General features: G+C 44.8%; 1 protein-coding gene across 6 annotated transcripts; it reads right to left on the minus strand.

Annotated features, from left to right (window-relative positions):
• Positions 1-23866: 23866 nt before the first annotated feature.
• Positions 23867-58254, minus strand: TANK (TRAF family member associated NFKB activator). Of its 6 annotated transcripts, none has more exons than XM_035132458.3 (10): positions 58108-58254; positions 52361-52463; positions 47461-47622; positions 43648-43756; positions 42783-42883; positions 35198-35377; positions 34065-34138; positions 32919-33037; positions 30361-30941; positions 23867-25448 (listed from the first exon to the last, which is right to left on the minus strand). In XM_035132458.3, the coding sequence occupies exons 3-10, from the start codon at positions 47557-47559 to the stop codon at positions 25275-25277; spliced, it is 1437 nt and encodes a 478-aa protein (XP_034988349.2). In that variant the 5' UTR covers positions 47560-47622; positions 52361-52463; positions 58108-58254; the 3' UTR covers positions 23867-25274. The 6 variants fall into 6 exon arrangements, with proteins under 6 accessions (XP_034988349.2, XP_034988339.2, XP_034988357.2 ...); XM_035132448.3 differs by lacking the exon at positions 58108-58254 and adding an exon at positions 54839-55374; XM_035132466.3 differs by lacking the exon at positions 58108-58254 and adding an exon at positions 54839-55175 and having other exon boundaries at positions 32952-33037.
• Positions 58255-71807: the final 13553 nt, after the last annotated feature.

Below are 71807 nucleotides of genomic sequence, written 5' to 3' on the forward strand. Positions count from 1 at the left end.
GATTTATGTGGGGAATATTCAGAGAGGGAAGAGCTGAATATCTTTAAATGTTGTTTTCAGATCACATTTTTAAAAAAATTATTGTGTGCTTTTGTTTTATTCAAGGTGTGGTGGTTGTGTGCATTTGCACCATAAAATGGCAGGGAAAGCGATTTAAAGAGAAAACATCTATTCTAGCTCCTCTCTGCTGCCTCATATTCTGAAATGGAGGTGGTGTGTTTGTCAAGCATCACTGGTGCTCAGGAACAAAATATGTATGCGATAAGGAGAACAGAATAAACTGCATTTTTAAAGAGCAAGGGGTAAGGTCTCTGCAAACCAATATTAAACATTAGACATTAGATATCCTAGGTGGACACCCTTTCCACATCAACTTACGTCTGCTAAGGATATATGGAAAATGCACATCAATATGCCCCAAATGCTAGAGCACATCCTGTTCTCTACATTGTACCTATTTTGGATGCTAAATTGCCAGATTGGTTTCTTTGCTACCAGTCTTATTGCTGCACTGAGAGTTTTAACATTTTGTAAGTTCTGGAAATGATAGCATTTGGGAACTAAATATGCATGACACCCTGAAAATAAATACTTCCGTTAAATATAAAATTGTGTTTTCTACGCTGCAAGAAAATGTCCATTAGGGAGGCAAGATTTTTTATTTTATTTTATACAGTGGCAGCAATCCATAGAAGTGCTTTGCTCAGGCACCATAACCCACTGTGATATGAATTATATGTCTCAATATATCTCCTCCTGTTGCACATATATCATTTCAGGCAGGTTAAAGCTGAGCTACCAGTCAGCTTCGTCACCCAGAATCAGCATTGGGATGTATCAAGCCTTTAGCCACCACCTGTTCCTATGGTGCAGGGCTATTAGCTCTCAGGTACAGTTTCCAGGTATGTTTAAATCCCACTCAGACCTCTCTTTTTTCCAGAAATTAACCATTATCTCAGGCTCCATGTCCCTTATTATCCTGCCTCCCTGCAAGGTTTTTCCTGAACGTAAATTACAGAGGGATGAAATGTGTGAATGGGCAAATCATGTATTCTCTCCTGACAAGACAGAAGTACTGTTTTGGGGGGACAGGAGGCGGGCAGGTGTGGAGGACTCCCTGGTCCTGAAGGGGGTAACTGTGCCCCTGAAGGACCAGGTGCGCAGCCTGGGAGTCATTTTGGACTCACCGCTGCCCATGGAGGCGCAGGTCAAATCTGTGTCCAGGGCAGCTGTCTACAAGCTCCATCTGGTACGCAGGCTGAGACCCTACCTGCCCGCGGACTGTCTCGCCAGAGTGGTGCATGCTCTGGTTATCTCCCGCTTGGACTACTACAATGCGCTCTACGTGGGGCTACCTTTGAAGGTGACCCGGAAACTGCAATTAATCCAGAATGCGGCAGCTAGACTGGGAGTGGCTGCTGGGACCACATAACACCGGTCCTGAGAGATCTACACTGGCTCCCAGTACGTTTCCGAGCACAATTCAAAGTGTTGGTACTGACCTTTAAAGCCCTAAACGGCCTCGGTCCTGTATACCCGAAGGAGCGTCTCCACCCCCACCATTCAGCCCGGACACTGAGATCCAGCACCGAGGTTCCCTCATTGCGAGAAGTGAGCTTACAAGGAACCAGACAGAGGGCCTTCTCGGTAGTGGCACCCGCCCTGTGGAACGCCCTCCCAGCAGATGTCAAGGCAATAAACAGCTGTTTTACATTTAGAAGACAACTGAAGGTGGCCCTGTTTAGGGAAGTTTTTCATGTTTGATGCTGTACTGTTTTTAATATTCAGTTGGAAGCTGCCCAGAGTGGCTGGGGAAACCTAGCCAGATGGGTGGGGTATAAATAAATAAATAATTAATAATAATAATAATAATAATAATTCTCAGGGGGGGGGAGTGAGGTGCAAGCTTTTTACAGTGGTACCTCGAGTTAAGAACTTAATTCGTTCTGGAGGTCTGTTCTTAACCTGAAACTGTTCTTAACCCGAGGTACCACTTTAGCTAATGGGGCTTCCCGCTGCTGCTGCGCCGCCACCGCATTATTTCTGTTCTCATCCTGAAGCAAAGTTTTTAACCTGAGGTAATATTTCTGGGTTAGCGGAGTCTGTAACCTGAAGCATCTGTAACCCAAGTTACCACTGTATCTCCTTGCAAAAATATGGTGGCCAGGTCAGGCCCCCTCCCAACCGGTGCACCAGCCACCTCTTTTACATTTAGCAGAAGCTTCATATGTAGAAATGTAATGGATGAAGGCCTGCCGGACATAGGTGCCAACTGCTTGGGGCCCTGGGTGCCCGAGCACCCACAAAGTTCCCCATGAAGGGGCCAGGCACCCACAAATTTCAGCGCCAGGGCCATGCATGTTGCATGGCACCCATGGCCCTGGGCACCCATGGTTGTGGGGTCAAGTTTGCACTCCTGCTGCCTGGCATAGGAAATAAATGGTGTGTGTGTGTGTGGGGGGGTTATCCTGCTTGATTTCTGCATGTGGAGCAGTGTGTGTGTGTGTGTGTGTGTAAGTGGGCAACTCCAGTGGGGAAGGGCTTGACAAGTCCAGGCATGTCCTCTATCCTTTTCTGCCTCCTGTGGTTATCCAGATGTGGCTGGACTCCAGCTCCCATCATCCCTGACCATTGGCCATGCTGGCTAGGAGTGAGGGGAGCCTATCAACATCTGGAGGACCAGTGCTGCTCTATTGTGTGACCAGAGCTAGGAAAAGGGATGAGGTGGCAGCGGCCAGTCAAGACGAGGACCTTACTGGAAGCGCTCTTTGGGTCGTCAGGCAGCAGCAGCGCCGCGCAAAACTGACAAGCCCTTTCGCCTGTTCCTGGGTGCGCGCAAAACGCGAGGTATAATCGCAGTTAATCGTGTCTGCTCCGCTCCTTGGCTTGGGGGTCATTGGTGAGACGGTGGGTGGGTGGTCCGGGGTCCTTGATAACATCTATATGAATGAATCTTCCTCCCCTCTCACACACATACATTCCCCACCCCCACCCCGTTGTTTTCTTTTGCACAAAGACAAAGCAATGCTAAACTAAAGTAGAATCTTATCTTTTCTGGGAATCTAAAGTGACTGGGACTATTTCTACCCGGGCAAACTCGGCAATCTCTCTCTCTCTCTCTCTCTCTCTCTCTCTCTCTGTGTGTGTGTGTGTGTGTGTGTGTGTGTGTGAGAGAGAGAGAGAGAGAGAGAGAGAGAGAGAGAGAGAGAGAGAGAGAGAGAGAGAGAGAGATGTGAGTAGCCTAATTCTTGTGGGTGCAGGCTGGAGAGAGTGCTGGAGAAGAAAAATCCTCTCCAGTGGCTCATTAATTCTGCACCATTCTGATCAGAGCTTCGCTGGCACTGTTAAGGTTATTCATGTTCAGGTAGCTCCTTCCCCCCTCCCTTCTCCCTTCCCCTCCTCCCTTTGAAAAAAAAATTAAAACTCTCTCTATCTTTCCTCTTCTCTCCCCCCCCCAAGCACCCCAGAATGTTATATTATTAATTGCCAATTTGCATATGTGTGCAGCTGCTGTTTTGGCATCCGATTAGCTTGCTGGAGGTATAGCGGAGCATTTGGCAGCTTTCCTCTTTGGAGGGGGGGAAAGGTGGGGGGAGGAAAGAGAGAGAGAGAGAGAGAGAAAACGAAGGAGACGGCCTCCCCTAACTACAGAACAGCTGATAGTCTATCAGCCATAGACCCTGACGGCGTGAATTACAATTACAGTACTTTTCACACTAAATCTGGGTGATAGCTACTTGGAAAGAAGTTTCATCTTTTTTTAAATAAAAAAACCCCACAAACTGGAGTGGGGGGGGGGAGAGAAAAAGAAATTACATGGTCATGCTGTGCTTTTAAAGGCGGTTTAGGTCACTTTTGTCTATTTAACACCTAATTCCGAGGAGTCCATAGGCATCTGGGAGATGTGAACGGCGCCTAACTATGATTTAGCTGTTTAGATGGGGGAGATCTGCCCCCACCCTCGCCCCTCCCGTTTATAAATCTACCTCAAATTACATTTATTAACAAGGCGATCAGGAAGTGTTAAAGTTGTTAGACGCTTCATTGATTAAACAATTTGTTGGGGCGGGTTTTCAGTTGTTATCTCCAGAGTCATGGGAGTGGTTGTGGCTTGTTTTGTTTTATTATTAGCATTTTAAAAAAATGCAGTACTGGCCACTGTGAACAAATTCACCATCGGATCCGGACATTTGAATGCAAGCGGGAGGCTTGAAATGGGGAGCCTCCTGATTGGTGGTTTGGTCTCTTGGGTGGCCCAATCCTGTCCAAGCTCGTCTCCCACTGTGGACCACTTGCCACAAACAATGGCGCTCAAGACGGCTTACAATACCCAAAACATTCATACACTGTGTTAAGAAGTCCTTGGGAGCCGTGATTCAGAAGAGTCCAAAACATGCATATTTACTCATATATATTTCTACTGGGTTCAACGGGTCTTCTTCCTCCCATCGCAGCCTAAAAATGGGGCATGCCCCTATTTCAGTATTTAATATGTATTAAAATAAAAAAATTCCTTCAGTAGCACCTTAAAGACCAACTAAGTTTTTATTTTGGTATGAGCTTTCGTGTGCATGCACACTTCTTCAGATACAGTGAAATGGAAGTTTCCAGGCACTTATGTAGAGAAGGGGTGGGGAGGGGTGGGGATGGGGATGGGGGATCACTCAGAAGGGTGGTGGAAATGGGTGATTGACTGACTGATAGCTGTTGATGACCGCAAACGACTGCAAATGGTTTTGCATGAAAAAGCAAGGGTTGAGATGGCTGAAGATCGCTTATCATGTATAATGAGATAAGAACCCGATATCTCTGTTCAAACTTAATATGTATTAAGTCTCTCTGATTTCAATTGCTTGACTCTCCCACTGAAATCCCTCTACTCCGATTGGTGGGCTCATAGCCATTTAGGTTCCCCCGCACAGCTGCACAGCCCAATGGGCAGTCTTCTTGACTAACTCCCTGTATCTTGGGCTAATCTACCTCACGAGGGCGTTGTGAGGATACGATAGGATGACCCCCCCCACGTGTGTTAACATTTTCACCGACAGCCTTGGAGAAAGGGCAGGATGCAATTCGGGGGGGGGTGAGCGGAGATAAATCTCGTGCACGGTTATGGTATCTACCCAATGTGCCAGGAAGTCAGTGAGAGATACACTGGTCTCAGTTCGTGGTGGTCTAAAGGCGCCCGAGGCCCCCACCTCGCTGAAGCTAAGCGGGGTTGGGTTTGTGCCTGGATGAGCGACTGCTTGGAAACCTCCTTTCCACGATGGAGGAAAGGCCGGCCATAAGTTGTGGGGAGACACTGTACATAAGCACATAAATGTACCATTCAGTAACCATGGTTAGGATCCCGATGCGCGGTTTTGATTTAACGTGTGGGTCCCCATCAGCCTGCAGAATAGCTCAGCCGGTAGCGCATGAGACTCTTAATCTCAGGGTTGTGGGTTCGAGCCCCACTTTGGACCAAAAGATTCCTTCATAGCCTCCCTAGGCATAGCTGCCAAGTTTTCCCTTTTCTCGCGAGGAAGCCTATTCAGCATAAGGGAAAATCCCTGTAAAAAAGGGATAACTTGGCAGCTATGTCCCTAGGTGACGCACCTGGTCCTTTTCAACTCTAGAATTCTGTGATTCTAGGTGTCTTGCCTAGCTGCAGCTTGTTTCATGTACTTGAAACTTTAAAAAGTATATTTAAAAAAGTAAGAGGGACAGTCCTATCCATGCACATTGAGCTCGGAGCGCCGTCTTCGTGCGGTTTTCTTCCAGGCTCCCATCCTAATCCTTGTGTTTAGGACCGCGGCCTCCTCGATCCGAGGATTCCACTGCTTTAAATGAAAGTCCGAGGCTGCCAATGACCGCTGGGACAACCTCCAGCAACAGAGCTGTATGCTTCTGGCTGGGGAATCACAGGTGGAAAGAAAGCATTGTTACGCTCATCACAGGTTCATATTGACATTCCATATATATTAATCTTCCGTACGCAAATCCAGTATTTAATATTCCATAATGCAAACAGAAGCCATCACAGGGAGAACACACGTTGTACATACACACAGAGACACCAATGCACTACCTCATGCCTTAAATATACAGTTCTAGCTAGTCCTGGCTCAGCTAACCTAAGAGAAAATAGACTGTTTTCCCCTTTTTTTGAGCTGCTTGCATTATTAGATTTCTCACTCTCACAGATTATCCAAAAACTACCCATTGATTGATCGCCCGTAGAGCTGCATTTGGTGTAAAGAAAAACTTCACAGCTTTATTGGCTCCCAGGAGACAAAACAAACAGAACAAGATATTCTTATTAAATACAAACAATGCAACAAGCGAAGGAAAAGTCCCATGGAAATCAGTTCAGCCAAGGCAGTCCAGCGCGCCGCAGCCCCAGCTGAGGATATACCCGGGAGGATGGCTCAAGTTTTGCGGCTGGCTCTCTCAGGCAAAAGTCCCTCTGGGATTTGCAATATTGTTCGCAGCATCTCTTCGGAGGGATCCCAGTCAGAGCTGAGGAAGATGCCATCGAAGGAAAGCCTGGAGACCGGCTTGGCGTTGCTGCACGATTGCGCTTCAGTTCCACTACAAACCCAGATGGGGTTCCCGCCCCTACGCCACCCACAAAAAAATAATCAAACCCCACCCCAAGCGCCCCCCATCTCGTCCCCCCCGCTCTTTAACAATCCTTCATTGCTTGTGAAATTGGCATGCAGGCCTGGCTTCGGTTCGTGTTCCAGAAGCGTGAATAGCCGCGCAGCGCGATCCTATGCATAGCTACGCGGAAACGAGCCCTATCAAGGAGAGTGGGTATAGGATTTCAGCCTACCTGAGCCGTGTGTTTTTGCTCCTAGGTAGAAGTGCATAGGATCGCGCCCTCTCGACAAATAAGTAAATAGGATGTTCGCTCGAGGTTGCCCTGCGCTATTATCCAAGATGCGGAACTCTACTTAGCATTTATTTAGGACGCCTAATGGCAGAGATGCTAGTTTGTTCTCTGCTGGAGTCTGTGGGGTGAAAAATATTCTAATTAAAGGGATGGCCAGTTAATTTTTTTCTGCACATGGCGCCTTTGATAGGTAGTGTGGACAGAGGTGGGCCAGGTCAGGCCATTTTTTCTTGTGTCTTGAGGCATCCTGAGATCAGTGGAAGGGTTCATTTTGTAGCCCACCTTTCCTCCAAGAAGCTCAAGGCGGTCTACATTATTTTCTCACTCCTTGTTTTATGTACACAACATCCATGTGAGGTAGCGATTTCAAAATAAGTGCCCAGGTAAGACCCAGTATCGACGTGCAAGTGATTTGAAGTCGTAGTTGGGGGCTCTCTCCCAGGTACCCACCATCTGAGGTGAGGTGACCATCAAGAGGGTCTTCTCGGTTGTTGTGGCCCCCTTTTCCTGAACTCCTTTCGCAGACAAATCTGCCTGGTGCCAGCATAATTCTTATACTTCCTTTATCATAAGCCTTTGAACGCACGCTTCTTCTAATATCCTGTTTTTGTTTGTCTAGCTTTTGTAAGCCGCAGTGGGAGTACCACCGAAGAGGCGCTGTATAAATATTTTAAATAAATGCGTATAGAATTGCAGCTTTGATATTCTTGCGGAGCAGGAGAGGAGGCTGGGGCTGCGATCGCAATCCAAAGAGCACTTCCTAGAAAGACAGTCCCATTGAAACTCAGTGTGACTTACCTTCCCTCGAGAAAACGCCCACTGTGTAATGTATGGGGACGCAGCTGAAACACGCACACTTAAAAAAAAATCCTGGTTCTGAAAGTGAAGTGCACTTTTGTTGAAACCACTTCTTCAGTGCCTGATCTCCTATAGTAGATTCAGATCAATGGGAGTCAATCTGGAATAAAGGGAGTTTTGCCTGGTGCGAAATGAGACAGTAGAAGACAATCTGCTATGTACTCTGAGTTAGATCTTTCGTCCAGTAATGTCTACAATGAATGGCAGCAGCTCTCCAGGAATTCAGATGGGGGGGGGCATTTCCAGCCCTACATTAAATCCTGCCAAGGATTGAACCTGGGGTCTTCTGCGTACAAAGCAGATCCTCTGGCCCTACCATACTCTACCCCGCTTTTAGAGAATTTAAACTAGGATGAGAGAAATTAGCAGTCGTGGGCGAAGTGATCATTAAAATTCCTTTCCTTGTCAAGAAATTTCGCCCTGTGGTGCAGTGTTTAAAATACAGAAGCAAGGTTAGTGAAATCCCAATTCTTAGCCAATCATTCCTCGAGGACCTTAATACAGGTCTGCAACAAAAAGTAAGGGCAGTAGGTCCCCATCCCCGCCCACTTAATTCGAGTAGGCCTACTATTATTCAGGGGCGTACCTAGGGGTTTGTTAGATTGGTCCCATCCAGTGCCCAGGCCCAGGTGGGCGCAAAAATCTCGAAGAAAGACAGAGAGCCGGGGATTGCCAAGGGGGCCTAGGTACCCCTCTGCTAATGTGGGCCTGTCCAATATAATCGCTGAAGTCTAGAAATTACGACCAGAAGCTCCGTCTGTTTTACAGGCCGATCCTTGGCCAGAGTTCCTGAGCTCACTTGCGTGAAAAGCAATTTCCGGTATAGCCCATGGAAATTTATCCCACCAAAGTAATCCCACACCTGCCTTCTCAGAAGTAAGCACCGTTCAGTTCAATAGGACTTACTCGTGGGAAAGTTTAGGATCGAGCTGGAGTTCAAATAGGGTTGACTCTCAGGCAATTTTGTTCTTGGGAACTCGGAAGAGTCTCTCTAATGGAAAAAAGGAAGGAGAATTCGGGAATTTTAACGCCACCGCAAAGGTAAAGAAAGGTGAGTAGGGACGCCTGATTGACCCACTGTTGGTTTTTAGAATGGCCCCCTGGGCTTTTGCTCCTGCATTCACAGAGCGGAATCTGAGGACCACGCGGACCCGCTACCCTCCACCCAAGGTGCCCACAACAGGGTCAGGAAAAGGCAAGTCTGCATTTAGCTTCAGATAAATGCTGGGGGGACTTTCCCTTCTGTGGAATCTGTGACCTTCCTCGTTTGGTCGTACAGACCAATATGGCCCATGGATAGGTAAAGGGACCCCTGACCATTAGGTCCAGTCGTGACCACTCTGGGGTTGCGGCGCTCATCTCGCATTATTGGCCGAGGGAGCCGGCATACAGCTTCCAGGTCATGTGGCCAGCATGACTTAGCCGTATCCTTCCCTTGGGATGCAATCCTATTATAAACCGCATTGACCTGGTATCCCACTGAAATCAGGAGGACTTGCTTCCGAATAAACCCGCCTGAGTTCGGATTTCAGGGTTACAATCCTGTATACAGTGCCCTGAAGAGGAAGCCCCATTCAAGTCAGCGGGGACTTCCAAGCAAACAGTGTGACAGCCCAGAGGAGCGCGTTAAGGCCTTTTTTCTGCATTGATTCTTCCGTGCTTGCGCGTGTGCATGGGCGTAGCCGGGAGGGGGGCAGCTGCCCCCTAAAGTAAATCAATAAAAAATACTTAACAAACTGAGGTTCTGCCCCCCTAACATGAATCCTGCCCCCCACCACATAAATCCTGGCTACACCCATCATGGACTTGTGTGATGGGAGAAGCCGAGAGCCTCGTCCCTCCTGATGCATCTCGGCTTAAACGCTGGTGGAGTTATCACTACAGTGAAGTGGAAATACAGTAGGTTGGTTTTGTTTTCCAGATCGACTCCGCTCCGGTGTGCATGGGTCGGGCATCCTTCTGATTTTATCTCAAGCAGCTTCCATCGCAAGGGAATACGAAAATCATTCTCGTTAAAGGCCCACAGAGAGACATGTAACAACCTTAAAAATAAAATAAAAAGAAGGTAGTACAAAACAATATTACATACCCAACCACCGCCCCGTCAAGAAAATTCAGCCTTTTATTTGTCCAAAATCAAACGTCTAATTATACCCCCGTTTCTCCTTCCATGCATGCGTTCATATTTGTAATGCTAGCTGGTTTTGTAATGCCTCAGTGAGTAAACGGAAAAGAACGTGCCTTGCGCTCTTTTTTTTACATCTACAAAAAAAGCCCTTTGATTAGGTCCTAAGATAGTTGCCTGGCTATTCCACGGTTTGTTTCCTACGATGTAATAATTAGTTGAAAGAGGGTGGTGGAGAGGAAGCGAGAGAAGTGGTGGAGACTGTTTTTTTCTGGTACGAGTGTGCATTATTAGGAAATGTGACGGCCCCTTTGACCAGTTGTGTATAGAGTGACCTGGAAGTAAGCCCCATTAAAAACCATAGCGCTTACTTCGGAGTAAGCATGCATGCATTGGATCGCGCTGCCCGTGGACTAGGAGGTGTTTTTTATACACAAAGGAAGGAGGAGGCAACCTAGTCGGAGGTGATAAAACCTCTCGATCTTTTTGCCTATGGATAACGGTGGTCACCCGCGCAAACGAAACGTATGCATGTCTACTGAGAAGTAAGCCCCATGGGTTCAATGGGATTTAGCCCCAAGGACGTTGGTACGAGATTCTTGACAAAAATGCGCACAGCCGAATCCGGGTCGATGGCGATAAAATTGGCGAAGTGATGTAAACTGGGCCAAGACAGGCCTGGCGCCGCTGGCTCTTCGCCACAATCCCAGTCTGGGAACCTGCAAGTCAAAAAACCGTAGCTAATAATTGCAGCCTGCAAACCGCAGCGCCGTGGACACATGGCTTAGCAAGAGCTCCTCGGGGAGGTGGGGGAATTGCCGTTTCTGTGGGCTTGGCTGCTGAGCTCCCCCGTGGGCTTTCGCATCCTGTGGATGGCATGGCGCCCGAGGTTTCTTCCCAGTGCTCCCATGGAGCTTGGACTTGGCTTTTTACGCCCCCACCCTTCTGTCCTGAGTTATGCGTAGTAGAGCATTTCCACAAGCTCGCAGGCTGGAATTGACAAGGGCTGCCAGGCGCAGGCGCGCGCTCGGAACGAAAAAAGGCAACCTGTTCGGGCCGGAACGGCGCGTTCTTCTAGCCCGAAAGGAGCCCCGCCAGCCAGAGCCGGCTAAAACCACCTCCACGCTGCCTGGGGGCTGAGTTCCCTCTCCCCGGGAATTCTGCAGGCAGCAGCAAGGGTGGCCTCAAAGGAAAACGTGCGGTTCAGTGTCTCCTTCGAACCGAGATACTGAAAACCGCGTGTTAAATGTGCGCCTAAGCCTGCACCCACAAGAATTAGGCTAATCTCTCTCTCTCTCTCTCTCTCTCTCTCTCTCTCTCTCTCTCTCTCTCTCTCTCTCTCTCTCTCTCTCTCTCTCTCTCTCTCTCACACACACACACACACACACAGAGAGAGAGAGAGAGAGAGAGAGAGAGAGAGAGAGAGAGAGAGAGAGAGAGAGAGAGAGATTTCCACGGGCAGACCCATTCAGAAGTATTTCAGTTTAGCTAACGCTCGCAAAGAGATATACTGGTTTTTAAAGCTCTCTCTAACAAATGCAGACGGTCGATATTTCGTGCTTTTTATATGCATAAAGGGCCATCCAGTACAACCCCCAGCCAAGCAGGAAACACCATCAAAGCATTCTTGACATATGCCTGTCAAGCCTCTGCTTAAAGACCTCCAAAGAAGGAGACTCCACCACACTCCTTGGTAGCAAATTCCACTGCCAAACAGCTCTTACTGTCAAGAAGTTCTTCCTAATGTTTAGGTGGAATCTTCTTTCTTGTAGTTTGAATCCATTGCTCCGTGTCCGCTTCTCTGGAGCAGCAGAAAACAACCTTTCTCCCTCCTCTATATGACATCCTTTTATATATTTGAACATGGCTATCATATCACCCCTTAACCTTCTCTTCTCCAGGCTGAACATGCCCAGCTCCCTAAGCCGTTCCTCATAAGGCATCGTTTCCAGGCCTTTGACCATTTTGGTTGTCCTCTTCTGGACACGTCCCAGCTTGTCAGTATCCTTCTTGAACTGTGGTGCCCAGAACTGGACACAGTACTCCAGGTGAGGTCTGACCAGAGCAGGATACAGTGGTACTATTCTAGATGCTATACTCCTATTTATGCAGCCCAGAATTGCATTGGCTTTTTTAGCTGCTGCATCACACTGCTGACTCATGTCAAGTTTGTGGTCTACCAAGACTCCTAGATCCTTTTCACATGTACTGCTCTCAAGCCAGATGCCACCCATCCTGTATTTGTGCCTTTCTTTTTCTTTTCTTTTTTGCCCAAGTGTAATACTTTACATTTCTCCTTGTTAAAACTCATCTTGTTTGCTTTGGCCCAGTTGTCTGATCTGTTAAGGTCATTTTGAAGTGTGATCCTGTCCTCTGGGGTATTAGCCACCCCTCCTAATTTGGTGTCATCTGCAAACTTGCTCAGGATGCCCTCAAGCCCATCATCCAAGTCATTGATAAAGATGTTGAATAACACTGGGCCCAAGACAGAACCCTGTGGCACCCCACTAGTCACCACTCTCCAGGATGAGAAGGAGCCATTGATGAGCACCCTTTGGGTTCGGTCAGTCAGCCAGTTACAAATCCACTGGATGGTAGCATTGTCTAGCCCACATTTTACCAGCTTCTTTACAAGAATATCATGGGGCACCTTGTCAAAGGCCTTGCTGAAATCAAGATAGGCCACATCCACAGCGTTCCCTTCATCTACCAGGCTTGTAATTCTGTCAAAAAATGAGATCAGATCAGTCTGACATGACTTATTTTTCAGAAACCCATGCTGACTTTTAGTGATCACAGCGTTTCTTTCTAGGTGCTCACAGACCGTTTGCTTAATGATCTGCTCTAGAATCTTTCCTGGTATTGATGTTAGGCTGACTGGGCGGTAATTGTTTGGGTCCTCTCTTTACCCCTTTTTGAAAATAGGGACAACATTTGCCCTCCAAGTAATAGGTCTCCAAGTCTTCAGATCTGCACAAGAAGTTCTCGCATCACCGATCCTAAACACGGACAGAGCCTCCATTTCTCAATGGAACTTCCCAGCGAATATCTAGGCTAGGCATCCCCAAACTGCAGCCCTCCAGATGTTTTGGCCTACAATTCCCACGATCCCTAGCTAACAGGACCAATGGTCGGGGAAGATGGGAATTGTAGTCCAAAACATCTGGAGGGTCAAAGTTTGGGGATGCCTGATCTAGGCGTTGCATCGATACTAGTTGACTACGGTCCCTTTCTTCTTTATCGAATTCTGCATTTGAAAGCCTTAGCCCAAGTTACTCTGTAAAACAGACTTGCCTCAGGGGGGCTTCAACAAGGGATGGAGAGGCCACCGAAATGGGTGTTGCTACCTTTTCCCCAGCGCCCAAGTTGGGTAACGGCGATGTAGCAGGCTGGTTTTGGGTAGGTAGGCCTGACTATATACCCCCAGGAGCAGGCATAGGCAAACTCGGCTCTCCAGATGTTTTTGGCCTACAACTCCCATGATCCCTAGCTAGCAGGCCCAGTGGTCAGGGATGATGGGAATTGTAGACTCAAAACATCTGAAGGGCCGAGTTTGCCTATGCCTGCCCAGGAGCAATGGAGACGAGGGAATGTCCTGCGGCTGCTGTTGGATTCTCAACTACAGTAGTTGGAGCTCCACAAGTCCATAGGGGATCACAGGCCCCTCCCCACGCCCCATCCTTGAGGAAATGTGGAGAAAAAGCCAATAGGAGTAGCTATCTCCAGCTACGTTTCAGGGCAAGGGGCTACTCTAGAAACAAGGACTGATCTATTACTTTCCCAGTTTCTGGTAATTTTTTTTGCAGTGAGAACAAAATACGTTTTGAATCTATTGCGCACTTACATCGGACTCCTGTGCTATGAATTCAGTGAAACCGAACCCCATGTAAGTGCGTGTGCTGTACTATATAGCGCGCGCACTTATTTGTCAGCCGTGCGTGCCTTTGCGGTTAGCCAAGCTGCAAACGCGATACCAAGCCCCCACCAGCAGAGAGGAATCCTTAGGCTAACCTGTTGAAAAGGAAATCATGATCGCTAAGCCGGCTCTCGGGCTGCCTGTTGCAGCTGCGTTGGCCCTAGACGGGGCGAACGGTTTTCTCCAAACACTTATGATAAACACAACCGGTGCCAGCTTCGGAGTCCACGATCTCGATACAGTCCTGAGCTGTTCCCTCCTTCCAATTACGGCTTTCGTGCCTAATTAGCGCGTGTGGTTCTCCAGCCGCACATGCGCCTACCGATGGCACCTGAGGCAATTTATCAATTAGACGGCAACTAAAGACATTCCTGACGGATCGAAGGTTAAGGATAGAGCGTTTGACACAAAAGAAGGCGCTACGCTGTCGAGGCCGCTCAGATGGGCAGCTGGAAACTTCTGCGGGCCTAATCCGGTCGAGATCCTGATTAACACGGGACTGCTATGTTAATATCCCCCAAAAGTTGGTCCATTTCAAAAGATGACTGACAAAAACAGAACAGAGCTTCGTGCTTGGGAAAGTGAAGCGAGATAAATACTTGCTTTTGTTTTGGGGGGGGGATCATGGGGGATACTTGGTCGGCAAATGGGGGGTTTCTCTCTCTTCACATGTTCCTGTCGTCTTGCAGCTGGAATTCTTCCCAGGATCCTGAAAGGTCTACAGTCCTGTTTATAGTGCTATGAAGCGACACACTTTAATGAAATGCGATTTTTCCCTCTAAGGAAGATCCAGCCACTGCAAAGCATTTTCACGCCGTCTTGGTTTGAGTGGGAAAGATTTCAGCACGTGTTTAAGGCTGCAGACCCATGGATGATTATTCGGTACCGGATCCCTCTGAACTCAGTAGGGCTTGTTTCTTAGTGAACATATATAGGATCGGGCATGCACTTTCATATGAAACCAGTGGGATTATGACCGTGTCTGCTTTCTTCCCCTGGCAAAGTCAGGTTCAATGGAGCTAAGTAACAGTTTCCAGACAGCAGGCCGCCGGGATGGTGCTTTTCCTATCGCAAGAAAAGCACCTCAAAGATCAATATACGTATAGTGGCATAAAATTTCGTGGGCCACAGACTTTATGTGTGCCTATGATTGTTGTCTTATAAGCGTTTAGCTCTGGTTGGATCGTGTCCAGTGTCTCCCCCCCCTTTTTATAGCCAAAGCATTTTGGAATGCCCTTGATATTTGTGGCTTCCAATAGGTTTCTGTGTTTTTCAAAACCTTGCAATCAACTTCTTGAAAAAAAGCAAATTATTTATGGTTGTCAGAAGCGGCCTTCTAATGTTCGGTTGTTATTTTGGCTCTTGGTCTCATTTCTCCCCCTCTGTTTCAGGTCACTGTTGTTTTTTTAAAGACTTAAGAGTAGCAGCCAACGCCAGTCATACTCCAAGTAGACCCATTGGAGTTACTCAAGTTTACTGACTTCAGTGGGTCTACTTGGAGGAGGAGGATTAACATTGGATTACAGCCTTAATTCCTAACCCTCCTTCCGTCTTGCCCCGGGACCTGTAGCAAAACCGGAAAGGACCTACAGAGCCGATTGAGAAGGTTAAAACTTGTCTGGAGTGGCCAAAGAAGTGGTTGTCGGTAGAAACACACACACACACACGTTCCTTTCTCTTCGCCAATAAATGGCACATCTGACAACTGAGAAAACGCAACTTAAAAAAATGCTTAGGATTTCTTTTCATAAATGGCTTTTTCTTCGAAAGAGAGGCGGATTTAAATCTGTTTCCGATACATGAGGACAAGCCAGTTAAACAGCAGTAGCAGCAGCAACAGCAGCAACCGATTTTCGAAAGGTAACACCCGGCCGGAGGCATCTCAAGCCACCAAGCAAACAAAACGTGTCCTTAATTTTATTGCACGGTGGGATGAAAAGGCTGCTTCCCTTCTCCTTCAGCCCATGAGGGGAGAGAGAAAAGGTGACAACCAAGCATTTATATATATATGCATACACATACACGCACATACAGATCAAGTCACCTTGGAGAGCTCATATGGGAAGAAGCAGCGCCGCCGCCTCCTCAGCCATATGGCTAGGGATCTTCCCCGGGGAGCAAGCGTCAAGTCACCTTTCAGTCCGTATGTGCAAATAATTGCGGGGATCGATCGACTAGGAGGAGGCCCGGATTCATTCGCCGCTCTCTCCGCCTCTCCTGGTCAAGGAGAGGCAGCGACGCAGCTGCGCTGCCTCGTGCTCGGATTCAGTACCAGGGAAAGCAAAGGTTGAGATTTCTCCACATCACATTACTAGGGCAAAGAGAATGGGACTGGAGGCAGAGCATATAAACACATGTACAATCTTTCTCTCCCGCTCTCCTCATTTTCTTCCTGTTGCCTTCCTGTCGCAAAGCTACAGACTCCGGAAAGCCCTCACCATCTCCAGAACTCTCGTGAGAGTCTCCTAAACATTATTGCGCCTAAAGAGGCCGAGAATAACCATGGAAAATCCGACAGGAAAGATCAGCTTTGGAAAGAACAGTAAAGGCGGTGGAATTACGGTAGTAGCAGGAGAGGGGATTTGCACCGAGGAATGGATGAGATTTATTAGCGAAGGGAGAAAATAAAGGATCCTGCAAACCTAACGTGGTATGACGCTGGTTTGGAGGTGGGTTTTTTGTTTTTGTTTTTGCGAAGGAGGGGAGAGGAACGTGGCTCATTTTGTGGCTGGCATTCCTGGTGATCTGGTCCACACGCGCCCTTTAACCTCTCAGGGCGTGGGCTTAGGGGGGGGGATCCTTCCTTCTCTGCCTTCTTTATGCGTGGATATATAATCATTTAGCTCAAACTGTTTCTGGGGGAAATCCTTATCCAGCATCAATATGTTGTTCCCTTCACATGAAACTCACACGCGCAGTTTGTGTAAATCTGTAATAAATAATATTTTAATGTTAAAGGGAAGTGTATAGTAATCAAAATCTTTAGGGGCAGGATGGAATGGAAACTGAGAAGGCTTTGACAGTAAACAATCCAGCGCTCATTCCTCTGCCTCATACGACTAATAAGAGACACCGGGTGCTTCACAACGCTACATTTTTTTAGGAAGTGGTTTGACAACAAAAGCAGTACAACGAAATCCCGGAGGAGAAGCAGGTCGGATAGCGAGGCCAGGTGGTCAAAGCTGGAACAGGCAAGGTGTAGCCGCTGTCTTGGTGGAGCCCAAATTAGGATCTGCAGTCAAGCGTGGCATATATTGGTCTCTTCCTGGTCATCTGCTGTGTGAGTCTGTGGAATCCTGACAAGGCAGCCCAATTCATTTTGCTGCCTGAGGACAAATAGCAAATTGTACCCTGCCACCTTCAAGTCAAGTTACATGTTAACCAAGTCTGGTCAAGTTATTTGGATACGTGAGGCAGAAAATCTCACAAGTTATTCTATTCCACCCGCATGTGACACACTAATTGTCCTGTTGACTTCCAGAAATCTTGCACCGGGTCTGCAGGATGTCTGATTCGCTTCTGGAATAATAATTAATAATAATAATAATTTATTATTTATACCCCGCCCATCTGGCTGGGTTTCCCCAGCCACTCTGGACGGCTTCCAACAGAAATATTAAAATACACTAATATCTTAAAGATTAAAAGCTTCCCTAAACAGGGCTGCCTTCAGATGTCCTCTAAAAGTCTGGTAGTTGTTTTTCTTTTTGACATCTGGTGGGAGGGCGTTCCACAGGGCGGGTGCCACTACCGGGAAGGCCCTCTGCCTGGTTCCCTGTAACTTGGCTTCTCGCAGCGAGGGAACCGCCAGAAGGCCCTCGGCACTGGACCTCAGTGTTCGGGCAGAGTGATGGAGGTGGAGACGCTCCTTCAGGTATACTGGACCGAGGCCGTTTAGGGCTTTAGAGGTCAGCACCAACACTTTGAATTGTGCTCGGAAACGTACTGGGAGCCAATGCAGGTCTTTCAAGACCGGTGTTATGTGGTCTCGGCGGCTGCTCCCAGTCACTAGTCTAGCTGCTGCATTCTAGATTAATTGTAGTTTCTGGGTCACCTTCAAAGGTAGCCCCACATAGAGCGCATTGCACTAGTCCAAGCGAGAGGTAACTAGAGCCTGCACCACATGGAAAGCTACTACCGGTAGTTACATGTAGGTTGGCATCCTACATGGCTTGCGCTTCTGGTGCATTGAAAGCAATCATTGACCACACTTTATTGTTGTGGCTGTGATATGACCAATGAATCAAGCTATGCATATTGCACTGTAAAAGAGAATGGAACATGTGCAAACTGCAACAAAATGTTGCAGTATGAAATGTTCCTGTTCAAAAACTCTGGTCTTTCAGCCATACTCTTCTCCATCATACACCTTTCCATTCCTGCTCTCTCCCAACTTTTTATCCTCTTCCCAACTGTCAGCGTTCCATGGTCACTAAATGTACTTGTGTCATCATCAGGACACCTTTTTTGTGTGTGGTGGGGACACACTTAGGCTTCATCACCAAATATTTTTCTTCTTGTGCAAAGCTTGGGGGTGCCAGTCTGCCAATACCTCCCCCTTTGGCATCCATGGATGGTGCCTTTTGGGCAACTTAAACAACAACATTCACCCTTGTATATGAGAAATAAGAGGGAATTGTGGTTTCCAAAGTGTCACGAAGGGCTGCATCTTCCAGCTACTTGCACTAGATTTGGGGCTTTTAAATTTTACACTGGAAACCAGTTTGTAATTTCTGAAGGGAGGCTAAAGAAAAATTGCATCCTCTTGCGTTGAAGGCATGATCTCATTTGCAAACTTTGAGGATGGATAATGGCTAGTCAGTGGTAAGAGAAAGGCACTTATTATTAGGTAGGGAATAGAGGTTCCAAGGTCAAAAGAAATGGAGAAATAACAACAAGCACACTTTTATTAATTATTATAATATTTATTTATATCCTGCCTTTCCCCCAGAAACGGGAGTCAATACTAACAAAAGTCAAATGACTAAAAACTCTTGATGATGGGTTGCAAGTCCAAGTATTTCCACTCCTTGGTTAAAAGTGGGTCACTAAGTGATTTAATAAGTAGTATGAGCAGCAACATCTACAAGGGATCAACAACCCATTGGGACAAGGCTGTTGTTTATTTGGAGACTCCTTTAGAAATATCCTATTTTTTACCCATTCTACTTCAATAGAATGAAGACCCTGATGTTGGGAAAGATTGAGGGCACAAGGAGAAGAGGAAGAGATGGTTGGGCAGTATTCTCGAAGCTACCAACATGAGTCTGACCAAACTGCGGGAGGCAGTGGAAGACAGGAGTGCCTGGCGTGCTATGGTCCATGGAGGTCACGAAGAGTCGGACATGACTAAACGACTAAACAACAACAAACTTCAATAAAGTGATGTAGCCCAATTCTGCTGAAACCTAATTTGTAGCAAAAATGGACTTTTACAATGCAACCCTATATATCTTTACTCAGAAGTAAGTCCTAATAAGTTCAATGGGAATTATTCCCAAGTATCCACAGAATTTAACTTTTAAGAAGGATAAAAGGGTCACACACACATATAGTTTAAACTTCTAAGCTGTTGGTTTTTAAATTGGCCTAGGCTGAAATGTCTATGAAATAGTGCTGCTAATTATGTTTGTATTGTATTTTAAACTGAGATATTTATTTAACCCACTTTAAAGGAGTGTCTGCCTGCTGAAAAGCAGGATAGAAATTATTATTAATAACAATAACAACAATAGCCCTAAACGTGCTTGTTTGAACTTCCAAACAGGACTTCCAAATAAACACCCATAGGTTTAAACATGCAGAGCAATGCATGTAGGTCGACTCAAGTCCCCCATGTAAGTCTGCACAGGATCTCAGCACAAGTCCCAAACAAGGCCATATAAAGGAGCAGGCTATCTTTAGAAGGCCTCCGCAATTCCTATGCAGAGTTGATGGACAGCACTCCAAGTTTCGAAACCACAGGTTCTACAATCGCCTGTGTGTATAGTAGCCAGCTCCTAGGGACGGAGATCCCTTCGCCCCAATAAAATATTTGGGCCTCCACAAAGTTGATGAGCTTTGTCATTCAAATAAATGTGTGCGCGGCACGTCTTGTGATCTATTATGCGGGCTGCGGATGACCTGTCACCTTTCCCCATCCCATATTTTATTCCAGTTGGAACCCCTGCTTGTGGGTGTGCGTATGTGCCCGTAGGTTCAAGTTCTACAATAAAAGCCCGTCGGATTAAGGCCGATCTAGTGAAGGGAACGCCCCCCCCCCTCGCTCCATGCCAAGGCACCTTCCTTCCTTCTCCCTGCTGCAAAGAAAGAAAGAACAGGGGAAACCCGGAGTGCCAGCCGGTGGAACGCCGGCCTAATTGGCCCGCGCAAGATCACAGCCACGGCCGCCCTCGCTCGGCGTCCCCCTCCCACCCGTGTAATTAGGGGGTGGGATTATTAAAGGCAACGGGAGATTCCCCCCCCCACCGCATGGCTTTATGGAGTCAGGATTGCGCCCCCGATTCGTGGGAACGGGCGCGCGCGCCTGTGCGTCGGAGTGTGCAAAGCGGGAGAGGGGTGGGGGTGGGGGTGGATGAAGGCGGCGTTTGCGACGAGCTTTTCCCTCTGTGGCGCCGGGGAAGAAGAAGGGGAAGGCGGGATCACGGCGAGCCGAGGGAGGGAAAGGCAGGCAGGCAGGCAGGCAAGCAGGAAGGAGGCCGTCCTGATTAGCATGCAGCAGCGCTCGCAAGCCCGGCTCCATTGTTTTAACACCTCCCCTCTCCTCCGCGCCAATCTGTCACCGTTCAGCAGGCGAACGCGGCTGCCTCGAACGCGGCTGCCTCAAATGAGACGGATAATTAGCTGCCCCGCACGAATGGCGCACTCTTCTCACCCCTGATTGCTATCACCTTCTTGCTCCTGGCAGTTTTGACACCTCGTAATCAGCCTGCTGCTTTTTCCTCTTTTCTTTCCCTATTTCTGATTCCGCCGCCCGCCCTTTTCCTTCAGGTTCCCCCCTCCCCTTTTCTTCTTTTAAATAAAAAATAAAAAAATAAAAAATGCAACGCCAGTTGCCATTTGGATTGAGCCTTCTCTGCTGAGTTAACCTTGCATGAATCGCAAGGAAAGAGGAGGGGAAGAGGATGTCGGAGGGCGACAAAAGCGCTTCTCCTCCAGGGCGCGCGCGTATTTTGAGGTGGCGCGGGCGGCTGTGTCGCTCAGCTGCTTGTGCCTGGTAGCCTCGGCGACTTGGGTAGCGGAGCAGGTTTTTGTGGTGTCGTGGTGGTTATTGTGACTTGACCCCCACCTTACGCCCCCTGCTCAGATTCCCTCTCCATGTTCTGGGGGGCGAAAGAGAAAGGCTTGGGCCTGTGCGCGCCGAAGGAGAGAGAGAGACCTTTCCACAGCGCGCCCCCTTTAGTCGACAGAGCGGCGCTACAAGCAGGGAGAGAAAGGCGCGCGCCCGTGCACCAAACCCCTGGCAAATGTCAAATGGCTGATTTAATCTAATCTAAAGTTTATTGGCGGGCTCCGAAGGCGAAGGGGGGAAAAAGAAGCCCAAGCTGAGTGTGGCAATAAACAGACTGCAGAGGGAACCTCCAGAAAAGGACAGAGCTGAGACCTCAAATTAATGTACTAAATTTCCCTTCGAAGATCGCACCCCCTCGATGAACTAGTGGAATCTGTCACAAGTGTGTTTCCCTCGCTCCTCTAACGAGCGGTGACAGTCTAATTACTGGAGCTACAAGCAGCTGGCGAGGTAGCCAGAGAGAGGGAGAGAAAAGGTGTGTGTGTGTGTGTGAGTGAGTGAGTGAGTGAGAGAGAGAGAGCTCACACATGCAATAAATACATATATGCTAAAGGAAAAACCTGTGCACGGAGCAGCCACTGTTGTGGGAACCTCACCTCAGCACCAGTCTCTCCTCTCCCACTGATGGGAAGCCTAAGTCAGCTATGGGAGGCTCAAATGCTCCGGCACCTGAAGTGTGCTTTGTGAGTCCAACTATGGTTAAAAAGATGCACCTGTCTCTTGTAAGGTGTGGGGAGCAAAGAGAAGGAAGACCAGCACCTTTGAGGAGGTGGAAGAAAGCAGGGACAAAATGTCTTTTTTGGCTCTGCTGCCCCCACTCTGCGTTCCTCCACTACTTAAAAAAATAATTCGTATCCCTGTTGGGCTCGTTCCTCTTTTAAGGAGTATTAGTGTTTCCTACTGCCTGCGCTTCCCCTGGTGAGCATAATAAAGCAGATGTCCCTGCTGGCAGCAGTAGTAGAAGTCATCATTTGCCCTCAAAAAGTTGCGTTAGACTGGAGGGTACTCAGGGTGCAAATTTACTTGCCCACCAGCACCTAATTGGAGCAATGTATCAAGTTTCCCCAGGCACTTGGGTAACGCCAATGATTGAATCCCCCCCCATCTATTTATGTTCTTAATTATGCCTACATATTTTTATTACTTTCTGCTATAAATTTCTAAGCGACGTTTTATCGCGAGAAGCGATTCATAAATTTAAATATACAGCATTCTACAAAGATGCGAAATTTTCATTGTATGGAATTTTGTATAAGCTAAACTACTTAAGATGAAGTAGCTGCTGTACCCTCATAGCATCTAGTTTTAAGATGCCTAAGCTTACATATTCTTTGCTTGCCTGTTAGATCTACTACCCAGTTGGGTGGCTGAAAGGGAGATGGAAGAGCATACTTTGAGGCCTGGATTCAACTAATGCAGTGTGCTAGTGGAAGCCTGCAAAAGGGTTCCTGCTAGTGCAAATCTGCTCCAGCGGGGAGAACCCCCCAGAATACATGTGTGTGTGTGGGGGAGAGGAACCATTCTTTGCAGCATGGAGAAAGATGCTGACAGAAAGATCAGAAGAGCACAATGTTCAATTCCTCTCGAATATAAATTAAGTCAACTGGTTTTGCAGTCCTTCCTTGATCTTTCATACACTGGACTGCTGGTGTATCTTAGGAGCTGGAAGAGGAAGAAGAAACGTGAAAGCTTATAGAAACTGCTATGCAACCAAGTGTTTCAGTCCATCAACCCTAACATAAAAGCTCCAGTACAGAGCTTCAGCTGGTCCGCCTTGCAGGATACTATCAAAGCGAAAGGTAGGGAACCTGAGATCCTCACTCCAAATGTTAAAATACAATTTACACCAGCTAAGGGAACTAGGCAAGCAGATGGGATAGCAGTCCCAACAGGAAGGCCACAGATTCCCCAGCCCTACTCTAAGCTGTAAGGGGGGGGGCAAGCAAGCAAACTCATTCAAGCCCATTTTCATTTTTGCCCCCTACCTAACTCTCAGTGTTTGCAGTATCTTACTGGCCTGTTTCTATATTTGTTTTCTTGTTTTGGAAGGGGAATTTGCCCCCCCCCCTTTAATGCTGTGTTTTTGAAAAACTATTTTTTGTACTTCTGGGGATTCTGCTGCCCCACTTGTTTCTGCCAGCACTGTTCCTTCCTGTAGAGAGAATGATATGTGCCAGCTCACAGGAAATATAGAAAGGGAATGTGTGTAGAGAGAAACCTAGGCAATGCAGAATACATGACTTAAAAAACAACACCCCAGTTAGCCCTTTTTTATACTGCGATTACATCTTACTACTTTTAAATTCAGGATGAAGGCCCGTTGTCAAGAAATGTGGTTCGTTCTCTTTCCAGAGTACACCCTGAAAAGCACAATTCATAAGCAAGCCTAAAGAAGAGGAGGAGGAGGAGGAGGAGGAGGAGGAGGAGGAGGAGGAGGAGGAGCTTGGATTTGATATCCCACTTTATCACTACCCGAAGGAGTCTCAAAGTGGCTAACAATCTCCTTTCCCTTCCTCCCCCACAACAAACACTCTGTGAGGTGAGTGGGCCTGAGAGACTTCAGAGAGGTGTGACTAGCCCAAGGTCACCCAGCAGCTGCATGTGGAGGACCGGAGACGCGAACCCGGTTCCCCAGATTACGAGTCTACCACTCTTAACCACCACACCACACTGGCTCTCCAGTCTCAGAAGAAAAGTCTCAGAACGTGTTATGTCATACATGGATTTGAAAAAGGCTTGGCCTGGTAGTTTTATCAGAGTAAGACCAAACACACATTCTGGGTCACACCAGAGCCAAAACCCTGCAAAATGCAGTTTATTTTAGCACAAAGGCAGTTAACAGTTTTTCAGAAACAGATGAGAGGCTGTAACCAAAATTGTACAAAAATGTCTGTATATCCAAATGAGTTAAAATTATGCAAGACATTCAGGTTTTCTCCATTCTTTTGATTTGTAAAATGGGGATTTTTATGTAAATACTAGATATTTGGAGAAAGTGAAGAAATTTAGCTATTAACAGCATATACAGAGCTTTAAAACTCCTAACTATATAAAATTATTACATATGGACAAAAACAAACAAACAAACAACCAGTCCAAGATTATCAGGTTGCAAACAAGATCAGCTTGCTGAAAAATACTACACTGGTGTGTGTGTGTGGTTGAAGTGTCTCAGGTAAATCCTGATGGCTGTAAAACGCTCAAAATTAACAACTTATTTCACCTCTGCTGAAAATGGGGGTGTTTTTGTTTTTTTAAAAACTCGCCACAAACCTTCCCATGCAATACCCCAATAAAGCTAAATGTTTGTGTACAGTACTCATTATATATTATGAAAGCCTTATACAATGTTCATCTCAGCCCCAATTGGCTGCTGAGACATGTTTCTTTGACGCAAACAGATTGTCTTCATCCAGGGCCATCTATTGTTCTAACATAACAACTTATATTGCCAGACCATTGACAAGCCTAGTCCAATATTGCCTATTCTGTCTGGCAGAAGATGTTCTCTGCTCTATTGCTGGCTTATGGCTCCTCCCTGCAGCTCCTGGGCCCTTCACCTACTGACAACGCGGGAGGCCTCCGGTCTTCCCACTGCCCACCAACACCAAGACTGGTAGCCATTTCTGCCTGCTCAATTGGCAGGAATTAAGGCACAGAGTAAGAACACAATTAAGGATGCAATTCTAAACCAGGTGGAAAGTGAAGCTCCATTCTGGACACCTCTGACTAATTCATCTTCCCCCCCCACCCCTCTTACAAACCTGGTGCTTAGGGTGGGGGAGCTGAATTGCTCTGAAATCACTGCATCACATCTGTTTCTAGCTGGAGTTCAGTACTGTATCATGCACGATGGCAAAAGTAAATATTTGTTTCGATGGTCAAAAAGATTCCAGTGAATAAAAGTGAAAGCAAAGGCACAATGGTGTGATAGTTACCAAGTCAAGTCCTTCTCTCTCTCTCCCCCCAGCCCCCGGACTCTTCAACCCCTGTTCTCGGGAAGCTATGCCCTTGTTGGTGGCATTGCAATTATTTTCCTTTTATGCATTTGAAATTGGCTTAAATCGTATTAACATAGCTCCGGGTCGGTTCTGGTATTGATGTTGCGCAAAGCTCTGGAATTACACTGCGCAATTGGGCTGAAATCAAAGTAGAGCAGCACCTGGTCTCAACAGCAACAGCAACAAAAATCTGTACTCCGGTGACACTAGGACTTCAAGTTGAAGTGTGAATTCAGATGCCTCAGAAAGTCCTCTGATGTACTAGATGGTGGAAAAACTTTCTGACAGAATTCACATATTCCAGTCTGATCAAGTTCCGAGTCTGCAGAAGGAAGTGCCAATACGTCATTGTCTTGAGTGTGATATGGCTCCCAGAGCGGCTGTAAGAAGTAGAGGGTAGAAAAAGAAGAGTTATAAAGGTGAGGTTTTTCACCGGCTAGGGATGGCTGCTGTTGCTGCTAGGTATATCTAAATATGCGGCCTTTCATTTGACTAAAGAATGTGCTTTGTGTTTAGAAAAACAAATTGAATGAATACTCCTAGAACGAAATCTTGCCAATATTTTCATCAGCTAAAACATATCTTCTTGATAATTCTGGATTGATAAATGCATATACTATACTTTTCTATTTCAATGCATGTCTAAGTGTTATATCGAGGCACTGATATTCAAATTACATGAGGATTACGAGTGAAGTGGTATCCCCATTTTTTAAAATACCCCCCCCCCCAAAAGTCTTACCAATCACTTTGAACATGTAACTTATGAGGGCATACAAGCAACTTTGATTTGGAGCTGGAGCAAGCAACTCGGGCTCAGAAGGCTTTTAAAAAACAAAATGTATATAATTTATATATTTAATGTGTGAAAGTGTGCATATATACATGTGAGTGTGAGCATACAAAGCCTCTATGTCATTCATATGTACCAGGATCTCAAAAATTCTGAAGCAGAGATTTATTTATTTAAAAAAGGGGGGGGGACACTCACAATTTCTCTGAGTAAATTTTTGTCTAAACAATATTTAATACTTATCTGCCTTAGCAGATTTCTATTGTGGCTTTTTTATTATTTTTAACTCTGGTCAGTCATCAATCCACGAAGAACACCGGCTAATTAGGTGTAATTACATCAAGTTCTAACAAACAGTCTACTTTTCTGTTGGTGTAAATTGCTTCGGAAACCTGTCTAGGCACTGACGCGTGTTTTAAATATCACTGCGGAAGTGTGCTTTTAATTACTTATTTGCAACTCCACCTTGATTTAAACTGGCAGTTTTAATAACTGTAATAGGAGTCATGACTAGATGGCCACAATATGTATGCTGTATTTGAAATATTTGATCAAATTCACACCAGCTGGAGGGCCTCATCTTGCAAATGTTTTACTCATTGAGTTTTGAGCTTGATTTAGCCAGGCTCTACTGAAGGGTTGTTGCCTAACACACATTTATTCAGGATTTTTATTATTTTATTGTAGATGGCATTCAGCTGCTACTGTAATTTTTATTTTGGATCACTGCTGGTAACCCCACCCAATAAAAGTATGGCTACGGATATTTGCAAGAATGTTATTGTTAGAAGTGTGAACCAATTAATTATCTGCCTTTTAACTGACTGAAGTTGTGGTAGCATGAGAACTGATTGGATTAATCAATGCTGGTGCTTATTTTTAAGATACCAAAGAAAGCATGCACTTAAAAAACATGGCTTTCAGTTTGAGCTAAGCTACAGGCGCTTGCAGTCCTAAGGATGAATTATGGCTCAAAGTAAATCAATCTATGAAACCTTCCCCCCTGCCAAATAACACTCATGCAAATGTTGAAGTGTTGTGTTGAACTGGAGCTACGTGCACACATTTACACCGATGAAAATGCTCTTCATGTTTGTTTGTCTCAAAATCAGGAGCCCTGCTTGCTAGACTAGCCTCCCAAGATGACACAGAATGAAGGAATGAATCAAAATCCTAATCCTTCAATTCAGTCTCTACTCGTTTTCAGTATTACAGTTTTCAATCCAGGTGTTTAAGAAACTGCTATATACTAAAGAAACAGACTCAAGTTTTTATATTTAGTGTCTGCAAGGAAGAGCTAAATTTATTACATCAGCTGAGAGCCACAGCTCTAATGACTTACGGTTGCCAATTACACTGCATTTAAGTTTCCTCTCCTCGTTGTTATTTGTTAACGCATGTACTAAATGCATGACAGAAAGCTCTTGTCTCCAGGAGGGGTGGGAGACAAGTAAGATGGCACTATCACGATGCCAGCAATGGTGAATAGTATATAACAAGGTCTTATGTGCTTTAAATGTGTCTTCAACCTGGCCATTTTTTTACCATGCAGACAGGATGGCGGGCTGACCCAAGTTGTCTTTGTGTGGAAGTGAAGCTATGTTCTCCATCAGGAACTGCTGTCACTGTCTTACAAAGTACATTTCAAATCAGACCCTGCAAAGGCCAGCTCTACAGTTTGTATGGGCAAGCATGAGGCTATCATCACAGCTCTCTCAGTAACAGGGACAGAACCTTTTTAACATGCCTTGTGAATTGGGACCTTTATTTTTAGCAAGTATTTTGTGACTCGGTTTTTCACATTTTTCCCACTGCTGCTAAAAAAAGGGGGGAGCTAAGCACATATTTTCAAATGATGGAAACTTTCCGCAACCTGTTGTTAACTGGACTCGAAGTGCTGAGATTTTGCATCTGTTTTTTTAAAAAAATCGCCCTTAAACTAAAAAGGTATGAAAACGTTTAGGAAGCAAAAAGAAAGATAACAAAATGTTTAGCAAATCTATGCAGCTGTCAATTTAGAACATGTTAAAGGAACGGTGGCTTTTTCTGCCTAGGTAATTGGAGAAGATGCACAACTTTAATCAAAGACCTTCCTGCATACAACGAACCACTACTGGAAGTATTTTCTGCCACCAGTTGTCTCTCCAAATGTAGACACATAACATATCAAGGCTTCCTGGCCACCACTAGATTATAGCACAGGCCACTTATATTTTAAAATGTAAGCTTTTCCTTATTTTTCAAGTATATGAATTTTTATAGTCTCACGCCCTGCACATTCTGACAGTTCAACACCAATTCTAATGCACTTTTAAAGCTGCATGCTTCTCTATCAACTTGCAATCACATACCAGCTGTTTCACATGCTTTAATATACAATGCAGAGTGCCATCTACTGAGAATTGAATAGTTAAAAGAACAAGCAGGAGACATGATGGAGAAAAAGAGGAAGAAGAACGAACGGACGATTTACAAACCACAGGAATCTCAGTAGTAACAGAAGAAATAGTTTCACTTGCTTTGATCCAGCCCAACACAGAATTAGGTGCGGCAAAGACAAAAGCAAAAACTATCCAGGCATCAAATAATTCAAATGCAAAATCTAGAGCCCTATTAGAGGAGGAAAAAGGAAACTAGTATGAATATATAATAAATAGTGCATTACCAAAGTGCAGCTCATCATTATTATTTTAGGATGTAATAGACTGAAGGCATACTCAGGAATTTGGGCATATGTGTCTAAAATTAAGAGTGCTACAATGAACTCGGGGAAAAAGTAAGAGGTGTAGCTCATTAAATCTTCAATAATTTGTACGCGAGGATCCATTACTCATAAAAGTGGTGACTGTAATTCATGACTACATTAACACTACGCAGTGTGATCAATATGCCCCTTAAAACCCGCGCACGCTTGCACTTTAATTCATCTGCTTTCAACAGGGTTAGTCGATTTAGATGACAGTAACACTATGGTAAGTATGTTAAGCAGATCACGACAGAGTTTTTAAGAGGTATTTACAAAAAAATGACGGGCATGCTTATCAGTTTTAATATGGATCATTTCAGATCAAACTGTATCCTCTCATTCTGTGACTGCCGAAAATGACAGATCACCATCATATAAGTTTACATGGGTTTAAACCAGATGCAGCACATGGGTTTAAACCTGCCAAGTTCCAAGGGGTTAACTCCCTATACGTGTTTATAGGATTTCAGCCTAAAAAACCCAAAGGAGGTCCAATCTGCCACTAGCAACAGATCTTGAGAGGCCACCTCCCTTTTTCTTAAACATTAGAGAGGCAGCACCATGAGGGAGGAGAGAAAGAAAGTAAGAAAATTGGGGGTAGGGGGAGAAGCAGCTTGCAGTGGGGTGGTGGTGGTGGAAAAAAAGGAGTAGACAAATGGATGGGACAATGGCAAGTAGCCGCTGCAAATCACTTTTTTTGGTGAGGTTTGATTAAGTCAAACCGGAGTCGCTTCCGAATTGAAGCCATACACGTTGCCTGCTCACAAAAGTGCCTAATGTGGAAGGATTACATGCACACAAAAATTCAGCAGAAAGCTGAAATAAATGAACATTGGTTTTGTACATATGAAGCAGGAACATTGATCAACTTAGAACTGACCCTGCAACACAAAAAGTGCATGCACGTGTCTTTCATCAGTTTCTCTCTCCATATTAAAAAAGCAGTTGTGTGATATGTGCAAGGGGCTTTTGGGGAAAAAAAATCATCTGTGCACATAATCCAGAGCAGGACCCCCCCCCCAAGCATGGATCAGAAGAAGCAGTGTGCAATGGTTAGAGCGACAGGTTATGGCCTGAGAAGACATTGAGTTCAAGCCCCCATTCAGCCTTGATTCTCGGTCACTTTCTTAGCCTAACCTTACCACAACGGGTTAGGAACCTAGAAATCAGGCTCCTACTAGATCAGACTATTTGTCCAAATAGCCCTGTACTGTCCACTCTGACTGGCAGCAGCTTGCCAAGCAGAGATGTGTCTTTGCCATCACTTTCTTTTAATGGGAGGTGCCAGGGACTAAACCTGCACAGCAAGAAAACCTGCACTGACTGGAAGAGAAGGTGTGTACAACAGACTGCCTGTGTGGGCATTTGGCCTGGGGTCTACATACAAGAAAGGAGCTCAAATATACTCTCCAGTCATTCAAATATCCCTAGCTAGAAGGCCCAAAAGGATTAACTTGCAGCCTAGTTTCAAAGCATGCTGGATCACCAGATGGAAGGCTTAGAATAGGGAATACCGGCTGCTGGTCTAAACACAATATCACAAATTATGACATTACAGTGGTGGCACAATGATATCAGGCCGTTGTGCTAATGCAAACGTTTTGAAACGGAGCAGTGGGCAGATGGGATAAAAATGCTGCACCGGGTACACATTAGGTTGAGCAAGTTCAGCTACCTGCTCAGTTTTACAGCTTTACAGAATTATCATCATCATCACATGTAAACACAAAAGCAAATGGAAAACAGCAGATACCTGCTGAGGGACTCCAACAGGGCTCTTGTTATCTTCTAAAGACGGAAGTTTTATTTCAGGGATATCTTGATCTGGAAAGACAGTGGCTCCAAAGCCGTACGCATAAGGCACTTGAAAACACAGAGGGTTGTCCAAAGGACTCTGTACGAGTGCGTTTGTGTGGGCGGCTGAGGATTTGGCTTTACTAGCAGCTGGCAGTTTATGTGCGGCTGAAGTGCTTGAGTCAGCGCCATGGCCCTCAAACATGTTGTGCTTCACCTCGCTGTAGCTCACGTCCTGGTCTCCAAGGTCCCTATGAAATGGCTGATCTGGAAGCATGTTCTCAGGCATCACAATGCAGGGGATTTCTGGAGCATCCGGGGTGCTCTCCAAGAAAGCAGCATCGTTGTCTATGGGAGGGAACTTGACATTAAACTGAGAAAGGGACTCCACAGAGTTTTCTTCCTCGTCCTGCCCCACCCCTCTTGGAGTGGTGGATGGGAAGTGTGCGACACCCCTGTTTAGATCCTTTTTAACCCAAGGATTACAGAGGTCATCTGCTTGTTCATCGGTGCACTGGATAGGCGTGGAGAATGGAATTTCTGTAAAGACAGGTGAAAAGGAAATGATTAAACAGTACCTAAGTCTCTGGTTTAAAGCACATAACTTCAACTTCCTGACAAATTTAATTTCCCCAAAGACCAGCATGGTAAATTTATCAGTTTGACACACCAGAGACTGATACTGTGACTCCTCCATGCCAACCCATTGACTCCCCTATAGAAGAATAAAATTTGCCAGAACTCTCGTTTGGGGCCAAAAATCCAAACCTCGCAATTGCCCTTGTGCCTTGCCACCCCCAACACCCTCCACTAGCAAGATTTATATACCGCTTAACCAACAAAACTTCTAAGCAGTTTCCATAAAATGTTAAGATTTAAATAATAGATGTACAATATTTCATTTCCATAAACTATTAGATAATATTAGATGTTTAAAAACAAGTTAGGCTAAAACTTTTCAAAATAAAATCCATTTGCCAGACTTGTTTTTCAGGGGGTGGCTGGGTCTCTCTCACTACTTAAGACAGAATATAATGATGATATTTATATTCCATGTTATACGGAAAGCATTTTCTAGACAGTATAAATAACTCTACCTATTTTTGCGATTTCATTTTGGCAAGAATTGGGTTGCATCACAGATAATTTGTCTCTAGCTGAGGAATGACAGGTGACCGGATTGGGGTGGGGGAGGTTTCTTAACAAGCTGTGGCTTATGCAACCATTTCAACACACGTCTAGTGTCTAGCCGTGCACGTCCATTTGCCACAGGCTGCCTTCAGTCCACTTTTGGCAAGCCACAAAAAAAGCAACTTAAATGCAGGTTAACTGTGGCACACCAAAAAGGCAAACTGAACTGATCCCTCGAGTGAGCGGTACATAGCTATCACCAGCTCAGCCCATGCAGGCCTCTTCTTATGGATGCTGCTCAATGAAGTTAGCTGTAAATGCCAGTACTAGAAATTAGGTGCAGTTACTGTTAGATGGCAAAAATGTAGCATACAAGGTTTTGAGCAGGAACAAAACCAGTGGTTTAGATCAAAGACTGGGAGCTCCCCAGAAGCATCTAACCAGTTGCTGTTGGGCCTGCTGGATTAGGCAGGTGTTGGTCTCTTATGAGAAGGATTGGAAAATGTTTATAAAATAAAAGCATTAAACAGAATTAGGCTGCAATCCCATACCTAGGAGCAAGCCTCATTGAACTCAGTGGGGTTCATTCTAAGCAGACATGCCTAGCATTGCAGCGTTAATCTCCAAAACAAAATGCATTAATTCAAAGTGCATGCAACGAGCTCAGTGCATTGCTGCACAAGCCCTGCCGAAATCAGTTTATGTTACAGACAGGTGCTCCGCTCTCCCGCTTCAGCAGAAATTGAGCATCTAAGGTTGTGCGGCAAACCGCAGCGAGGCATACGTAAAGCAGATATTAAAATGCACTCCGACAGGTAGATCTGCATCCTCTCCTTTGCACACAACAGGCCAAAAACCTGCTGTATAAATTCCGATCTATATTTTTGCTCCTAGCCATATAACTAAAAGCAGCGTCACTGATCATGTTGTTATCAAACGGAGGTGATCTCTATATGGGAGATAGGTGTGTGGGAGAGAGAAAACAGGGGCAGTATTCACTGGCGAAGGGAAGAAAGAGCGTTCACTGTGTTGCAAGCAGATAGGTCAAGGAATACAAGGGAACCAGCAGCTTCTCAAGACATGCACTTGCAGCAAAATGAACAGTCACATCACACTGCAGAAGTGATGTGTGTGTTTGTGTGTGTGCTCTCTCGCTCTCTTTTTCTATCAAACACACACACACATTTCTTTTTATATTTCGGTCACCAGGGTTATTGCAACGTAGGACCATTTCGTCAATTATAGAGCGCCACGCAGAAGTCAGGGCAAGTCCCGGATAGCGTTGGAAAGCACATTCATCATATACATCATATTCCAAAAACGAAGCATGTTCCCCCCCCCAGCTGAAACAGCTGAATCACAGTAAGAGCTGCAGTAAAGCGATACCAGTTACAGCTTCTCTCCGTAGTTTAAATTTACTCAGCTGGTCCGTCTGTGCTTTAGCTAGTGCGCGTATGTGATGAAATTCTTCCTTCATGCCCCAGAAAATAGCCTCAAGTTCGTCCCTTTCAAAAATGAAATACATAAAAAATACATTATTTCAGATGTAAAGCACCACATTCTGTTCCACTCTTTTGTCTTTATCAAGCATAACCCTGGGAAATTTTTGCACCCCTATACCTGAAAGCCAGACTCAGGGAATGGAAAGAGACACGATGTACGTGATCTGTGACCTGACATTGCAGTGTTTTGGGGTTGTTTTTTTAATAGAAAAACAAGAATCTGTAAAGCAGCCGGCGTGTGTGTGCCGTCTCCCATTTTGACTGCATTTAACCATTTCCCCCTGCACAGTCTCCTCGATCTAAATGGCTGCTAGGACCCCCTCTGGAGAAAACAAACATATAGGCATGGCATAGGTACTGCACTCATCTTTTTTTTCCTCTCTTTCTCCAATAGGCCTTAATACCAGTGACTTGGAGCCAATTTGTACTAGGGAAACGGTGCAGATAGATGTGTGCTAAAATCCCAAGCACCGTTGCTCTGGTTAAAACAACAACAACACATAGTGCTCCAAGAATGGCTGTGCGCACCTTTCACAAAGCAGTCTCTGCCATGGATGGAGACAGGCAAACCCTGAGCAGGGCTGCTATAGTACATAGCACAAGAGGCCCTAGTAGGGCAGGTAGTGGCAGACTTTGCCTGTCTCCCCTCTACAATGATAGAAGCTCTGCACTGGGGAGCTCCAGCTCAGCTCCCGAATCCCTCCTTGTTTCAGGGCTAGAATGCCCAGGTGAAACAGGTTCATGAACACTAAAGGGGGCAAGCGAGGGCTTTGGTGCACAGGAAACGACTTGATCTTCCATCCTGACTTTACATTCAGGGTGCAACCTCTCCTTTGACCAAACCTGCTGATGCTCAGAAGTGGGCTCTAGATACCCTTTTCAATATTGAGCGGTTGCAAGGGAGAACAGGAGCACTCCTGGCTTTTTAAAAATCGGAGAACGAGGGTAAACATGAGAGGATTACTAAATAGAAAACAGGTTCCTTAAATAAATAAATTAATAGGGGGGGGCGAGAATAAGTGTGATGTACCTTTCACAGGCAGCTGTACCGAAGGCCCCCGGAGATAATTCCTGCCTAGAGGAAGCATGTTTTCCATTCCTTGCCTTTTAAAAAAAGACCGTAAGTATAAACAAAGGAAGAAGCTTGCATTTATAACAGCCTAACAAAATGAATCAACACATTGACCAGGCTCGTACAGTAGCAACTTAACCATGGCACTTGCCTTCCCCTCCCCTTTTAATATAAAAAGGTAAAATGCAGTCGTTCTAAATAACGGCTTGGAAAATGTCTTAGATGGAAATCGAACGCGTCCACATCCTCATTTACATGAAGGCGCCAGAAGATTCCTGAAGTATTTGGGTGGATGTTGAGATGAGTGAGAGGTGCTACATACACTGATAGAGAGCTTACACAGAGGACATAGTTAATCTGCAGCTCCAACAGTTAATTCTCTGAGCTTCATTTCCTTTTCATTAGAAGATTTTGTCATTATTCACCCCGCTTTTTAAGGAATATTTTTGCTTCAACGTTTTCCGGTATTTGATCCAAATCCTCTTCAAACAAATGATAAAACTGGGACAGAGAGCCACATATTCTACGCATCAGATTATATATATATATATATGTATATATATATATATATATATATATAGCCAGAAATCTATCAGCAGAGACTCTACTACATACCTTCAATAAGCTGGGCCAGGGCTGAGATGGTGTGTTTTATCATGCATGAACAGAAGTTATTATATTTGACTACCACCTTGTGGGTTAGCTCAGTATTACATGGGCGTTTTATTCAAAAGCCTGAAACTGAAGTTGTTACGATAATCCGTCTTTTATATGGCTTTCAGAAACTTTGAAAGGTTGTCTGGCAAAATGAAGCTAACGTATCTGTCTCTGAAGCACCAACACAAAAGGCAAAGCTGAATGTGCACCAAACCATACTCCGCAACAGGTAGAAAAGCATTTGAAAAACGACTGTTTCCAAATTATATGCAACAAGGGGGAGGGAATAGAGCATGTGCATAATGCACATGTGCCAAAGAGCACAGATACATGGCTTAATCCTCATTCTACAAGGATAATATGCACAATTTCCATGTGCACACAGTGTCATTTGTAGGCAAAGATTTGGGTCTCCCTCCCCTTGATAATCTTACCTCTTTTTCGTTTCTTGGTCCCGGCCTGGAATTTTGTGCCTCACTTATTTCTTTCAACTGTTTCTTCAGAAGCCGTATTTCATCATCTTTGACGGCAATAATAGATTCAAATTTCTTTTCTTTTAAATTGCTTTCCTCTTCGGTTTCTTTTAACTTTACACTCTCACCCTCCAATTGTTCCTGAAACAGAAAGAAGCACATACAGCAAGCACAGTTGGCGAATTTCTCAGTCTTTGAGGAATGCCGTCGCAGAATAGACTACTACAGGCTCAATTAAGTCTTCGCAATCTGTGAAAAAGGCAAATTCCACGTCAGGGATCATTAGGGAGAGGATCGAAAACAAAAGCTGCCAAAATCGCTAACACCTTTGTGCAGGTGTATGGGCCCCACCTAATACTTGGAATCTGGCATACAGTTCTGGCTTCTGCACTTCCAAAAGGATATTGCAGATCTGGGAAAGGCTGAGAAAGGGGCAAGCAAAATGATCAGGTGGCTAAAGCAGCTCCCCTATGAGGAAAGGTTACAATATTTGGGAATTCAAAGTATGGATGGGGCAAGGGGGGAGGAGAGGTGTATAAATTTATTTATTTAGTATGACTTACAAGCTGCTTGATTGTGAAGAACCTCAAAGTGGTTTACAAAAGCATATTGTTTCTATGGGAAATTTCCAACCTGTGCGGTCTTGCAGCTATTTCAAATTCAGGCCAGTTTTCAGCTTACCTTACTTCACTGCAAACGTTACACATGGGTGGAAACGACAACCACCTCAGACCTAAATATAATTAGTTGTCGCACTCAAAATACAGCCTGATCCACACACTCGGATCTCCTCGGCTTTTTAGCAAATTTCCATCTCGCGTCTCCCTTTGGTGGAGGAAAATACTCTTTCCTGATAGGCACCCTCCAAAAGCAAAAAAGTATTAAATATTCTTCTTTCCAAACAGATCACTGGAGCAGGGGGGGGGGATGGTATTTCTGAGTCAAAGAAGTCTACAGCTTGCTTAAAAATAAATACTACGGAGAAAGTAAGACTGAGAGAAGTCTTTCTGTCTCTTTCTTAATACAAGAACAAGGAGGCCATCCAACAGAGGTGAACGCTGGGAGATTTAGGATAGACAAAACATGCTTCCTCATAGAATGCTTTTCTTTAAATAACTGTTTTATTGCAGATGCGTTTGTCACCCTCGGGGCAGGGGGGGGGGGAAGCGCAGGATGGAAACCTAATAAATGAACGAAACATACAATTGAGCTATGGAATTTGCTATCATGATGGCCACCTATTGAAGATGCCTTTAAAACGGCATTAGACAAATTTGTGTTCGGTAAGGCTCTCTTTGGGGTTCAGCATGCCTCTGAATACCAGTTCCTGTGAAGCCACAATGGGAGAGGGGTAAATGTGCTTGGGGGCTTCCTATAGAACCTGGTTGGCTACTGTAGCAAATGAGATGCTGGACTAGAATGGTCTTCAGTCTGATCAAGCTGGTCCTTTCTTTATACAGTGGAACCTCGGTTTATGAACACCTCGGTTTACGAATTTTCGGTTTACGAACGCCGCAGACCCATCTGGAATGGATTAATTCACTTTCCATTACTTTCAATGGGAAAGTTCGCTTCAGTTTATGAATGCTTCAGTTTAAGTACTCCGCGGACCGTCTGGAACAGATTAATCCACTTTCCATTACTTTCAATGGGAAAGTTCGCTTCAGTTTATGAACGCTTCAGTTTATGAACAGACTTCCGGAACCAATTGAGTTCATAAACCGAGGTACCACTGTATATCCTTAAAATGAAATCGGCCCTGTACGTACTACCCCATCAGGTTAGGCTGAAATAATTAATAACCATTTATGGCAGCATGAAGTTACATCTCATTGTGGACAATTATTCAAAACAATTGTGCGTTATTTTGAATACTGAAAATAGTCACCCTAGCAGCATACATATTAGTGCCTATAAATGTGGGAAATGTTGTCTCATTCCATTTATACACTCTGTTCACTAATATTTAATTAGTTTTAGGATGTGCTGGAATCAAGATAAAGTACATTTAAAAAAGGTGACAATAGTCTTCAAGGGTTGTAATTTCTGGAACAGTTGGAACGTAGCTATTTAGCACTTAATGACTTAGGATTTTTGCAAGACTCAAGCTATAAAACTTCAAAAGGGGAGAAATTAAGGCTTTTAAAAAGTCGGCTCCTGCATTGTTAAGCCATTAATTTTCTATATAGGATGACATTCTATACAAAAAGCGGGGAGGGGGGGAGAGGGAGGGAGGGAAGACTGACTCAGAAAGGAGTTGGGAAGAGAAAAACCATGAAGTTATAGCGGCAGAAAAATTGTCTTTTTTTAAAAGGCTGAATTTTCCAGCTCTCAAGGATGTATGACATTTGTCAGTTTTTTTGTTTTTGTTTTTTTACAAAAGGGAAACAGAACCATAATTCACTCAGCATGTGGGTGTAAACTCAATTTTTTTTTATTTTTTTTTTTGCAGGGTAAGTGGGAAAGAAAGGCACATGCAAGGCATAGTCAGAAACGAGGAAATAAACAGCGCCCTAGATTTTTTTAAAATGACACAAAATCAGGGAGCTGATGCTGCAAAGGAAACATGAGAGGCATTGTGCTCCCATAGGGTTTTGTCTGTTTATACAACGTCAACTAAAATATCTGAAATAAATTTGCTACTGTTCAAACCCTGAAAAATAAAATGATATTATCAAAGTAAGCAACGTCCTTCACCAGACACTTATATTTGGTTAAAATGAAAAAGGTTCATCTGACCGTAATGGCCCTTGATTCAGAGTGTGTCATTTGGCCAACACCACTTACAGCTCATCCCACAATGCTGGTAAGTCCCTCCGCTGAGAGCTGAGGGAAAGATTCCTTGCAGGAGTTTTGGCTCTCAGTCCCATCACACTAAATACCGCCCTTTTGTTATTGCACTCCATGCAAATGGCAAAAATAACAGAAGCCTAATGAGAGATTTGCTCTTTAAGTGTAAAGCAGGAATAAAGGTTCTTGCAAGCAAGAGAAAACGAGGGCTAGCAAATGTTCTTGCAGCACCACCCTCTGCCTCACAAACTCCTTTTCCTTACGTGACTTCTACTGGGCCGAGGGGCCAATTCAAACACTTCACAGGAATGAAGGCCGCCAGCGGGTCTACCCAGTCTTAGGATGGCACCTGAGGCAGGAAAAGCGACCCCATGGAGCCAGCCGAGCTTGGCGCATCCCACACCCCGCTCCAGGAGAGCCAGAAAAGCAACTTGCTGAGAAATACTGCACTTTCCCATGTATAAGACGAGGTTTTTTCACGTTAAAATAATGTGAAAAAATTGGGTCATCTTATACTGTACATAGGTAGTGCTGAGGGGGGGGCACAGGGGATTGGATTTCTGTCTTTTAGTATTTTGTTGGAAGCCGCCCAGAGTGGCTGGGGGAACCCGGCCAGGTGGGCGGGGTATAAATAATAAATATTATTATTATTGTGTGCTACCGTGACCAGGAGATTGTAAGCTGTGATAGTGTGGGCGATTTGTTTCTGCGCCAATGGCTGCTGTCTATTGGCTGCTGCTCCGGCAATTGTGCGGGTGATTGGCGGCGGCTGACGGCGAGCTGTCAGACGATTGGTGGCTTCTGTGTCGCATGCGATCGGAAGTGTTGGTGAGGCGGGTCAAGAACTCTGGGCAATCCTCCCCCCCCCAATAAGCTCAACAACTCTGGGCAATCTCCCCTCATTTTCTTAATTCTGAGTCTCCAAAAATAGGGGGTGTCTTATACATGGGGGCGTGTTATACATGGGAAAATATGGTAACTAAGCCCCGCCTATGCACCCAGAGCCCCACTGCACAGGGTCATTGCTTCTCAGCCCTATTGCTCCATGCACAGCCCTGGCAGTCAGAACGGGTCTGGTGCTCAGCCAATTCTAACAGCGACAAAACAAAACAAAAGCATACTCTCAACAGGAAGCCTCGGCAATCTCATCTCTCTCTCTCGGTGCCATCTTTCTGACAAGTGTAGCTGTTTCTAAACACCTGTTGGCTGCATTCACAATTTATATTTCAGGTGTGTTCTTTAAAAACGCAATGTGCGAAGTAATCCTAAAACAATTATCTTCAATGACTCAGTGTCAGACGAAAAGAAACTCAGTAAGGTTACTCGGGACAGACTTGGCTTGATGCAATAGATGTAAGGGCCTTTTCTCTACAGTCACCAGTAGCTGCCCACTTCCTCCCAGAGGTGTGATCATCAAAGCAATTTTCAGCTGGAGGTCTAGAAATGTGGCATCAAAGCACCACCCATGTTCCATTAATGTGAGCACAGTCGTACCTTGGTTGTCGAACGTCTTGGCACTCAGACATTTTGGCTCCCAAACGCCACAAACCCAGAAGTAAGTATTCCAGTTTGTGAACGTTTTTTGGAAGCCGAATGTCCATTTCGGCTGTTGTCACTGTTTCCGGGGCCAATCAGCCAATCCTAAGCCGCGCCTTGGTTTGCATCTGTTTAACAACAACCAATGTATGACTGTATTGAGATGTTACAAGATCACACTTTCATCTCCAAAGAGCCTTTGGCCATCGTGGCAAATTGTAGTCCGACCAGGCGGACTTAAACGGATTGCTCTAAGGCAGGCATGTTCAACCGGTCAATCGCGATCTACTGGTCGATCATGGGTGTTCCTGGTCGATCTCGGGATCCTTAGCGATTGCCAGCCCCCCCCCCCCTCCAAAAGCTTAACAATTCTGTTCTCTCCTCCTAAAAAAAGCTGGGCAATGACAATGGGTAGAGATCACTGCCAGTTTTATTATACCGGGAGTAGATCGCAGTCTCCAGATAGGTAGACGTGCCTGCTGTAAGGCATGCCTCATGTGGCAACTCTTCCTATCTCAGTTCAGGGTTTTATGGGCTTCCACGTGATGGAGGTGGGCAGCAACTCCTTCTGGATTCAAGTCATTGTAACTTCAGTTTTATACATCATATTTAGCAAGAAAGCTGTGACCATGTCAGCCTCTCCCCCCATTAAATTTCATTGAATTGTTTTCATTATACATATAAAAAACCCAAAAATCTAAAGAAAACCAAAGAGAGAGAGAGAGAGAGAGAGAGAGAGAGAGAAAATGTGAAATCCTCTATCAAAGGTAGAACTTAACCCTTGTCTCCTACTATTAGCCTTTCAAAGCTTTTGTGAAATTGAAAACAGACATCAAGACTGGATTCAGACATGGATCTAGGTGCATGCACATATCTTCCATCCTTGTCTTCCATCCTTTCTACCTTTTCCAATTTGGGTGCACAGATACCCATATTTATGCCTGTACAGATGTTACACCATGTGTGTGACCAGGGGGTGAACACGTGACCCTTCCGACATATTTATAGCATCTCTGATTTGTATCTGTGTGAAAGACTGAAGAACAGTCTCAAAGATAACTAGACGAAAACAGAATCAGAAGTGAAAAGAAGATTTTGGCACAGGAGTGTTCAAACATTATGCCTTGCAACCCAATCTTAGCACAACAAGTCGTAATTAAAAAAACACACACACACACACAAAAAAAAAAACGTTGGAAAGAAGAACTTCACTTCCTGATTTGGTGTCATAAGAGATTTGTGTGTGTAGGGGGAAAAGAGGGGTGGGGAGATGAATTGGCTATAGTAAGTCAAGACAATAAAAATTTAGCAGGTAGCACTAAAAAGCAAAAAACGAGTACCCAGTGAGAACGAAAAAAGACAGAATGCTGGCTATAGGACACACTCAGGCACGTAGCAAGGGAGGGGCGAAGGCCGTCCCTAGCTCCACTCTGGCGGGGGCAGCGGGGGGGGGCAGCACGTGGCGGCAGCACCCCGGCCCCTGGCCCACCCCTCGCCTCCTCTGACCGAGCAGGAAGATATCACTGGTACCTCACTTTACGAACAGTCCTGTTTACGAATGATTCTGTTTACAAACTCCGCAAAACCGGAAGTAGTGTTCCAGTTTGCGAACTTTACCTTGGTCTACGAATGGAAGTCAAACGGTGGAAGGGCACCGGCGGCGAAAGTGCGCCTCGGTTTAAGAACGGGCTACAGGAACGGATTTAGTTCGTAAACCGAGGTACCACTGTACAGTATATGCTTTCATGAAGAGACTGCATTTTCACAGAGCATTCTATGCACATCCAAAACCAGTTGACAGCTTGCCCTTTGAAATAGTGCAACTATGTAGGCAACTATTAAAGAACTATGTTGCTCCCCGCTGTTACTCATGTAACTACTTTGTTCTCAACTCATATTGCTGGCTATTCAAAGGTTTTTAGGAGGGCAAACTGATAACTAGACTTCATAGCAGAGTGAGTCAAGTAACAAGTGTCTTCAGCAAAACAAGGGTAATAAAAATACACTTATAAAATGACGTGCTGTGCCGAGCGTCTCTCCTGATTTTTCACTCTTCATCAGTTAATGAGAAGAAAAGTTGCACTTGAAAATTATCAAAGGAGATAAAAATGTTGGTGAAAGTCTCGTGGGTGGGGTGCTTACCTTATTTTTGGGGTGACAGAGGGGCAATTCTGAACATCTTCTCTTTCATTCTACATCATCTCACTAACGTGCATTCTGAAGTCTCCCCAGCTTCCCATGTGTCAATTAAAGCCCAAGAAATGTTCCCATGGGGCTTTTTTCAAAGGTGGAAGTGCAGGAAGCCAGGGAGGCTGCAGAATGCTGGAGAAAGGCTTACGGGAAAGAACAACGCACACACCCCACCCCTTGGCCAGTTCAAAATCACAAGCTCAGCTCAAAACCCTGCACCCCCTCAAATTCCAAAGAAATTCTCAAGTGCCCAGAGAAGGCAGAGAGAACTGGAAGCCTCTTCTGCAGAAGAAAACCTCTTTCCAGTTCCCGCCGTTGCCAATTCTGCATATCTGTAGCAACAAGATTTCTCATCTGCTGAACAAGCTGGAGACTTCAATGCCATTCAGCATAGCTGTCAAGTTTTCCCTTTTCTTGCGAGGAAGCCTATTCAGCATAAGGGAATTTCCCTTAAAAAAAGGGAGAACTTGACAGCTATGGCCATTCAGACACGTAAAAATAACACTGGAAAGAGTCACAGAACCAGGTCCTTAACTCTTCCAAGTTGGCATAACTTGGGCAACTTCACTGTAAGCGCAGAAATCTACCAGGCTTAATCAATGATAAAGGAACAATAACAGGCACAAATATCTGTTGGTATCTGAAGAAGTGTGCATGCACACGAAAGCTCATACCTATGACAAACTTAGTTGGTCTCTAAGGTGCTACTGGAAGGAAATTTTTTTTATTTTTTGTTTAGGCACAAATATGGATGTCAGAATAAGTCCTCCATCCTGACATGACTGCAAGGAGATTGGAAGTTTTCACTTCCTTTTTAATTAACCATAGTTTGTGTGTCATCTGTACCCTAAACTGTGCGATCTGTCGAAGAAAGCCCATGGTTTGAAGTTGGCTTTTTTCTAACAAACCATAATTACGATTCATCACGGTTTGTCCAGTTCAAATGTGATGCCTATCATGTCGTTATTATTATTATTATTATTATTATTATTATTATTATTATAGAATTATCTTGTGAAAAGCACCCTACCTTTAAAAGCTTCTCTTTCTGCATTGCCAACTGCAGCTTTTCATACAGCTGATCAGCATTCAAGTTGAGTAATGTACCATTTCTTCTGGTTTCGCTGTCTTCTGGTAGGTGGTCATGCACATATGAAAAAAAAACAAACCCCAAACATAATGGTATATCATACATGGCGTTTCACACATGGAATCCAATAGGGAATCAAACAGTGCAACTTCCACAAAATTGGTTGGGATTGTTTTTAGTACATGCAGATAATCTCTATATAGGAAAATAAGTGCACACTAACATTTGAAGTATGGTGCACTTTCCTCCTTAGATAGACCAGGCAGCAATTTTGAGACTTGAGCATGCTTAACACAGTACAGTATAGCACTGCAATCTTCTTAAAATGATGCTTTCTAGGAACTGAAGAAGGCCATGTGATATAAGTATTTGTTTTCAACCTGCTCCTCTTAAAACTATTCAAACCCTTCGTCCCCCATTCCTTTTTTCCTATGGAATACTCTTTTTTCCTTATTTCTCTCCCTCTTCATTATTTACTGGTAGCTTTATACACTCCCCTTTTCTCTTTTCATACAACTGCCCACTCTTCTCTCCCTTATAGCTTCCATCTCCAGAAGGAGGACTTTGCCATGACATCCCAAGGCATGGCTCCAGAAGCAGGTGCTCAAAGGTATGAAGTGACCTAGTCACTGTTCCCCTCGACCCTTCATTACTGAGTAATCACAACCGGCAACCATTCATTGACCCCCAAGTTCAGATGCATGATAAAAAAAGCAGTTTGTGTTGGGAAAACCCAGTGGACTATGGTGGTGTAGATAGATAGATAACTAGATAGCTAGATGATATAGATTTGGAAATTGCCTACCTTTGTTGCAACTCAACGAAGCCAACTGTGAGTTGAGTTTTGTGACAGTGCTTGTAAGAAATACAATTTGGTTTTGTTGTTCACATATCTGCTTTTCATAGCTGTCTGTCTGTAAAGATAATTTAATTCAAAGTAGTCATTTTGTGACTACAACAGGCTAACACAGGGAAGTACAACACCTGGCTTTATCACACCAGCTATGCCTAGAAAAAAAGTTGTCACCTGTGCTATTGCTCTGGCTCCCCTTCTGTAGAAATTCCTATTTCCCTCCCTCTGCCTCTTTATTTATTTATTTATTGCATTTCCATCCCACCCTTCCTTCAAGGACAGGCATATAGGATTTCATTCCACCACCATGTTCTCCTCACCACAACCCAGTGACGTCGGCCAACAGATTATAGACTGGCCCAGGTTCACCCAGTGAGGCTCGTGGGCTGAATGCAGGCCTGTATTTACAATTACCCGGCTCTCTTTTAGAAGTTAAGCCCCGTGCCATCACAGGGGTGTATTATGATGCCAAGTTATTGCCAAGTAAAAAGTCTGCCCTCTTGCACGATCAAAAATTTTTGCTTGGGACATAGGAAGTTGTCCATTGGTCCATATAGCTCAGTATTTCACTACACTGATTAGTAGTAGATATCCAGGATTCCTGACTGGGTTATTTCCCAGCACTACCTTGAATCCAAAAGCTGGATAATGGAAACCCCATGATTTCTTTAGCCACTTTCATTCTTCAGAGGGGAGGCAGAGGGGGAGAAAAATACCCTTTCAAACCCCAATACACACAAGAGTCTCCCTACAGCCTGACTCAAAATAAAGCACCAAACAGCTGTTGCTTCGCCAACCCATTAAAAAGCCAGAGAGGTCAGCATTTTCCAGCAGCCAAGGAGACCTCAGGAAACAGAAGAAGAAAAAGTAGTCACCAAGACCCAAATTGAAAATGTACAACAGCAATGTCTTGTCAACACTTCTGTACAGAGCACAGGCATGACAGCTAAAACAGACAGAAGAGAAGATGCTTTTGACAGCCAGTGCGCACAAATTCTTTTAGAGTCAGATGGCAGCAACAAGTTACCGACTAGAAGATATACTTGACAACCAAACATCCTTCTACACCGAGCGCCATCTGGCTGAGATGACTCCGGCTTCTATGCATGACACAGTTCCGATCGTCAAAGAGTAGCAAAACAAGCAGCCAATCAGCTACTTGCGGAATCAGCTATTGGCCAGAAGCTGGAGGGTATGCCAACACAGAATCGAGAACATGGAGTAAAGGTGTGTGTGTGTGTGTGTGTGTTGGGGGGAAGAGAATAAGAATCAGAGCAAAGTCAACTTGCACGGGTCATCTGAATTCCAAGTACATGTTTTCTGTGGTTTGTTCCATAGTGTTATGGTTCCGTACCCAGGGAGGCCAATTGCCAAAGAAGCAGGCTCCCTGCCTTGAGAACAAATCTGGTAAGACTGTGTTGAGTAAGCAGACCAACAAACAGGATTTTTTGTGGTGGGGCTGTAAATCATTATAGAATAACCAGAACATTAAAAAAGGTGGCCAAATAAATTTAAGGTTATTCACTTGTATTGGTGGAAAAAGTGGGATACTGCAGGCAAACTTTTATCCCTTTTATCTCCATGAGGAGAAGGGATCAATTTTAAGGTTTTTTTTAAAAAAATAAAAAGGAATGCAACCACAGAGGCAGCCCTATCCCATTTTTTGAAAAATCAAAACTGAATATTTTTTTTGGGGGGAGTGTGAACTAACCTGGCAGGGGACAGCTACGCACAGGCCTCACCCCCAAGACTCCAACGCTATGAGTAAGCAGTTTGTACAAAACTCAACAGGGAAGCTTGCGTAAATTGGGATTAAGAGTGTCGGCACTCTTCTCCATTTAAGCCATCAAGTGATGAAGATAGCAAATGTGCTTTAACTACTGCAAGCACTTAGCCTTCAAGGCAAAGGAGACCTGGACTCAAGTCCATGCTTGGGCCTTGGACCTTGGGCCTTTCACCACATCGCAGGGTTGTTTTAAGGGTCAAACAGGGAGAGAGACACCACACCCAGGAGTGCATTACACTATCCTCCTGCCCATCCTTAGGCCGCTCACCAGCTTAGTGATAGGAAGGAGGGTGTAAATGAAAGCTTTTAAATGTGCTATAAAGGTCAACTTTCAAAGTTGCAAAGCAAAACAACGACAGCCACATTTCAAGGGGAAGTCTGTGGCCACACTCCATATGTTCTTGGGCTCTCGACTCCCATCAGTCCCAGCCAGCATGGCCAATGGTTAGGGAGATGGGAATTGGAGTTCAGCAACACCTGGAGGGCCACAGGTTCCCAACCCTGTTTTAAGGGAACAAGTATGTGTAGAGGACAGAGTGAAGATCTGGTTTCCCTTAGTACAAGGGTGGGGAACCCCAGGTCCGGAGACCAAATCAATTTGGCTCTCAGAACTCTCCCCGGGACCATTCCCCTCTGGCCCCGTTTCACCCACCGCCCTAGTGACTTTGTCTGGCTGGAATGTGTCTTGGGATGATGCCTCTCGATTACCGAGAGAGGGGCGTACATAGAAACTAGCTTATTGGACGAAGGTAAATTGTTGCATTTGCTGCTCCACCCACTTTAGCCTCTGGCCCCACCCACCACTGGCACACATTGAGGGGAAGGTTGCCCAGAAGGGAATGCGCCCCCCATCCCTGCCTTAGCAGGCTCAGCCAATCGTAGCTCAGCCAATCCCAGAAGCGTCAAGAGTTGCCATCTCCTCAACCGCATGACACACTCTCTGCTTGAGGCGCAGCAAGCAGTCACACAGCCCACTCTCACTGTGTAAGAGTCCACACAGCTCTCAGCCGTTTCAAGTCCTTAGGTTTTCCAATCTAAGTGCCGAGCACATTCATCTCTGAGGATTCCTGGAAGGGACGCAGAGCATTAGTGCCGTGCGTCTTGAAAATGCTTGTTGGGGTTGTTACAAAAGGCTCGCCAGCCATTCCTCCTCTTGTCGCCTTAATTATTCAGACAGGGTCTAAAAGTGCAGTCAGTTCCATGCATCCGGAAACCACAAATGGCTTCCTAGCCTAAAGCGCCTTACATGAAAGCAGTCTGGAAAAAAACCACAAATCTGGCTGTTTTTAACAATAAATGCTGATGCTTTTTAAATTCTGAATTTTATCAGAAAACGCCGTTGTTGCTTTAAGTAATAATTTTTCAAGCTGCTTGGAATTTTTGAGTTGCCGGCTGGTTAACTACCCAACAGCACAATCCAGCCAGAGTAAATCTTATTACTGGAGAAATTAAGCCCATGCTTAGCTGTCCCCCATGGAAACAAATGGGGTTAATTCACAACCCTTGGCACGGCATCCAAGCAATTTCTCTCTTTTGAAATAACGCACCAGCTATATTTAACATGAAAGTGGGGAAGTTCCAAATGACTGCTTCTTTTCGCACTTCCTCTTGCAAGAAGGAGGGACCCTACAGAATGCTTTGCTTCCGGCCAGGCACTGCCTGCTTTGGGGAGGGCAACCAGAGAAGCAGTATCTATAAAATGCATTTCAAGGCCTCTCCACAGTTAAAAGCTGGTAACAACCTGCACCCGAGACAGGTGGAAAAACCTCAATTTTATGGACAAGGATGAACAAGCTGCACGGCACAGTTTCATACCTGCAAGGAGAAGATCACCCCAGATAATTAACAGAATTCCCCTGGCATTATCCAACTGTGTTGACCATTCCTCTTTGTGTGTGAAATCGGGAGTCGACTTTTCTTCAGGAGCCATCAGAAACATAATCTTAGCCTGTAGCGCCAGACATAAAACAGTCACGTACCTTTTGCTTTAGCTCTTTCACAGCAGAATCTCTATCCATGCAGGCCTGTCTGAAGGCTTCATACGCCTTATTGAGCTGCTCTGCAATATTCTTATCCATGCTTCCTTCCAGCAGTGTCTCATCACTGAAGAAATGACAAATGCAGCGGACCTGGCTGCGTTACTGAAAAGGGAAAGCAAAGCATCAGTTGCCTACGCAGCAGTTTGGCCCAGGGCAAAGAGGACTTTCCCTCAAGCTATACCAACCCAACACTCAGCTGCGACCCAACATACACTCAAAACGCAGCATTAAGCACTCCAGTGTCCACGATACTTTCTCCACAAATATAGAGAGACGCCAACGCAACAGTCATCCGTAAAAGCTACTACTAGGTTGTACCAGTTGTTGACCAAAACTTTGCAGTTTGCCGTAGCCACAGACTATTGCTAGCTGCAAAACCAAATCCAATTATCTTTCCTCAGATCTAATACCAAACAAACAAGAACAGCTTCCAGAACATAATTAATTAAATGTGACAAATTTCTAATTTAAACAGAGTCAACTTTGGCACTAGCAGGCTTCTGCTTCCCGCCCCCCCCCTTTTCTATTTATCATCTAAGGCAAACCATTATGATTATTTAAGGAACCGTTACCAATTTCTACAAGCTACAGAAGCTCAGATCCTTCGGAGACAGACACATTCCCTTCTGCTGAGACTGCATTTTTTTTCAATTAAAAAAAGGTTACTAAAAATAAGGATTTCTGCTACTCGGAGAGAGTTAGGCTGCGATTCCAGGCACGTTTACCTTTCCTTTTCTTTAAAAAAAAAAAATCACCATCTGCACTATACATTTAAAGCAGTGCTATACCACTTTAAACAGTCATGGCTTCCCCCAAAGAATCCTGGGAAATGAAGTTTGTCCAGGCTACTGACAGTTGTTAAAGGTAAAGGGACCCCTGACCATTAGGTCCAGTCGTGACCTACTCTGGGGTTGCGCGCTCATCTCGCATTATTGGCCGAGGGAGCCGGCGTATAGCTTCCAGGTCATGTGGCCAGCATGACAAAGCCGCTTCTGGCGAACCAGAGCAGCACATGGAAACGCTGTTTACCTTCCCGCTGTAGCAGTTCCTATTTATCTACTTGCATTTTGACGTGCTTTCGAACTGCTAGGTTGGCAGGAGCTGGGACCGAGCAACGGGAGCTCACCCCGTCACAGGGATTCGAACCGCCGACCTTCTGATCAGCAAGCCCTAGGCTCAGTGGTTTAACCCACAGCGCCACCTGGGTCCCCGTTAAAAGGGGTATGACGCTGCATAAAATGTACAGAGTCATACCTCAGGATACATCCGCTTCATGTTGCGTCTTTTCAGGTTACGGACGTGCCGAACCCGGAAGTCCTGGAATGGGTTACTTCCGGGTTCGGCGCGTCCGTGACCTGTGCACTTGTGCAGAAGTGCTAAATCGCACTTTGCACATGTGCAGAAGCGCCGCAATGCGTCACGCGTGTGCACAAATGCAGTGCTTCATGTTGCGGCCTTTTCATGTTGCAAACAGGCTGCCGGAACGGATCCCATTTGCCAAATGAGGTACAGTGATACCTCGCTAGACGAATGCCTCGCACAAAGAAAAACTCGCAAGATGAAAGCTTTTTGCGAGTTTTTTTGAGACTCGTAAGACGAAGTTTCTTATGGCCATGCTTCGCAAGATGAAGCAGGGCAGGCGCGCGAACGGGAGAGAGGCCGTCTGGTTGGGAGTGTGAACAGCGAAAGGAGTGTGTACGGCTGATGGGGAAGGAGGGAGGGAGCGGGCAGAAGTTTCCATTGTCTTCCCGCCCGCGCCCCTCCCTTACTTACTCGTCAGTGCCTGTGAACCACTGGCTGCCTGTCACCACCGTCACCGAGTAGGACGGCATGGCTGCGCGGAGGCTCGCGAACAGGAGAGCGGTCGTCATTGAGCAGAGCGCGGGCTGCTGAACCGCTCCATCTGCCCCCATCCCATCCAGTCCCACTGGCTGCCTGGTTGGGCGCAAACGGCTGGGCGTGAGCGGCTGCTGGGGAAGGAGGGAGGGAGCCTCTCCCTGGCCCTCCTCCTGCTTCCCCCTCCCCAGGGCCTTAAAAACTTCCGGAGCGGCCATGGCAGGTGAGTCGGCACCTTTTTTTGCACTTTCTTTTCCCTATAGGTGCGCATTGATTAAATTTCAATGCATTCCTATGGGAAACCGCACTTCGCAAGATGAAATTATCGCAACACGAAATGACTTGTGGAATGAATTAATTTCGTCTTGCGATGTACCACTGTACTGTGCAGATAGAGCCAAAAGAAGACAAGTTCAGAATGAAGTCAAGGCTACAGTCCTATAGTATACACTAATAACTGGGAGTATATTCTGCTGAACTCTGTGTGACTTATTTTTGAGTAGGCATCTATAGGATTGCCCTGTAAATGCTCTGTGTAGCAAGCAGATTATTTCACATGCAATTAACCTGTTAGTGCTTTAAAAGGTTTAGAACTGGCTTGAAATCAGGGTTCCTGGGCCATATAAGACGTGCCTCCAGGCAACAATTTAATTTTTTTTTACAAAAAACCCCCCAAACCCAGAAACACCCCTTGACATTTAAACCAATTCCCCCCCCCTTATGTACAAGATGGCAAATGGCTACTCAAATCTCATGGACCTGTAAATCTTGCAGACTTCCTTGCATGGTTGGAATTGATATGTTTATCTCATAACTAAAAGCCTAGCTTAGGAAATCGGCCAGGGATAGCACCTCCCTTAAGCTGCTCTTGGCGAAGTGAGCTTCTGTTGCTGAAGAGAGACAGAGGACAAGTCAGTTTCACTCTTCCTGAGGAGCACATGCCAGTTAAATGCAAGGAATCAGCCAAACAAACAAACACCCACACAGGCGGAGTGATATTTCCTTAACTCTAAAGCTGCCTGCCCTAGAAGGTGAAGGTGGAGGTTAGGTTGGATTGGATATTATCTCTGTAAATTATGTTGGGTCTGCTCTTGTGTGAAGCTATACATATATTAAACAAAATATCTACAATAAAAATAACAATCCATTATAACGAAACAGGTATACTGTAACTCCCTACCCGACACGATAAAATAAACCACATGCCCACATGTACAGATGAACAACAAAAAAGTAAAACACCCCAAAGTCAGGCCATTTGCACTGTCCAAATGCCTGGCAGAATAAAAAACACATTTGCCTGGCACCAGACAGAAACAAAGTCTTTGCCAGGCAAGACTTCCTGGTGAGGCCATTCCTCAGCTTGGGATGGGGACAATGGCTGTGGTTAGCTAACATTATGATAGCATCCTACTTTTGCTACCAAGGAACTCGAGGCAACTCAGCCACATTAGTAAAGCAAGATAGGGGAATGAGATAGAACCAGATGTTGGCAAGAATGTTAACCACTCCCTCCTCTGCCATGTGTTTGTGGAGTTAGCATGAAGGGAGATGATGGCCAGAAGCTCTTCTTCCTACCAATGCCAAATATGCAGCCTGGCATGATCCCAGGATCCAGCTGCTGGTGGGAACTGTCCAAACACCTCCCTAGTGACTTGTCAAAAGTCACCTAGCAATTTGCATGGAGATCTGCTGAATTACTTCACCCCAATTATACCACACTACTGTGGGTACCACACCCAGGGCAGACCATGTTAATCCTACAGCACCGCTGCCCCTAGATCAAGGAAGGCATGCTTCATTTTATCTTGCTACCGTTCCCTCCTGATGCGCTAGCCAGTTCCCACACTCTGGTCAGATTTGGCAGCTTAGAATCATAGAACTGTAAAGTTAGAAGGGACCTCAAGGGTCATCCCCCTGCAATGCAGGAACTTGACCAGGCAATGTTTGAGGGCAGCTATTTGTTTCACATATGTGGCCATTGTTGTCATGGTGCTTTTTTCCTGCAAACTCTGAGCATTCGAGTAAGGCAGAATCCGAATGTGACAGAGTTTTGCAAATGCCTCAAAATACTATTGGCATTCTGGTGTGGAAGAAAGAAAGCTTATCTGCTTAGGCCACTGTGTCAATGCTTGTTGCCTTTAACGCAGGGGTGGGAGCTCTTCCTCTCCTAAGAGCCAGTGTGGTGTAGTGGTTAAGAGTGGTAGACTCTTAATCTGGTGAACCGGGTTTGCTTCCCCGCTGCTTGACCTGCAGCCCCTATAGCATTCATATTTGCAAGCCAGCTCTGCAATACTGTTGCCTGGTTTTAGCCTATCATGTTCCATATGAAAATTCCTTAATTCCCAAACACTGATCAGGCAAACAAAATGCTAGCATCCAAGCCCAAGACTGTTCTCTCTCTCTCTCTCTCTCTCTCCCTCTTTCTTTCTTTCTTTCTTTCTGGAAGTGAACAGTTTGGGTCAGTTCTATGCACGTAAAAAGCATAATTTCAAAATCTCAAGTATCTTGATAAGTGTGCTGTGTTCTTTGCATACTTACCATACATAATATACTTTGAAGCTTACTTTTTCACCTTTTCTGCAATTACCCTGAAGATGCCTACGCACTGTTTAGCAAACTGTTGCAAGTTATGTCTTGCAGATTATTATTTTTTAAAAAAACAACAACAACAAGTGGCATGATTGGCTACAGTGAAGTTTAGAACCTGCTTTTCCAACCTCACTTACAAGGAAAAACAGAGAAACCAGTGGGTGGCCCAAATGCATGCATCTAATGTCTGGATTGAAAAATAATAAATTTTTGTTTATTTATCCCAAGGACACCATTCAGTGGGATAGTCAACCTCAGGACAATCCTTAACATTCTTTTAAAAACATTTTCTAAAACTCTGTTAGGGAGAGATGTTTCTGAGATGGACTGCGTTACAAGAAATTAGATTTCTTGCAACACAAGGCAATACAAACAAAGCCTGCATTTCTTAAAGCATCAAATTGATACAGACCATTTGCAAATGCTCTGGCAGGAATAGCAAAAGTGATCTTGGACCATGTCATCTTCTCTCAGTGAAGTTTTTTCATTGTTCCTCTGGAATCAACCTTTTGGTCCTGCAAGAAAGAAGTGCCAGAGGTTCAGATTCTCCATAGGAAGCTGCCTTACACGGAGTCAGGAATGGGGTTTGGATGAGGATGTCAGCCTCTTCCAGAACAGAGGAGTACCACTGGGACAATGTGCATGTGTTTCTCTCCACTCTGGCTGGAGGCCACTGTCAGGAGGAAAGCCACTGTCAGCAGGTCTCTCCTGCCAATGGCAGTAAGTGGGAAGCCACAGAACAACTTTAACACCCACCACCCCCACCCCTTGAGAGGCACAATCCTCAGGCCACTTAGCTATGCCAACCTGGAGAAAGTTTAGAGAAGTGGAAGAACTGCCTCACCCACCCCCACAACCACCTTCTGCCCTGGCCAGCAACGATGGATCCTGCCACGTCACTCCTCCCCAGTCCCATCTTAGGACTGCTCTGTAAATTGTGCACAGGGTTGCAGCCCGAGAGAGCAAACCTGTGCGTGTCTCCTCTAAGTCAATCGCACCTGTCTTGCTCCCTGGAATGTGCATTTAGGATTGCTAACCTGTCAGCTGAATAAAGAAGTTCAAGCTTGATCTTCTATTTACAACTTTTCCATCGACATCACTGTAAATGTTTCCGTAGCATGTTTTTTCCTATCCTCAGCTAGTGAAAAAAACAAAGAACAAACCCTCCAATATAGAGTAAGGCATGGAGCCCCACTGATTTCAATAGGACTTAACCCCAAACTACTCTGCACAAGCTGCATCCTTAGGGAGACTCCGGATGCCAGAGCTTGTGCGAAGAATGGAAATGTTAAAGAGACCCATGCTGCTGTTTTTGTACCTCACTGTGGAAAAGGAGGCCTAATGCATCTCACTACAGTCAACCTCATCCCCTTTCCCAAAGCAAGACTATGTAGCCACCAGCAATCAAAAAGTGGACATAGGGCAAAAAAGAGAAAGCAATGATTGAAGCATGCCAACCCACTCAATATAAGGGAAGAAAAGCACTTCTAATCTGATCTTAATTATAGTGACCAGTTAGCCCCACAAAACTAAATCAGGGGTAGGCAGAAGGTAGAACTTATCTACTAAATAAGTCTCTCTGGGTGATCAGCAAGGATTGGTGACCTCCAGTTGTTCACAATAGTAGCCACACAAAAAAAGTTTCCTTCGTTTACACCTTAAACTATTAAACTATGTGTTTAATATTTTAGGTTATTTACTCCATTTATGTCCCATCTTTCCTCCAAGGAACTCAGATGGTGTACACGCTTCTCCTCCTCCCCACTTCATCCTCACAACAACCCTGCAAGGGAGGTTAGGTTGAGAGGCAGCAACTGGCCCAAGATCACCTAGAGACCTTTGTGGCCGAGTCGAGATTGGAAACCTGGCTTTCCAGGTCCCAACCAGACAGAGTTGGGGACTACAATGCAGCCAGCAGACTCACCCCCCCACTTGTCAATCATCTGACATTACCATGACATCAGGGGAACCAACTTCAAATGAAAGATACTCCAGACGAATTCAGAATTCTTTCATTCTAAGTGTTTGTCTTTTGTCTTGCCGGTGGACCTGTCCACTTTTACAGTCTTCCACTCCGGGTTCTAGTTCCATTTGTGAGTGATGAGGCAAAGGAGAAAGGGAGATGGGAGGCACACTTGATGCCATCTGAGCTCACAAGAGATTAACGTGATTTTCTCACAGGGCTTTTGCACAAAACAGCCTTGAAAACAACTAACAGGAAGCTTTCCCTGTCCCTTGCCCTTCTGCTCCTGTGAAGGGCACACGCACATTAAAACACTCAATTCCTTTTCTCTTACTTAAGGGGCCAACCCAGAACCCATCCAGTCCTTTCTTGTTCCAGGTGCAGCTGGTTCTGGACAAAAACAGCTACCTAAACGCCTGCCTATCCCTCTGTTTGCATGCGTGTGTTTTCTTTCTCCCTAGGCACTTCCGCCCTTCTAAGGAAATGCACGAGAGACCGACGCACTGAAAGTATCCCTTCAAACTTCTTCAGGCCGAGTTAGTGAGCAGAAAGACGCCGGGAAGTTTTTTTCTTTCGGGGGGGGGGGGCGCGGAGAAGAAGAATCAACGCTAGTTAGGCGGCATTCCCATGCACACTGAATTTGGGAGCAGATCCCTCGGAATAAATCCAGGCTTACAAAAAGAAAAGGGAAAGAGAAGTAAACAAGTTTATGATCGCGCCGTTTTGAGAAACACACGCCAGCTTTTCTGAGATGCGGCTGAGCACCGCACTTTTTTTGCCGCGGAAATGCTCCTTCGGAAGCGCAGAGGGTTAAAGGCGGGCAAGTGACAACGACAAAAAGGAGACGCGTTTGGCAATAGCTGGTAACAGAGAGGAGAAGGGATATCGCCCTCGTTTGCTCAGCCTGGGATACAGCGGGCTACTTACAAAGGCAAGGAAACTCGCGGATTTCGCAGCCACCTCCGCTCTGCTCGCCTCTCCAAGCGCCCGGGCGCAAAGCAGCGGCCCTGACGCGCAACCCAGGAACCACAATCCACTTCCTGCTGGCTTCCTCGGGCCATGTGACTGGGCGCGTAAAATTGCGCGCGGCGCCTCCGAGATCGCCTTGCCCAAGTGGGGTCAGCGGGGTGAAGCCCCAGAGCCGGTCCCCGCCCGTGTAGGGCCGCCTCCTCTCACCCCTTGCCCTTTTCCACGGGCCAGATTTCCGGCTGCTGCCGCTGCCTTCGCCCAGGAAACAGAAGAGGGCGACTGTCTGGCCGCTCCTGGCCGCAGTCCCCACACCGCTGGCTGTTTTCCAGTCCCTTCCCTGTGTCTCCTCCCTTCTAGCCAAGTTCGTCGGACCCGATCCAAGCCCGCCCGGAGAGCGTGAAGGAGAAAACGCCTGGTTTCCCCCCTTGCTCTTGAGTCGGGGTGGATGGAGAGCCTGGTGCAGCTCAGGCGCTTCGTCCTTGGCTGTTGGCCCTGCTGGCTGCGGCAGATGAGAGTCTGAGTTCATTGACATCTGGAAGACCCAGGTGTCTGGAAGTTCCCCTGCAGTGCTGTGCAGAGGACAGCCTGCTAGGCTCAGCCCTAACTGATGCACTGTCCAATGGGAAACAGAAGAAAAAAGAAGGGAGATGTGGGTTGGGGAAAACAACATCTGGAGGCCACACATACCCACCCCTGCTATAGTGCAGAGATGTAATTATGCCCTGGTGGGATTTGAAATGGGGTGACTTGCTTGCTTCCGGCTCAGGTGATGCTCCCCACGCCATCCTTGCAGCTGTTTGACCATCCAGATCAGTCTTGATTTGCCTCATTGCCATGGAGAGCTCATCAGAGCTCTTATGGCCCAGTGACACTACTGCACTAGACTTCAGCAGGTGGGTTGGGACCCATTACTGGGCTACATTGTAATCCAAAATGGGTTGGAACATTAGCACTACCAACATGCAAATAGATTGTTTTTTTAAATTAATAAATGGGTTCCCAAATGCATGCACAATCCGCCATAATTGGCATAGTTTCTCTAGTGGTTTTGAGAAAAGTTTTAAGACTTTTCCTCCTTGGTGTCTTCACAGTAGCACATGGCACTTTCTATATGTATTATGTATGTATGTATGTGTGTACACACACACACACACACACACACACACACACTGTATATTCCTGTGTATAAGACTACTTTTTACCCGAGGAAAATCTTTTCAAAAGTCGGGGATCGTCTTATACGCCGGGTCGTATTTTTTATACGGCGAGTATATCCCAAACTCTGTATTTTAACTGGGAAAGTTGGGGGCTGTCTTATACGCCCAGTCATCTTATATGCCGGAATATACGGTATATATATATTTATAAATACCTTTGGGATGGAACTCATTAATAGCCCATCCTCTATCCACATTTTCAAACAGTAGATGGCCCACATCAAGTGGATAAATGTCTTCTACCCCACAAAAACACTTCTGTCTAATAATGGTAACATGATTCATCTTACGTGAAGCAAAAATAAAATAATGTCCAACATTCTATCTAGTAAAATCCAGGTCCTAATCTAAACATTCATAATTCAGATACAGAGGTTTAGGCATGTGTTGTCTCTCTTATCAAGATCAATGGGAGTCCAAGGTACAGTACAGCTTTAACTAGGTGGCATCCATAGTCAACTTACCGTATTCTTCCGTCTATATAATGCCCCCATGTATAAGACACCCTATTTTGGGGGGACTCAGATTTAAGAAAATGGGGGGGGGAGAGATGACCCCGTGTATAAGACATCCCCCTAATGTTTGACATTTTAAAGGAAAAAACCCTAGTTTTATACACGGAAAAATACAGTACAGTACATGTTGACTTAGAAATAAGTACCAAAGCAGTGGGGGCTTAGTTTCAGGTGAAGTATGTATAGGAGTACAGTCTTAGTCTGATGATTTTTTTGCACTCGTCTGTACCTGTCCACCACGGTAGTTATATAACAAAAATGGTTGGAATGGTATAATTTAGGCCCTTACGATGCCAGATGATTGACAGGTTGGTGTTTCTGCCTAGCTGTCAAAATTAGTCCATAGGAGATAAAGATCCGGTGCTGTGGGCTAAAAAGGCTCCCCACCCCTGCCTTAGGGGGAGTGGTAGGACAAATTTCTATCTTGCTTCTTCCCACCAAGGAGTGAGCATAATCCATTGGCAAGTTCTCTTGTGCCAGCCCCCTTGTAACAAAGTGCTTCCTGATGTGTTGTGCCTAGTATACTGTAACATCAGCATTGAAAGCTCAGTATTATTATAGATGTTCCCCTAGTACTAAATCACTGTAAAATATAATTACTAATCCTAGTCCAGGGGGTGTGCTGTTATTATGGGATGGGTGGTACTTCTCCATCACTGTTTAAATGTGTGTTTTTTTAAAAAATGTTTCTTGAGCACAAGCAATTTATAGGATAGTTGTGCACATGTCAAGTGCAGTGTTGGTGAGACCTCAGCCACCAACCACCTTAATTTTCCAGGGGTATCTCTATGTATAAATAAACATGTGAAAGTTTTATATACATTTGTGTCATGGGCCTGGTCCTCTAGTTTTTTAAGTACCTAGCAGGACCCCAGTGCTCTAGTACTAAACTACCATAAGGCATCACCATAAAAACAGCACACAAATCATGTTCACAGTGTTATGCATGATTGTACCAGAATTGTGATGACTGAGCAGAACACATATATAAGTCTCAGTGCTAGAGGATGAGTAAAATTCGATTCTAATGGGGAAGTTCATATTAGGAGGAGAAGGGATATATGCAATCTTAACAAAAACGATTATAACTTGTTTAAAGCAGAGAATGGATTTACTCAGGCAACCTATTGAATTTTAACATGCTATATTTGTGAGGCTGCTGTCAATGCACAGCCCCAGTTGTGTTTACTGAAAAGTAAATCCATTAAGTTCAATGGGGCTTCCTTCCTAGTCAAATGTGTTTAAGACTGGAACCTCATTTTTGTAGCCTATGGGTAGGCACAAAGGTTAAGAATCAAAAGACGAGCCCAACTTTAATTACTTAAACAGAAGCACCAGATCAGTTAAAAATAATATTAGAATTATAGATGCCATGCCCTTTCTTCAAAATAGTGACTTGATACAAGGCAGCATACTGCTAACTTCACACCATATATTTCAGCAGCACCAAACAGTCTTTGTTTATGGGTTATATACAAAGAAATATTTTGGTTACCTTGTACGTAATCTCTTGATGAACCTTTTAATTTTGCCTCCGTTCCTAATAATAACAAAGTAGATAATGTTCACAGAATTAGAAAGCTTTCTCCCCAGGAACTTAAGAAAAGTAGAACTCAGGCAGTGTCCTGTTTGGTTTATGACTGAGGTTAGATGGGAACTTCCACTGAGAAATCCCCCACTTGAGAACTTCCTTGTATGTAGCCACAGACAGCCAATCATTATGAAACATGTTCTCTCTAAATGAGAATTCAAAGTGAAAACAAGCTGTAAGTAGAAGACTCTAGACTGGGAAAGAATCTCATGCACTTCAGAAAGGCCACACATAACAGCAGTGCAGTAGTATATAGGAATTACCCCCACCCCCTAAATATATGTATTATCAAAGTAATCACAATGCTCTTCAAAACAGACAACAGGGCAAATAATAATTATACTGTATATTAAGGCCAGATTCACATACTACATGTTAAAACATGCAAGTGTATCTACTGTATACTTGTATATGAGATTTTGTGTACTTAAAAAAAGGGGGCATATGTGATACTTAAAACCTCGATGCAAACTTTATTTCTGCAGTGCCAAGGGTTTGTTCACACATGGAAGTCTTCATTTGATGTTACAGCCAGCAAGTGATGAACTTGAATGTGTGAATTACATCTCGTGGGAAATGGCACATTTCCTTTAGCACATGTAAGACACTGACGGTGTTCTAAATTAACAGTGAGAATAGCTCAGTTGGATATCCTGGATAGCTCATTTGCTTAGCGTGTGGTGCTGATAGCACCAAGGTTGCAAGTTTGATCCCTGTAAGGCAGAGGTTTTCAGCCTTTTTGAGTCCACAGCTCCCTTGACCAACTACATTCTTTCTGTGGCACTCCTGTGGGGCTCAGGAGCCCTGTTATATCACCCCTTACCTGCAGAGCTGGCAGCCTCTCACCCTTTTTTGAACACCTTCCCTTGTAGAGTGTTCCCTCAGCCTTCTCTTCTCTCCCTTCTCTTTGGGAGGCCTCTGAGCAGCCGCTGCTGCTGCTCTTGGTCTCTGAGATGCCCCCCCCCCGCCCCAAAGAGAGGTGCCTCCTCACACTGCCCCATAGGGACTTGGGTCATGTCTGTCCATTCCCAACAGCAAGGGCTGGTAGACTGGCTGGCCGGGCTTTTTCGCCCACTTGCTTACTCAGAGGCCACATCAGCTCCTGCAACCAGCACCCCCTGGCCAGCCCCAGAGGCACCACTCGCCTGGGGAGCTTGTAGCCAGGGCTGCTGCAACAAACAGTCGTGAAAGCCTTTGAGGCAGAGACCTGAGACGGCATCAGAGGAGGGAGGGAAGGAAAGAGGGACAGAGGCCAGGGTGCCATGGCACGCTGGTTGAAAACCACTGCCGTATGGGACAGTTGCATAGTCCTGCTTTGCAGGGGGGTTGGACTAGATGATTCTCAGGGTACCTTCCAACTCTACAATTCTATGATATCTCAGGGTAGGGGAAATGAGACTGTAAATAAAAACAAAGTCCACATTTTGCATTTTTTTCTTTTTTACCAACCCTTCAATCTGAGCACCCGGACGCAACTCCCAAATTGGTCAGTTCAGATATATAGTGCATTTGGATTTATTAGACATTATTGGTGGCATTTCAAAGTCAGACAATGCTCCTGCTCTTTATATTGTTGGGTATAGAAGGAGTCTTCCTTTGGAATTGTTTAAACATGAAAAATCTGTTTCTTTGAGATTTTTGAGTGGTTACTGCTTTTTTCTGTCTATTTGATTGCAACCGGATCATCGGGCCTACTGGCAATTGTTTAAATTGGCAGGCAGCCCAACATTGCAATTCTTTTGAGGATTTAGGGTTTGGAAAATAGCAACTGTTTGGCTCTTAAGTGGTGGGTCTCCAGGATATGGTAATTTTCACCTTGCCTCTCCTGTCTCCTCTGCCGAAGATGTTTTCGCACATTAAAAGCCTCTCTTGCATGATTTGTGCATTTAAATGTCCATGTGGAGGAAAGCCATTTAAAAATCTAATATGCATTCTGGCCAATATAGACTTCAAATTTACATTACAGTTCTGGGAAATGCAAAAGCCATTTAAACCTCCTCTGTGTTGTTGGTGTTTTTTTTTTTTTTTAAGTGGTGGTGGGGAACCAGGAATAAGGTACACACTTTGAATAAGCCCTATATTGCTTCTAGAAGGTACTAATGCTTGGCCCTTTCCAGGGCACAGAAGATGCCTTATATGTGCCATGGTTCAGAATTAATTCCTGGATGAAATCACCAAGAGGCCACTTTTAGCACACAATGGAGATTGCAGTATACACATCATTTGAATGCACACATCATCTTCCAAAGCAACTACTCTATTCCGAACTTTAAAAATGGAAAGCGTAATGCTGGTAGTCAACAAAAGAGGTTTAAAGACTGTCTCAAGGCAAATCTTAAAAAATGTAGTATAAACACTGACAACTGGGAAACACTAGCCTGCGAGTGCTCCAGTTGGAGAACGGCCTTTCCCAAAGGTGTCATAGGCTTTGAAGACACTCAAACTCAGGACGCAAGGGAGAAGTGTGCAAAGAGGAAGGCACGCTTGGCAAATCCACACTGTGATCAACTCCTGCCTGGAAACCAATGTCCCCACTGTGGAAGGACGTGTGGATCCAGAATTGGCCTCCACAGTCACTTACGGACCCATCGTTAAAACCGTGTTTATGGAAGACAATCTTACTCGGCTACGAGTGATCGCCAAAGAAGAAGAAGACTGTTTTGTCAGCCAAATATTTATTTTGGCAACCCAAGCAGATGGCTGGGGTATAAATGTTGAGATGATGATGATGATGATGATGATGATGATTAGTACAGTGTACCTTGGTTTATGAACTTAATCCGTTCTGGAAGTCCATTGTTGAACCAAAGTGTTCTAAAACCAAGGCGTGCTTTCCCATAGCAGCGGGAACAAACGGAACACACTCAACAGGAAGCGGAACATGTTCTGCTTCCAAAGCAAAATTCAGAAACCAAAACACCTACTTCCAGGTTTGCAGCGTTCTTAATCCAAGTTGTTCATAAACTAAGCTGTTCTTAAACCAAGGTACCACTGTAGTAGTATTGAATAGGATGCCCCTATTTTCATCGGAGAAATGTTGGAGGGTATGAGATTCTGCTGGTGGTTAACAACCTGTCTAAAACAAAAATATAAAATCATGGACTAATCTAAAACAAACAAATCAAAATATAATTGATTGGGGAAGAAGTCATGTTGCAGTGTGTTTGTGTAGAGCAGTGTTTCCCAACCAGTGTGCCTCCAGATGTTTTGGGACTACAACTCCCATCATTCCTGACCACTGGTCTTGCTAGCTAGGGATGATGGGAGTTGTAGTCCCAAAACATCTGGAGGCACACTGGTTGGGAAACACTGGTGTAGAGCCTTGCTGATTTTTTAAAAGGCCTAAATGTGTGCTCACATGTAGAAATGGGTCTGGGTATGAACAGTGCTCCAAGATTTTAGGGGCCCTCAGGCATGACACCCTCAGTATTGCCACTTCACCTGGAAGCTCTGTTGGGAAGCTCTGTTGTTTCTGAACTATGCTACAATAGCATAGCTGGGTATATGGCAACCCACAGCGGAAATAAATTTCCTGTTTGGAGATTTTGAAAAAAGCAAAAGCAAAAGCTCAACAACTTTTGTGTCTGGATTTTCACATATTTCTATGAAATATGGCAACCCTACCAAAACTACTCTGTCCCCTGCCACAGATAGGACACAAGAAAAAACGCACTGCAGGTTTACTGTGTGCTGATGACATGCAACGGCCCTTTAACAAATGCTAAATGGTTCATCTGGAAGGCTTTAAGAGCTTTTTGCTGGGACAAGTATTGTTCAGCTGCTTATGAGCAGCATTCTTTAGTCGCTGTCTTCTATATCTAAGCAGGCTATGGACAAAGTTATCTAGAACATGACTCCATCTTTGCCGGAATGAGCTTCTGAAGACTGACCTACCCTGTTTCTCATATTTTAAGACATACCCATAAAATAAGCCATAGCAGGATTTTTAAGCATTCAATGAATATAAGCCATACCCCGAAAATAAGACATAGTGATAGGCGCAGCAGCAATGCCGGCCGCAGCAGGAGGAGGAGGAAAAAAATAAGACATCCCTTGAAAATAAGCCATAGTGTGTTTTTTGAGGAAAAAATAAATATAAGACATGTCTTATAATATGAGAAACACGGTACTTACCTGGAGGGTAGATAGTGCCAATCCCCATAAGGATGCCCCCCTTTCCAGTGGTAAATATGAAACAATGAGTCGCACTATCAGAAGCCCATACAAGGATCTCCATTAGCACAACAGCCGCCGTGCAGGCCAGATGAGAGTCTGAACTGTAAAAATCGTTACAATGGCAAATGCAGTATAATAAATGGAGATTTCACTATATAAATACAGGTGTCTCGTTGATTCAGCTATGGATTATTCATAAACATGAGAACCCTGCCCAACGTAATTTGTTTTTTTACATATTTGCATCAAGGTCTGCAAAAGAGGAAGAATTGTCAACATGCCTCAACGGATTTGTTGAGTAAATGTCTTCTTTGTTTAAGGAATTTGAGTGTGTTTCGTTTGGTGCCAGGCAGTCAGTTGCTAGCCATCCATAGATCTTCGAACTATATTCTAGATCAGGCATGTCCAACAGGTAGATCATGATCTACCAGTAGATGACTGGATGTCTGTGGTAGATCATTGGTAGATTACCGGCTCCCCCCCCAAGAAGCCCTGCACCCCTAAAAACGGGGCTTTCCTCCCTAAAAAAAGCTCAATAACTTTGACCTGAACCACCAAAAAACAGGGTTTTCCTTCCTAAAAAAAGCTCAGCATCGCTTTCCTACTCCCTAAAGAAACTCCACAAATTTGACTTGAATCCCAAAAAGGGGGGTAGATCACTGCCAGTTTTTAACTCTGTGAGTAGATCGCAGTCTCTTGGAAGCTGGCCACCCCTGTTCTAGATAAATGCACTGCAGAAATTTCACTAGACTTAGTGACTTTCACACAGCTGCACATCTACAGCAGTTCTGGGGGGCGGGGGGGGGGGGGAGCGGTGGCGGAGAATAGAGAATAGAGAAAGAGTTTCTTCACAAGCAGCCTTCCAGTCAGATCAGTTTCATCATCATAAAAAGTTAATGACTTAATTTCTCAAGCAGTCATCATGCAATTTCCATATTTCATTCCTAGACTAAGCGAGGAGAGAAAACAACAATCAGTGGAATTAAGGATTTCCTGTAATTACTTGATTCTGGACAGAAGGTTTTGCAAGTGACAAGCAAGTGTGCTTCATGCTCCCAGCAGCAGAGAGCTGCCACAGCTTTGAAATTGCAAACCATACCAGCTGCAGCTCTCTAGGGCAAATACAACTGTAAAATCAGCTGTGATTTGTGCCACCGCAATTGGGGGAAGGGCAATTGTGCTGGATGTGCTCTAAAGTCTTTTACCTTCCTTGACGTTTGCAAAAATAATAATAAAAGTACTCATGATACATAGCTTTCAAGTGTATGTTCACCGCTACAAGTCCTAACCTGTGTGTCATGAGCATACTCCTGCCTCCCCCAACTCCTGGAATTGATGACTGTGTTTTATACATGCATTGTATTAGTGCATATTTTACTTGCTTGTAAATCACTCTGGGACTTTTTAGTGGGAAGCAGTGGCGGAGCTTCATGCTCTGGCACCGGGAGGGAGGGGCGTGGAGAGTGGGCGGGGCTGGTGCGTGTCCCAGGGGCGTGGCACGCTGCCTGCAGGGGTGCGGCATGTCCTGGGGGCGTGGTGCACTGCTTGCGGATGCATGGCAGCCAGCGTGGGCGAGGGGGAGCAGCTGCGATGGCACCCCACCGGGATCGCGCTGCCGGGGGCAGTGCGCTCCCCCTGCACTCCTCTTCCTCTGCCAGTGGCGGGAAGCGATATAGGCCCTACATATTTTATAGACCTACTCTAATAAACTTAGCTTAAGCACGCAATATTAGTACAAAGCTAGCAGATATCAGAGTGTCACTGTTTTCTTACACGATTGCTTATGGTATGATAATTTTGTAGCACGATCATTTATGTTTTATGATCTTTTAAGAAAGGGGTCAGCAAACTTTTCCACTGTCCCTCAGACCTTGTGGGGGGCCAGATTATATTTTTTGGGGAAAAAATGAATGAATTCCTATGCCCCACAAATAACCCAGAGATGCATTTTAAATAAAAGCACACATTCTACTCATGTAAAAACACCAGGCAGGCCCCACAAATAACGCAGAGATGCATTTTAAATAAAAGAGCACATTCTACTCATGTAAAAACATGCTGATTCCTGGACCGTCCGCAGGCCGGATTTAGAAGGCGATTGGGCCACATCCGGTCCCAGGGCCTTAGTCTGGGGACCCCTGTTTTAAGATTTCACAACGGTTTGCAATTGTGACTGTTCTAATTGGGATCTTAGGCTTTCAGGGGTGAATAATTCCATCATTGCATGGGTCACCTGCAAGGAACTGGGACTGTGCTGACCCCTTGCTACTACCAATGGCAGAACCAGGTTTGCTAGGATCCACACAGGTTGCGGAATCCGAAAGAAGGAATGAGTCACAAAGCAATGATCTGCTTGCTACCTATTTCTTGCAGTAATTTCGCTGTCCCCATTTCCGGTTTAAACCAGACATAGGGGAAGATGCCATCTGGGCAAGCCCTTCGCAAAGGAAAACCACACACACACACACACACACACACACACACACACACACACACGTTTGCCTGGCACAAGTTCAATATCTTTTCCTCGCCAGCTGTTAAGTCATTTTCATATCTCTTGCTGCTTTCTTCCAAGTGAAAACACACCTGTTCTTCTAACACGGTACTCATTTTCTGTTGGCTGCCTACATGCAAGAGATGGAAGAGCATCTTTATGTGAGGCACACAGAACGGATCATCTGATTTTCTTATTTTTCTTACTCAAAAGAGCTAGGAAATGAAATGAGAAGAATGGAAAGGAAAGGAAGGAAGGAGAGTGTATCCGCTGTGGCTTGTATTCTTCAGAGACCAGAGGCCCACACACTGACAGCAGATAAGAATGAATGCTTCCTTATTACTGCTGTGCCAAACATTTCCCCTGCGTTGCCTCCCGCCGCTGCCCACCTCAAGCATTCTTCACCCATTTATGAGAAAAGAAAATGCATCTGAAAATTATGAATGAGGAGACAAAATTTCAGAGAAATTCTTACAGGTGCAGGACTTTTGTTGGGTTTTCCTTTCTTTCGAGGTGGTCAAGGGTTGTTTGTGATGCCATTAATTTTGTTCCACAAATCATCTCTTTGGTGATCCGTCAACGCCAGTGGTCTGTACTTCCTAATAATAATAATAATTACAACAACAATAATACGTTTATTATTTATACCCTGCCTATCTGGCTGGGTTTACCTTGACTGGCGTAGCGGGTGGGGGGCAGCTGTCCCCCCAAAATCAATACAAATCTGAGGTTCTGCCCCCCTAACAAAAACCCTGGCTATGCCCATGCTTAAAAGCAAAACCAGTGAAAACATCAGGCACACAGCAGCCTGGTTTTCCTCCACCTCGAATAAAAGCTCAGGGGAAGTCAGCCGGAGGTAATTTCTCCCACAGGACATTTTTTCAGATCAGGAAGTGCAGGCAGCCGGGAAAGCTGCATAGTGCTGAAGAAATGTTTAACACACGCACAGTTTGTACACAGCCACACCACAACAATAAGTTAAAGCCCAACCCTGATCTTACCCCGCAGCCCCAAATCTAAAGTGAAGAAGAGGCGGAAAAACTGAAGTCTCTTTCACAGGGGAAGAAAATTTTGAGAAATTGGAGGACAGGTTCAAGCCCAGCATGGTATCCTTTATACCTTGAGAAATCAGTAGCCATTTGAAATGGTTTCAGAAACTTTCGATTTCTGAAAAGGTCTAAATGGGAAAACATGAATTAAGATCTCGAGTAAATTTCTCCTTTTTTTGTCATTCCACTTGGAGGCATACTTTCCTCCTGTGCCTTGGAAACAAATCTTATCAGGTGTAAACAGGGCCACATTCACAGAGGGACCTCTCCCAAAATAACCTAGACCTTTCCCCAAACTATTTAAAAAAAATCTTTATTACATATGCCTATTACAAAAAAATACCATAGGCTTAATAAATTATAGATTTAAAACATAACAAATACTGAAGTTCTTAGAATATATATATATATATATATATATATATATATATATATATATGGGTGTATAAGGCTGGCAGGCATCATTCCTCAAAAAACCTTTCACCAGAAATGATTAACGTTCAGTTTGTAAATACAACTAATTTATTAAGACATATAATCTACTCTTTGCCTTGAAATTCTTAATTCTCTTTAACATGTTGAATTACTAGATACCATTTCTCAATAGCTTCTCTAAAATGTTGAATAATATTTAGTTGTTTCAATAGCCTTCCCTGAATTCTTGTGGATATATAAGCTAGTCCTTGTTCTTGTGGATACATGGGAGGGGGAATGCAAGAATTATCTGTCTATTTTCACACTGTGTGTGTGTGTGTGTGTGTGTGTGTGTGTGAGAGAGAGAGAGAGAGAGAGAGAGAGAGAGAGAGAGAGAGAGAGAGAGAGAGAGTCTTCTCTTGCCTTCCAGTATTATAGCCTATGCACAGGCTCTAGTAAAACTGACAAGCCCTAGGCACAGTAATGCAATTTTAAATTAAAAAACTGTAAAAGTACTTAATACAATTAAGTGTTTGAAATCCTACGCATATTCAGAGGCACACTACTTCCACCAGTGAAGGCACAATATAACCAGTGCTTCCCCCCCAAAAAAAAACATGTTTAGGGGTACTCTCATCTTCCTACTTATATTAAAATACTCCCCCTCAACAAGGCCAAACTTTTCACAAAATGTTAAGGGGTATGCGTACCCCCGCGTCCCACCAGCAAAAAAGCACTGAATATAGCCACCATGGCTACTAGACACCGAGAGCCATAAATGCCAAGAATTTATCTAATCTTCCTTTAAAAGCATCCAAGTTTATTCATTTGTTTATTATAGAAATATTTATTTACCTTTATGCCATAAAAATTATCAAAGCTGTTTAGAGAAATAAATCATAAAACCATAATAAAAAGCATTAAATAGTTAAAAACATACCTCAATAAACTGTTTTGGAAGGGTATCTTCTCAATCGCTAGCATAGGTCTGGCAAAACAGGTAAAACATCCAGAGATGCTCCTGCAGATGATGAGTTGGGATATAAGGGTTCAGAAGTTCCAGAGGTGCCCTGGAGCTAAATTGTTCAGGACTTTGTAAATTAATATACAATAACAAGATTTATTAATACAAGTTGGTGGCCTTCGCTTCTTCTTGTGTCAGGTCCTCTGAAAAGATTTCCTCCAATAGGGGAATGTCAGTTAAGGCCAGTTTGGAAATGTCTGGTCCGCCATCTTGATTCAAAATGGTGTCCAATAGTACCCAAACATAGATGAAAATATGTTCTTTCATATCAGGAACCAACATGCCCAATTTGGTTATGATATCCTTAGAGGTGGGCAAATGCATAGCAAACAGACGGACGAACAACGTTCCAAAATAGATAGTAGATAGGAGTAGCTGTAGTATTTTTCTAAAATCAGTGCAATATTAATTCATCTTTCACCCTGTAAAATGAAAAAAACTCAGAACGGAAATGTAGCAATTACTGCCAAAGCCTTGCTCGCATTTCACTGTATGGCTATGAAACAACAGGGGATTTGATTACTCAGCCTTCTATCTGTGTGATAGATGTTTGGGAATATTTCTTCATTTAGACCTGTTGCCCTTTATGAGCATTTTTATAGCAATGGGCAAAATAATGGAAGGAGGTGGTGGTGGTGGTGAGTGAAGCACTCTTTGGAAGGTTGAGCTTGGGTTCGAACAGGGATGGGTAACCTGTGGATTAATTTCAAAAGCCCTCTGCAAGCAGTCAAATTGGACTTTTGGCAAGAGCAATCTGTCTCTCTCCTGGCAACCCACTGGGTGGAAGGAAGAGGCGGGGGGGGGGGGGGGAAGCAGGATCGGATTTAGGTTTGATGAGGCCCTAAGCTACTGAAGGTAATGGGGCCCTTTATACCGGTATGTCCAGCTGTCCTTTGTCAACAACAAATTGTTGCTGTTTTTTTGTGTTGAATATATGCTATATGGTAATTTATGGACCTAATAGGTATCTAAAGCCATTTGCACATAACAAAATATGTATTTTATCAAAGTAATTGTTGAACTGAAATACAATTAAGAAGAAGTATATTAATAGGTAAAGGGTGAAGGGGCCCCTGACCATCAGGTCCAGTCGTGTCCGACTCTGGGGTTGCGGCGCTCATCTCTCTCTATATGCCGAGGGAGCCAGCGTTTGTCTGCAGACAGCTTCCGGGTCATGTGGCCAGCATGACAAAGCTGCTTCTGGCGAACCAGAGCAGCACACGGAAATGCCGTTTACCTTCACGCCGGAGCGGTCCCTATTTATCTAATTGCACTTTGATGTGCTTTCGAACTGCAAGGTGGACAGGAGCTGGGACCGGGCAACGGGAGCTCACCCCGTTGCAGGGATTCGAACTGCTGACCTTCTGATCAGCAAGCCCTAGACTCTGTGGTTTAACCCACAGCGCCACCTGGGTCCCCCCAAGTATATTAATAGTGAAATACAATTAAGAATTCTTTGGGGTCCCCCAAAAGAGTGGGGCCCTAAGCTATAGCTTGTTTTGCATATACGTAAATCCGGCACTGGGGAAGAGAGAGAGAGACAAGAAGAGAGAAAGCGAGCAGCAGAAAGAGAGAAAAGGGGGTGTCAAAAGGAGAGAGAAGAGAGACCAAATCACTTTTGGTCCAGCCTCTGTCTTCATTCTCACCAGCATGCCAGCATGCACAGCTTTTGAGGATTCTACCTGGTTGACATGCAAAGCACCGACTAGGACAGGGCTGAGAAGAGGGGAGGCCTGGATTCAATCATTCCCCAAACAGGAAGTTGGCTTTGCACCAAACTCTTAGCTCTTCATGCAGTTCAGCATGCTGGATAGAATGCTTTAACCCATGCAACAGTCCCCCCCCCCCAAAATGGAACCCCATCCAGCAAGGGGATCTGTGACCAGAAGTCTGCATCTTTCTGTATATCCATCTTCCGGGCAGGTTGCAAGCTTCTGCTTCTTCTCCTTACCTAATTTTGTGTAGTATCTAATTGAGCTCTTTCCATAGCGTTTGATTATTCTAGCAGTTTGATGACCTCTTTCCGATATATCGCAAGTGCCTAGATTATAATTGTTTGGATATTTTTATTTTGGTGGTGTGTGTGTCCCCCCCCCAATTTCATTTGAGTCTTTTTTAAAAAGTTCCAATCTGTATTCCGCCCATCTGGTTAGTCCAGCACTCTTCTTAATTAGTAAAATGCCATCCTGTCAGATTCGCTCCTGCCAGGAAAGTCATTCAGTTACCAGATCACTTCTTCACCTCCATCATATATCTGAACATTTTAAAACTGAGATGCATCACATTCTTCTCTAGCGGGGGGGCGGGGGGGGGCGGAGGGAGAGAAGGAAAATCAGGGCAGCAATGCTAATTAAGAAGAATTTTGCATTAGCCTTGACTATGAAACAGTCCTTGGATTGTATACCCAGAAGTGTAATAAAATGCATACCTGTGTTCCATTTCAATTAACCTTAATTTATTTAAGAACAACAAAAACATCAACTGAAATAACTTATTTCTCACTCCCCCACCCTCTATTATCTATCCTCATCCCAGGCAGGCTGTACAATATTTAAGGCATATTGCAAAGAAATGGTCTTCACAGTAGCTGGGGAATAAGCAAGGAAATAAAAACATCATTATAGGTCCTTTCATTATTATTATTATTATCATCATCATCATCATTATCATCATCATTATCATTATTATTATTATTTTCTTTTAGCCTGTTCTTCCCTTCAGGAGCCATGTAAAGAGAACATGTTGGCTATTAAATCAGAAGCCTTATGTTGAATGTATCAGTTATATTACAAAAACATAATTATTTTGCTTCCATCTCCCAATTATACCAAATAGAATGCCAACCATTTTCAAATTACTGGATGAGAGAAGTTTATTTATTCATCAACTGAAGAAATAAAACTTCAGCCAGTCAAACAGCGCAGCATATTGGAAAAACAAAACATTATTTCTAAAAAAAGTGTCTATTTTATAATAAAACGATAACACCATGGCAAACATATGGGGGCATATGGGGGACATTCGATTGGTCTGTAAACAATTTGCACAGAGAAGGAAGCCATGCATCAAATAAGAACGAACTGGGGCTCCTGTTCACCAACACTCGCCTTTCCTATGTAACAGTCAGTGATGGTGATTTTCAACACCATTTTTAAAACCGTTTTAGAAGACCCATAATATTGGGACATACAAGATCAATTATTGCTTGGGGGCAGGGGTGGGGAATGCTATATTCAGTGGCCAGAGAACAAACACCCCTAGGCTTTAGCTGACAGACATAATAAAGACCACACATTTAAAATCCTGTCATACTTGATACTAATACTTAGCATAGTTTAGGAATCCATACATTAATTTCTGGATGACAGAATGCAGCAGGAATTGCTTAGGATCATTAGAAGAATTCTGCTGGATCGGGTCAAAGATCCACCTAATCCAGAATCTTCTTCTCATAGTGACCAGCCAGATGCCTGTGGGGAGCCTGCCAGCAGGACCATGCCCCCCTCTACAGTTTCCAGCAGCTGGTTTTCAAAAGCATACTACCTCTTCCATCACTACCATGTCCCCCTCTTACTTGCCTCTTTTCTAAAGTAAAAAGCCTTTCCTCATAGGGGAGTTGCTTTTTTAGCCTTTCTTTCTCATTGGTCTCCCCACCTTGTTACAACTGTTCTCAACACACTTGATATTAGATCATGCCCTGCCTAGGACCACCTCTTGCAATACAGTGGCTTTTGTTTCTAGTGAGAGAAACTGCACCACAGCAGCAACATGTGGACTGATGGACAGGTGCCATCTCCTTCTAGGCTTTGACCGGGCACTAGCACTTTGAAACTTGGCTTCCCAGTTTGCCAAGAGGATTGATTTTTGTAAACCATCCCCCCCCACCTCCACAACATTAACATCCTGCTTCTTTTAGTCATCAATGCACTCGCACAGGCTATTGAACCAGTGCCAGATATCTCGGAGCAACCAGAAATACAGGTGCTTCTGAAGCATGAGTGTGTGATTTATGAAGATTTTTGTGTGTGCGCATGTGTATGCTGAGGTGGTGGAAATATTGTACTTCCTACCAGCTGCAAAAGCGAAAAGGACCAGATAAATATCTCATCATTGTTTATTTCTGAGCTTAGAGGATCTGCCTAACTTTGCAGGTGTTTTCCAGAAACATCCACGTCGTCCATTTTCATCACGATGGCCCCTTGGCGCAAGTGTCTCTTTCCTGAAGAGGCCAAAGGGATAAGACCTGCTGTTTCAGTTAACATGCTATGAGACACTGGGCACAATACTAAGCAATGCGCAACTTGAGCCACAAGTACCGTATGGCTAGGATGTAACAGCTGAAAAATATTGCTATGAAAACATACTGGCCTATATTTCGTCATCTTTTCGGACAGCACATTTCCTGCTCAGATGTTTAGGCCTCATTAAGGCGTGTGTGTCTGGAGAA

Source organism: Zootoca vivipara, chromosome 1, assembly GCF_965207765.1.
Source record: "Zootoca vivipara chromosome 1, rZooViv2.hap1.1, whole genome shotgun sequence".
Taxonomy (NCBI): Eukaryota; Metazoa; Chordata; class Lepidosauria; order Squamata; family Lacertidae; genus Zootoca; species Zootoca vivipara.

Coding starts and splice junctions, on each gene's coding strand:
- TANK (XM_035132458.3), bottom strand. CDS start 47,559: ATGGATAAGAATATTGCAGAGCAGCTCAATAAGGCGTATGAAGCCTTC. Junction 43,757..47,460: donor TGAAAGAGCTAAAGCAAAAG/GTACGTGACTGT, acceptor TTATCTTTACAG/ACAGACAGCTATGAAAAGCA. Junction 30,942..32,918: donor ACGGAGAGAAGCTGTAACTG/GTATCGCTTTAC, acceptor CTGTCTTTACAG/AAATTCCATTCTCCACGCCT.